Raw genomic sequence first — 72,089 nt, 5'->3', positions numbered from 1 at the left:
CAAAACTAATAATAAAAACAATTGGCTGCTATTCCCGTATATTAGTCAGGTCTAATTGGTATTTCTTAAAGTAGGACACACCTTCCAAGTGTCCCTATTTTCCAGGGACACCCCTGATTTAGAGAAGTTGTCCAGGTTTCTGATTTGATCACGCAAAGTCCTGCTTTCCCTTAGGATGTCCCTTTTTACACTGGAGAAATGTTGGAGGGTATGGAGTTATCCGACCCCTGAGCCATCTGAAGGTGTATAGGGAAGTTTTGTTTTTGTTTTTCCACATTTAATGTTTTATTGTGGACTCATGAGGGTTACATGCCAGTGGAGTGGAGCCAGAGACAAAAGTAAAAATGTTTCCTTTGTACAGTAGGCTGTTTTCTACACACTGGGGAAGGAGTGTGGCCTGAGGAGACAGTATGTCTTTGATGAAAGTCTCAAGGGCTACATGGAGGCATGGAGGGCCATATTGGCCCTGAGCCTGAGGCTGCTCACCTCTGACTCACCACAACCCTGTAAAGGTAGCCAAATGTCATCAAGGTCTCTTCTCGACTGTGACTATGGTCACATACAGTGGTACCTCAGGTTACAGATGCTTTAGGTTACCGACGCTTCAGGTTACAGACTCCGCTAACCCAGATATAGTACCTGGGGTTAAGAACTTTGCTTCAGGATGAGAACAGAAATTGCGCTGCCGCAGCACCGCAGCAGCAGGAGGCCCCATTAGCTAAAGTGGTACCTCAGATTAAGAACAGTTTCAGGTTAAGAACGGACCTCCAGAACGAATTAAGTTCTTAACCCGAGGTACCACTGTACTGGCAAATTAATGTGGGTTTGCAAAATTAATGTAAGTCTGGAGCAACAAGCCTACTTCCAAAAAATAAAATAAAAGGAGGAATGATTTGAAAATGAACTAGGAAGTACAGTGGTACCTCGGGTAACAAACACCTCAGGTTACAAACACTTCGTGTTACAGACTCCGCTAACCCGGAAGTAGTACCTTGGGTTAAGAACTTTGCTTCAGGATGAGAACAGAAATTGTGCAGCAGCGGGAGGCCCCATTAGCTAAAGTGGTACCTCAGGGTAAGAATGTTTTCAGGTTAAGAACGGACTTCCGGAATTAATTAAGTTCTTAACCAGAGGTACCACTGACTGTATAGATAACAAGTGCTACAAATGTTATCATATAATCCCACAAACAAATAAGAATGCATTCTCAGATGAACAGCGGGACTCCTATTACTTCCCTGAAAACTTTGTGCAAATACGGTAAATCAGGAAGACTGTTCAATCGGCAGACCTAAGTTGTCTGAGGATATCTTGTGAGATCAGAATGGAGGCAGCTTTTGAATTCACTCTTCAGCCATTGTGCAACATCTGCTTTGAAAACTCATAGAGGTCTAACCCTAACCCTAACCCTAACCCGAAGAAATTAGGAAGTGTTTCCAGAGATATTTCAAAAAGCTCTATACTCAAGGGCCACAAGAGGAGAAGGAGATAGACCAATTTTTGAAAACAAATGGTTTACCAAAACTTGCCCAGGAAAAGAGAACAATCCTGAATCATAAAATAACACAACAAGAAATAGAGGGTGCCATCCAGAATATGCAACTTAGGCAAATCTCCAGGTCCGGATGGGCTTACCTCCAAGTATTATAAGATACTGAAAGATTATTTGATACAACCATTAATGGAGGTATGCAATCAGATTTTGGAGGGGAAGAAGGCACCGGAATCGTGGAAAGAAGCCTTCATCACATTGATCCCTAAAGTGGAAACTGAAAAGACTCAACTTAAGAACTACCGTCCCATCTCACTCCTAAATGTGGATTACAAAATTTTTGCAGATATTTTGGCAAGTAGATTTAAAAAAGTATTAAATGAAGTAATTCACAAGGACCAGGTAGGCTTTCTCCCAGGAAGACATTTGTCTGATAATACTAGGAATATTATTGATATTTTGGAACTTTTGCAAACCAACATTAATACAAAATCAGTGTTAATTTTTGTTGATGCGGAGAAGGCCTTTGATAACATTTCTTGGAGGTTTATGAAGAAAAATTTGGAAGGGATGGGAGTGGGACGGGGGTTTGAAAATGGAATAGAGGCAATTTATTCAGAGCAGAAAGCTAAACTGATAGTAAACAATGTGGTGACAGAAGAATTTAAAATTGAAAAAGGAACACGACAAGGTTGCCCCCTATCCCCTCTGTTATTTATTTCTGTTCTGGAGGTGCTTTTGAACATGATTTGTGAAGACCGGTTGGTACAAGGAATACAGGTCGGAGTGAAACAATTTAAATTGAAAGCTTTTGCAGATGATTTGGTTTTAACACTACAGGAGCCAGAATCTAGTACGAAGAGAGTGTTAGAATTAATTTATGAATTTGGTCGGGTAGCGGGGTTCAAACTGAACAAGCAAAAAACCAAGGTTTTGGAGAAAAATCTGACACCTTTGGAAATAGATGGGTTTCAGAAAGAGACAGAGTTAAATGTTGTTAAAAAGGTAAAATACCTAGGGGTAAACTTGTCTGCCAAAAATTTGAATCTATTTAAAGATAATTATGAAAAATGCTGGTCAGAAATTAAGAAAGATTTAGAGATCTGGTCAAGATTGAAACTTTCCTTGTTGGGTCGAATTGCAGCTATAAAGATGACTGTATTGCCGAAGATGTTATTTTTGTTTCAGACCCTACAGATCGTGTTCAGAGTGGAGTGTTTTGGGAAGTGGCAGAAAGATATTTCTAGGTTTGTCTGGCAGGGCAAAAAGCCCCGAATAAAATTTAAAATATTAACGGATGCAAAAGAGAGGGGGGGGGTTTGCCCTGCCAGATTTAAGGTTATATTATGAAGCTGCAGCTTTCTGCTGGATGAAAGATTGGTTACTCCTTGAGAACACTGACGTCCTAGATCTGGAAGGGTATAATAATGTTTTTGGATGGCATGCATATTTGTGGTACGATAAGGTAAAGGTTCATAAAATGTTTAAAAACCATATTGTCAGGAAAGCTATATTTATGGTCTGGACAAAATACAAAGACTTATTGGAAGGTAAGACCCCGAGGTGGTTATCACCAGCGGAGGCCAAGGTTCGAAAAAACCCCAATATGGAGGCCGGATGGCCGAAATACTGGGAAATAATAGAAAAAATTGGAGATAATTGGAGGCTGCAGAGCTTTGAAAAATTAAAGAATAGGGTGCAAGACTGGTTTCATTATGCTCAAATTCAAGAGGTTTTTAAGTCAGACAAAAAAATAGGATTCCAGGTGGAAAAATCGAAATTAGAGACAGAACTGTTAGAATCTAAGACCAAGGCGCTTTCGAGAATGTATAACTTGCTGCTTAAATGGAACACTCAGGATGAGATAGTCAAATCAGCCATGATAAAATGGGCTCAGGATATTGGGTACAACATTATGTTAGAAGACTGGGAAAGGTTATGGACCACTGGAATGAAATTCACGGCATGTAATGCCCTGAAGGAAAATATTATGAAAATGATATATAGGTGGTACATGACCCCAGTCAAACTTGCAAAAATATATCATCGGTCTGATAATAAATGTTGGAAATGTAAGGAGGCTGAAGGGACATTCTTTCATCTTTGGTGGACTTGTCCAAAAGTGAAGGCCTTCTGGGAAATGATCTATAATGAGTTAAAAAAGGTGTTTAGATACACCTTCCCTAAGAAACCAGAGGCCTTCCTCCTGGGCATTGTGGACCAAAAGGTGTTAAAGAAGGATAGAACTTTTTTTATGTATGCAACTACAGCAGCAAGAATACTCATTGCAAAATATTGGAAGATACAAGACCTTCCCACGCTGGAAGAGTGGCAGACGCAGTTGATGGACTATATGGAACTGGCTGAAATGACTGGCAGAATCCGAGATCTTGGAGAACAGACAATGGAAGAGGACTGGAAGAAATTTAAGGACTATTTACAAAAACATTATAAGTTGTATGAATGTTAAGAATCTGCATGACTTGGAAATTTTAGCTCCTGCAATTAGATTAGGAAAATAGAAAGTTAAGTTATAAGTAAGAAAAAGTTGAAATTTAAAGTTATTTTATGTATTATCTTAAGGTATAAATATTTGACAAAAGGTACTTTAAATTTAGAAGTAAAACACTCTGAAAGATATAAATAAGATACGAAACAAGGTAATAATTTGCTGATATGTTTATTGTAAAGAACGCAGGGTGAGGGAGATGTGGGGAAGTCCAGTTAGTAACCTAAAAATGTATTTTGAAAGTTGGATTGTTTTTCTTTCTTTCTTTTTTCTGGTTTGTCCTTCTTTTTCTTTTCTGTAAACTGAAAATGTAATAAAAATTTTAATAATAATAAAAAAAGAAAACTCATAGAGGTCTTTAGGCATTTTGTATGTAACTCCGAGCCCTAAGAGAAAGGGAGATTCATTTGGAGTGTGAATGAGAGTCCATCCAATTTGCTGAAGTTGGTGCCAAAGCTGTTTCCAGCCTCAGGTATGACACAACACACCCTTTCGGTGCTTTGCTAATTTTTCAACTGCTTCTTCCATTATTGTATGTCCAAAGCTGCTGGGGGTGGGGGGGGGCAGATGTAAATCATTACAATTTTTCTAATGAGACTTCTACAAAGAGCAAGGTGCAGCAAAAGAAATACATTAGTAAATATTCATTTCCCCACAAGATGGCAGCATGTTACAGTGTTCTAGCGGAGATTATATCCCGTTTTTTGTCTTTTGATTTGCAAAACGTGTCTGTATGTGTGTGTGTGTGTGTGTGTGAGAGAGAGAGAGAGAGAGAGAGAGAGAGAGAGAGAGAGAGAGAGAGACATACCCTCCAACATTTCTCTGATGAAAATAAGGACATCCTATTATTATTATTATTATTATTATTATTATTATTATTATTATTAAACTATTTATACCCCATCCATCTGACAGGGTTATCCCAGCCACTCTGGGTGGCTTCCAACATATATAAAAACATAATAAAACATTAAACTTTTAAAAAACAAACAAACAACAACTTCCCTATACAGGGCTGCCTTCAGATGGCTCAGGGATCGGATAATTTGATACACTCCAACATTTCTCTGATAAAAATAGGGAGGTCCTAAGGAAAAGCAGGACATTCCAGGATCAAATCAGAAACAGGGACGGCTTCTGGAAAATAGGGACACCTTGAAGAGCTGGCCCACCCATGAGGCAAGGTGAAGCAATCACCTCAGAGGGCAACAAATCCTGATGTAGATCTTCTGGACCACGTTCTGGAACACTTGAAGGCTCCTGCCTAGTTTAAAAGACAGATATTCATAACAAGCAGTGCAGTAATGCTGTCTAGAAGTGACTGGGGAATGTATTGTCTCCAAGAAAGACTTGGAGGTATTTGGTGTTTCCTCCTTAACGGAACATCTATGGAATTTTGCAGGAAGCAAAAGGGGTTTCAATAAAGACCACAGAAATTTATCTGTAATGAGAAGTCACATTATCATGTCCTGTTTCCTCCTGGAATTATTTGTATTCATTGCATCTGTGCCTTGCTGTTCCTCCCAAGCAGTTTTTATCTATTTTGGTGGGGTAGTCTCGTGAGCAGTTCTCAGAGTCAGACAAAGGCTATATGCCACATCCATTCATGCTTAATGGCATGGACTATAACAGGATGATGCTGGTGGCACTTTCAAACTGCTTTAATAGCAATGAATGGAAGCACTGCTTCAGAAGTTTCAATCCCAGTGACCCAAACGCAACAGCTGTTTCAGCTGACTGAGTTGTCCCCAGCGCAACCCACACACCATAAATGGAAATGTGTTTGACAACCCTCCCTGGAGATAAGGAAAATTAGTTCCTGTCCTAAACTTCAGGTTTCTTAAAAAAACAAAAACAAAACCCTGCTGTTTCTGTTTTAGTTGAATGGAGTATGTGAGAGATAAGAGAGATGTGTGGGGAAGAGAGAAAGACGAGAGAGTGTTTTTCCCACCAGGAACTCTGCATCTTCCACAGAAGAAGTCAGATATGGACACTCAAGTCAGTCCGATGGATCTCCAAGCATAGGTCACTTATAAATAAGCTGGTCTGGGTTCCTTCCAGTAACCTTGAAATAGGTCTTTTTGGCATGTGCTTGATGAGTCTTCCAAGGAGTTGGGTTACTCACAAGCTTCACTTCTTCATTCCATAGGCATTTCTAAGCTTGAAACTGAGAAGCACAGCCTCCTTGTGTTTTTGTGGTCTGACAAGGAATACAGAGGGTGTTGCATGACAAGGAGATATAAATATAAAACTGAGGAGGCCAGTTGTGCCTGATATATTGTGCAATTAATCGGGACTAAAGATTTAGATTAAACGCGGGTGGCGCTGTGGGTTAAACCACAGAGCCTAGGGCTTGCTGATCAGAAGGTTGGTGGTTCGAATTCCCATGACGGGGTGAGCTCCCATTGCTCGGTCCCAGCTCCTGCCCACCTGATAAATAGGTACCGCTCCGGCAGGAAGGTAAACGCCATTTCCGTGCGCTGCTCTGGTTCGCCAGAAGCAGCTTAGTCATGCTGGCCACATGACCCGGAAGCTGTACGCTGGCTCCCTCAGCCAGTAAAGCGAGATGAGCACCGAAACCTCAGAGTCGTCTGCGACTGGACCTAACAGTCAGGGCTCCCTTTACCTTTACCTAAAGAGTTAGATAATATAACATATCTGGAAGTTATGGAGATCCCTAATTTAAAATATTTCCTGGGATGGATATACTTCCAGGTCTCCTAATTCAAATTTATTTTTGACATTCCCAGCTATGGATGCTGTTGGATTGAATCTGGGGCAGGGGAAGGGGAAAGTGTAATAGCACAGAAGATGATGATACTGTATTTAACTTGATATTTTAAAGAAAAATAATTGAAAGCTGAATTTCAGCAGTGAAAGTCACAAATGCTAAACATTCAAACCTTCAGAGTTCGAGTTTGGAGAAAATTAAGTTTTGTTCAAAATTTTGCATCAGTCTTAGTTATGCAACAGCAGCTTCTGTTTCTTTATGTATACCAGTGGAGCATGGTTTATAGATTTTTCTTCTTTGCAAAAAAAACATTTAAACTTTGCTAAAACAAAAAATGCAATTTGAATACTTTTAATTCTTAATTGGAAGTAGTTGGTACTGGGGATGAAAGTCAGTTCCCCCAGTTAAAAAGTATGCATGCTATTACCAGTTGAGACTACCCACTCATTTTTTCCCCAATCTTAAATTCAGTTTCTGTAATAATTGGCTATTTTTTTCCTTTAAAATCCTCATGACAATTCATCAGCATTTGCTTGTCTCCCAATAAACACATTTCATATGCAATTTTAACCTATGTACACATTTTCCAAGCAATTGTCCTGTAATACAATGCATTTTTGTGAGTAACTTTCACTATTTTTTTTTTTCATTTGCATGTACGCTTTTCCTGAATATATGCATTTTTGTAAACACTGTTCGGCTGGGGAACTGCATCACAAAATTCACTCAAGCATTCATTTCAAAGGATAGCTGGCTTTCGATTAGCATATTGGTTTTAGAAGTGTGCATTAGGTAGCTTCTCATTAAAATGCAAACAAAATGAGTTCTCTCCTCCCTCTCTAGCTCCAGCACATACCAAGTTGCTGACCAGTCTCTGCACAACTGCAGAGGATGCTCGGGAGCAATAAAACCAACTGCTGCAAGCATGTCACAGCAGGAGCACCACCCAGAAGGGCCAGAAAATCCCTCCCCTTTTCAAAGCTCTCTGAAATCCATCAAAGTCTATTAGCCTCCCAGGCAAGCCATCCATATTGGCTTCCCACCCTCGTAGAGAGAAACAGTCGCTGCGAGTCTAAATCTCAACAGGAAGCAAATCTGACCATTTTGAAGGTGGCACGATGGGTTAGTGCATCTGTCTGGGAGTCTGAAGGGTGATGGTTCAAGCCCACCCAGGCTATGATTGTATGGCCATGACCAGGGAATAGGTGTAAAAAAAAACCCACTTGAAGACCCTCCTCTTCCTGTCTAGTAAAGAGAATCAAGAGTACTGTACTTTTCCGTGCATAAGACTAGGTTTTTTTTCTTTTAACATTATTTTTTAAAGTGGGGGCCATCTTATACCTGGATAGTACATAGGGTGGACTTTTGATTGGTTGCTGCCGTGGTTGTCAGCAGCTTTTGGGCATGTTAGTGGTTGCTGTGTCAAGGGCTGGTGTTGATTGGCTGACGCTGCGGCAATTGGGCATCCGATTGCCAGCTTCTGCCAGCGAGGGGACAGACGAGAGGCGGATTTTGCACTGCATGCGGGTGAGCGATTTTTGGCAACCCCCCCCCATATATATATATATATATATATATATATATATATATATAGTCATATGTCTGCCTCTAATTGTATTTTCCCACTGCTTGCCTGCACAGTGAAAGAAACCTTTGAGTGTTTAAAAAACATTGTGAACAAGTGGAGAAAATGGAAACAAGTGGCTTTTACATGGAAATGGCTACTCATCTTACTGGTAGCTTCTGCATATACAATGTGATTTTATTCAGAGCTCAGTGTTTGGAAATTAGAATTTTAAATAGCAGTCCCTTGAACACAAAATATGCTTCTCTCGCGACTGGCATAATCACCAAGTATAAAATAGTGATAATAATTTTGTCTTTTGGCTGAGTTTTCCTCTAGCTTATGATGATCAGTAAAGAGTCTGAACTTTGTAAACATTTGCAACATTTTTTTTTATTATGCCATTCATTATGGCATCCGTAAATGAAGCCATCAGTTTCCTTGCATTATTGATCTGGAAATGAAGAAACACCTCATCCAAAGTCTTTGCTTCGTGGGTTTATTAAATCCATTGATTTGTAGCAAGGTCTAGGGAGTCATTATGATGTGCACTGCTTCTCTACCCACAGATGACGCAAGGAAATGTGTTGCAAGCACCACTGTTGCTATGAGTTTAGGTTGCTTGCGAAATATGGAGTGAATTTGTCTCTGCATCGCATGTAAAATGTTTCATGGCATATGGAACTCAATGCAAGACTTTTTCCACCACATCCATTCCTCAATATTCAAAGTCATGCCAGTCATTTAATCCTGTGAAACCTCCTTCTCTGCCCATCCTATAGAGTTCATATCCAGATTTAACTATATCCCACTGGTTCTCCATGGAAAACTGCCATGGCAATTAGAGATGGCCTAGTGAATGTAACAACTCAAGCAATTATCAAAGACCTTCTATTGCACCTACCCCAGGCCTCACAGAAGCCAGAATTTAGGAGCTCTGGTGGATGAAGGCACTAGAAGTGAAACATATGGGTCTCAGAAGTGTTGGCTTCACGAAAGAATTCAACATAGCAGCTCACAATCTAGGCTCTGAAAATATGTGGGTAGATGTCTTCTGAGGTGCTAGAAGATATGTGTATTACAGTCCTTCATAGCAACATTGTAGGGAGGGAATAAGCCTTTCTGATAGGTCTCACATAAACCATCCAGATTGATTCCAGTTACAAATGCTTGGGTTTTTTCCCCTTTCTTTTTAATGCCATTTTAAAATTCTGATTTGGGTGCCAGCAAATGAAAGCACATTTCTGCAGTATGTGCAGGTGGGCAGAGAATGGGTACTTTTAAAAATATGAGCAGGCATTTTGTTCATCTCAAAGCCCATGCAGTTTCAGCTGCTGCCATCCGCTGAGAATGGAAACCATAATTAATGTAATTTTGCAATTATGCAGGTGAATACCTTAAAGCAGGTTGACTTTCTCCTCTTCCCTTGCCCTACCAGACAGTTAATAATAAAACATTTGGAGATGTTTGACTTGTATTGACAAGTAAATGTCTTGCAAAACACAGCAGTGAAAGATCATATATTGCAGATGCACTTTATGTTTATTACAAAGTGAGACCCATACGGAGCTGACAGAAATAGTACAGCAAAGATGAGAAGAAATGTGAACTATTATTTATTTAGTACAACTGTTGGTTTGCCCTGAACCATAAATTATCCTCACCAAAAGGCAGCATAATACTGGAGTATTTTGGATAGCAAGTTTTCCCTGTGGAAATTTCAGTGTTTTAAGACTGAAACAAAAATAAAGCAGGACCATGTTTTAAAACGGGTGGCACTGTGGGTTAAACCACTGAGCCTAGGGCTTGCCAATCAGAAGGTCGGTGGTTCGAATCCCCACAACGGGGTGAGCTCCCGTTGCTTGGTTCCTGCTCCTGCCAACCTAGCAGGCACCAACCAGCGCGAAGGTAAATGGCGTTTCCGTGCACTGCTCTGGTTTGCCAGAAGTGGCTTGGTCATGTTGGCACATGACCCGGAAGCTGTACGCCGGCTCCCTCAGCCAATAAAGCAAGATGAGTGCCGCAACCCCAGAGTCGTCCGCGACTAGACCTAATGGTCAGGGGTCCCTTTACCTTTATGTTTTAAAAAAGCCCTATAAAAAAGCCCTATAAAAAGAAATGTCTGAAAAGAAAACTTTGCCACTTCAGCGTAAAAGGGAAATAGTTTGTCAGATGTCAGATGACTACTAAAGTGTTTTGTGATCATTATTTTTTCAAGAGGAAAAGAGAAAAACCTTGTTTCTGATTTTTGAACATAGTTCAAACGGTGTCCTTTGGTTGACTCTCCTGGAAAACATCAAAGAAACTGAAATGGAAATTAACATTTTATCACCCAGACTTTTGTGTTTCAGTGAGAAGCTATTTTTAACAATACATTTTCCACATATAAATTTTCACCCAACTCTGGTCCAAAGTATCACCACAGACATATACCACAAAGAGATGCATATCCCAAGAAGAATACTATACTTCATGATGAGGGCTATCTCCAGGTTTTCCTGAGCCCTGGATACATGGTTGTCTGTGACTCCCAACCCCACGCTCCATAAAAAAAAGCATCAAAATGGGGGCCAGTTTAGATGAGGGGCCAGTTAAGGCCTCTGGCACTCCATACACTGCTACCTAAACTCTCAGGGACAGAGTAGCAATGAAACACACAACCAGGTTAAAATGTGTGATGGACGGTTCTATTCTATTCCTTCAAGTACCTCTCTCATCAGGAAATGGGAGGTTACAGACCTTCCAAGTGTCCCTATTTTCCAGGGACAGTCCCAGATTTACAGAAGCCAACCAAGTTTCTGTTTTGATCCTGGAATGTCCTGCTTTTCCTTAAAGGTAAAGGTAAAGGGACCTCTGACCATTAGGTCCAGTCGTGACCGACTCTGGGGTTGCGGCGCTCATCTCGCTTTATTGGCCGAGGGAGCCGGCGTACAGCTTCTGGGTCATGTGGCGAACCAGAGCAGCGCGCAGAAACGCCGTTTACCTTCCCGCTGGAGCGGTACCTATTTATCTACTTGCACTTTGACGTGCTTTCAAACTGCTAGGTTGGCAGGAGCAGGGACCGAGCAACAGGAGCTCACACCATCACAGGGATTCAAACCGCCGACCTGATCGGCAAGTCCTAGGCTCTGTGGTTTAACCCACAGCGCCACCCACGTCCCTGCTTTTCCTTAGGACACCCCTATTTTCATCAGAGAAATGTTGGAGGGTATGGAGTCATGCAACCCCCGAGCCAAGGAGATAAGTAACTATACAACCTTTAGAAAACATGTGAAAGCAGCAGTGTATAGGGAACGTTGGAAGTCACCCAGAATGGCTGGGGCAACCCAGTCAGATGGGCAGGGTATCATCATCATCATCATCAACATCATCATCATTGAATATAGGATGTCCCTATTTTCATCAGAGAAATATTGGGGGGTATGAGATTACACCAGAGGCTCTAGGATTAATCCTCCATTTCCTGAGGTGCCTGGTGACTACAAGTCTCCTGTTGGTCCTGTTAGCACTTCCAGTGCCACAGGGACTAAACAGGGGAAAAGAGACAGTAACAAATAGCAGGAGGAGGATACAATGCTCTCTTGATCTCTGGTCATCTGCATTGCTGCAGAACAGAGAGAGGTGAGGTGGTCTGGGTGGTCATCAGTCAATCCGGTGTTCCCGTCAATGAGTTTGCACCATGCCAACTTCACTGCCACCTCATCTGCTTCTCTAGCCTATCTTGGAATGCAGCAGTGGTGTGGGTGACCAGAGCTCAGTTGAGCCCTGCCACTCCAGACCGCCATCTGCTACTGATTAGTGAGATATGCCTCATGGCAACCTGGTCCACTTCCTTCCAGGAAATGGCAATAGCCCGGAAGTCTTATGGGTGATCTCATATTCTGTGATGGGACTGGGAGCCATGGAACAATCTGGACTGCACTCCGCTGTCATCACCCTCTCATTGCAACACTATAATGGAGATTGCTCCAGATGTCCCATTTCCCCGGTGACTTGAGTGTTCCTACAGAAAGTGATTTAATTGCTGTCAGGTAGACCTGGAAATAGAAGATTGGTCTAGTTATTCCATTAAGTGATGGACCCTCTGATGGATCATGGACCTTGCTGGGTGTCAGGCCTCCGCCTGAGTTGAGAATATTCCAATAATAAATGTTCTCAGGGCCAATTCCAATGTTCAGTCACCTTGTAGCAATCACCAAAAATCACCCCGCTGCCCATGACAGCACTTGACAAAGAGTGTACATATTTCTTCTTTCTACATGGTTCAATCTAATTGTGAAGTGTCTTGTAGAATATTTCTATGTGAACTATATGGAAAACAGCTTGGAACCCTGGAAGATTCTGGAATCAGCCACCGTCAGTGAAGATGCCCTCACATGGGTGGTTACATCTGCTGTGTCGAGTGATGCCCATATGGCAGCAAATTTTTTGCAGCCCCCACATGGAGGACACAGCATTCAAATCAGCCCACAGACTCCAAAACCTCACAGATTTTAATGCTGAAAACAGACAATAGCTTCTAAGAAGTTGAAGATGAAATGAAAGGCACCATAATTTCCTGTGGTGTACAAGGTCCTTTCTTTTAATTCACTGTTGCCTCTGGTCAAGGTTGGAGGTGGGGAACATGAGGCCCCCAAGATGTTGTTAGGTTCCAACTCCCATCAGCCTCGGCCAGCGTTGTCAATGATGCTGACGGGAGTTGCTGACCAGCAACCGCTGGAGAGTCAGAACTTCCTCATCCTTGACTTAAGCATTCATTCAGATAACATGTTTCTACATGATCGATTGCATCAAAAGCATCAAAAATGTGAGAAATGTCTTGGGGAGGGGCAAGTAACTTTTGCACGTGAACCCTTCACACTCGGTTTAGAAACCTGATGACACAATCTCAAATCACAAGCTAATATATGGTGGGTGGATAGAGGATGAGCAATGATACAATTGTTTATATCACTAATAACTTTCTGCTTATGGCTTACTCACAATTTCCAAAGAACTGAAAGGCAAGGTATTAAGCAAGCAAGCAGGCAAACAAACAAACAAACAAAAACAAACAAATGAGGTTTACTGCTCATTTAGGATATTATCTACTTACTGTTTTGCTGAATGAATAAATACACCAGGTCAGCGGAATTCTAGAGACATGGTATGTCCTACTCTACTCCTTACACTTCCATCCATAGTGGCAAAATTTATTTTCAAAGGAGGAAGAGAGGGAGGAGGCCTTTTCTTAGGAGTTGAGATTGACATTGAGAGATTAGCAGTTACCATTCCATGGTAACTTACTTTTGCCTGAGGTCAGAAATGCTGCTGTTGAAAGGCTTTGCTCCTTCAAGAGGGTCAGCTGCAGACAACAACCAGGCTTCAGCGTGCACTATTTCTCAATGATGGTGATGTTGTTGTTTGTTGAATGTATTAACCTATGAAGCTGCCTTATGCCATGTCAGGTCACTGACTCATCTTGCTGGTATTGTTACATGTACCGCAACATCTGCCCACATATACCTCAGATTTGGTTTCCTTAGAATGAATCTCACCAGAGACTGTAATATGTTTGGGTTGTATGGTTTTATTTACACATAACCACCACCTGTGAACCTTCTAGAGCACCTTCATGAGCCAGGACCTGCATGAGCTCCTCCCCAGAGCAAAAAGATGGGGTAGGAGAGCTGAAAATAATGTCAATATCTTTCTTTTTCTTTGGCGATCACTCGTAGCTGATTGTCTTCCATAAACATGGTTTTAACAATGAGTCCATAAGTGACTGTGGAGGCTGATTCTGGATCCACATGTCCTTCCACAGTGGGCACATTGGTTTCTGGGCAGGAGTTGATCATTGTGTGGATTTGCCAAGCATGCGTTCCTCTTAGCACGTTTCTCCCTTGCGTCCTGAGTTTGAGTGTCTTCAAAGCCCATGACACCTTTGGTAGAGGCTGCTCTCCAATTGGAGCACTCGCAGGCAATTGTTTCCCAATTGTTGGTGCTTATACTACATTTTTTAAAATTTGCCTTGAGACAGTCTTTAAACTCTTTTGTTGACCACCAGCACTACACTTTCCATTTTTAAGTTCGGAATAGAGTAGTTGCTTTGGAAGATGATAATCAGGCATCTGCACAACATGACCAGTCCAGCAAAGTTGATGTTGAAGAATAATTGTTTTGACACTGGTGATCTTTGCTTGTTCCAGTACACTGGTATTAGTTAGCCTGTCTTCCCAAGTAATGTGTAAAAATTTTCAGAGACACTGTTGATGGAATCTTTCGAGGAGTTGGAGATGGCATTTATAAGTGGTCCATGTTTCACAAGCGTACAGTAAGGTTGGTAGTACAATAGCTTTGTAAACTATCATATTTCATATCTGGCAACCCATGCGCCCCTTCAGTTTCAGATAATTCATGTGTAGACGAGTCTAAGAAGCCCAGGACACAACTTTTCATGGCCCTCTAGTAGCTATGTGGCTCATTTACCAGATGTAATGTATTTAGTGTTAATCCTGGAAGTATATACTCGATTCTGCTGTAGGAGACTCAGTTTGGTCAGATTTAAAAACTCAAAAGGATGGCTCAGCAGGTCTGCATACATGCTGCTAGAGAGGCTTGAGATTTCCTCCCAGGTTGGGGGGGGGGGAGTCCCAGAATACTGACCACTCATCTGTCAATATAGTTTATTTATAGGGTATATTTAGATGAGATGATCCCTGGGGCCCTGTCTTGTTCTGAGATTAAGTGACTCCTGTAAAGCTGGAGTGCTCTATATCCATTTGCATTGGTTAGTTGCTAAGATACCAAGAGCGGGACGCGGGTGGCGCTGTGGGTAAAACCTCAGTGCCTAGGACTTGCCGATCGAAAGGTTGGCGGTTTGAATCCCCGCGGCGGGGTGCGCTCCCATTGCTCGGTCCCAGCGCCTGCCAACCTAGCAGTTCGAAAGCACCCCCGGGTGCAAGTAGATAAATAGGGACTGCTTACTGGCGGGAAGGTAAACGGTGTTTCCGTGTGCTGCGCTGACTCACCAGATGCAGCTTTGTCATGCTGGCCACGTGACCCGGAAGTGTCTCCGGACAGCGCTGGCCCCTGGCCTCTTAAGTGAGATGGGCACACAACCCTAGAGTCGGACACGACTGGCCCGTACAAGCAGGGGTACCTTTACCTTTACCTAAGATACCAAGAATCACTTAAGTATGGTGTCATGGAGTTCAAGTAACTTCTAGAGTTCAGGTAACAGGCGGTGCTAATTTTTACCAGTACAGTGGTACCTCAGGTTACAGATGCTTCAGGTTACAGACTCAGCTAACCCAGAAATAGTACCTCAGGTTAAGAACTTTGCTTCAGGATGAGAACAGAAACTGCAGTGCGGCTGCAGCGGGAGGCCCCATTAGCTAAAGTGGTACCTCAGGTTAAGAACAGTTTCAGGTTAAGAACGAACTTCCAGAATGAATTAAGTTCTTAACCCGAGGTACCACTGTATTAGGGAATATATCCAACCCAATGCAGTAGGGCCAGGTTGTCATGCTTATGCTGGTGGGCATTTTAAGGTGAGGGTGTGTGTGTGTTAGGTGTTTGACGTCTAATGAGATCTAGGCATAGGTTGAATCCAGGTGAGAGCAGGAAGGATTTTTAGTTTTTAGAAATATGTTTGTCTTTGAGGTTTATGAATTCTTTTCTCATTTTTTGAGGTTTGGGTATTGCAGAAGGTTTTTAATGGTAAATCACTTTGGGAGCCCATTTTGTCCCCAAAGCAGGATACACATGTACAAAATTCAAAACAAAATAACTAAAAGCCAGCATCTTAAGTTGATAGGTGGTTCTCTAAAAAGTAAAGCAACTGTGTTGCAGCTGGAGCCTGTCTCTCTGTTCAACTACAGCATTTTCTACTGCAGAAGAACCAAACACTTTTTAAAGAAAAATCAGCAGTAGCAACGATGAGAAGTTAAGAAACACATAATTTTGTGGGAATGTTCAGGGAGGCAGGAGATGATATATTGTTTATTAATATCCTTCCTAACTTAAGGTTGCCAGACGTCCACATTTCCCAAGGATAGTTCCTGGATTAAAAATCAGTCCCCATGCAAAATCCATTGAAGTTGAAAAGTGTCCCCGGATTCATAGAAAAGAATCTGGTAACCTTATCCTAACTTGCGCTAGCAAGTTATATAACTTAGCAGAGTTTTAACATTCCCCTTGAAATGCACAGTGGGTAGCTGGTTGCAAACTTGTTTAAGCTTCTCAATATAGATTCCTTAAAAGTATAAACACGCCACAATCTTATTTAAGATATATAAAAGTAGTTTACTCACAGCATCATCAGTTCACAGATGGATCCCTGAAGGCAAACTTAGTTACAGATTTATATACATGTGAGTCTATCCCATATGGAGATAGTCTCTTGGTCCTCTGTTGGCTGAAAGCCAACAGGGCATCTCTAGCTAAAAAGAGAGCTGTTGCTCCAATGACAAAGTCCAAAGAGAGGAGAATGTGTTGCATGCCTTGTCCTTTTCTCACCTGAACAGGTAAGGTCATGCCCACCTCTAGTCCCATGCAAGAGGAAGGATGCTCTAGGCCAGGAGGAAACAGGAAGTTTTCGACTAGCTGAAACAAACATTCCCCTGCATGTCCACTCTAGGAAAACAAGGAATGTTGTACTTGAATGCTAGTTATGTATCACATCCCTTCTGTAAGCTTCTTTGGAGGTGGGCATTTGAGTAATCAGGGGTGTGGCTCAAAGATTAAAGGGACACTGACCTGCTGATGCCAATAAATATTACTTAGAATTACTTAGAATGAGGGTGCAGAATTTTCTGAAAACAAACAGAAGCTAAAGAAACAAAGTTCTCTAAGTATCAGTGACCCTGGCCATTCGTCACCATTAGGGATGGAAGGATCTGTCAATTTCAATCCTCCTCAGGTCCAACCTTAAATTCCGTTTTCCACAATTCTGAAGCAATTTCCAATTTAAAATAAAATTTAAAATCATCATGAAAAATTTTCAACTATTTAGTGTGAATTTCTCATAATGAACACATTTCGGTATGCATTTTTGAGCAGTTTACATATTTTTGCAAGCAATTCCTCCTAATATAATGCGATTTTGTCATTTTCATGTATATTCATTTTTACACATACTTTCACCAAACAGATGCACTTTTGTTGATCTTGGTTGGTTGGGGCCTGCATCACAAAATCTGGATAAGTGTAAATGTCTAAGGAAGAGTGTGTTTTGGTTCTCATGTTGTTTTGGAAAGTCTAAATTTGATAGATCTACCTTTAAATGAGAATGAGGTAAAGTCCTTCCACCATATCTAGTCTGCATTGATGCTAGAAAAAGAGAATTTTGTCAATGTGCTTCTGAAAACAATCTTCAAAAACTCATTGACCAGAAATTAGAGTGGGACAAAATTAATCAATGCATATAACAGAGAAGCAGCTCTATTATTCCATCTTTGACTAAGACATGAAACAAGCTTCTTTTTCATCCTGGAAGCCACAGATAAATGTGTTGGAACTTGTTATTTCCTTCTACACTGATTTGCATACCATTTCATCCACTGAAATATCAGATCCTAAGAAAACATTGCATTTTTAGAAAACCCAGCAATTCCTAACTTTTTTCCCCAATTAAAATATGCTCGAAGGTGGGTTCTGTGCGACATCTAATAGAGCCAGATGGAATGTTCCAAAGTAAATTAGGATATATTTTTAAAAATAACACTCGAAAGAAGGGAAGGAAATCTTTATAGCCTTTGTTCTGAAAGACGTCCACTGCTGAGCAAAAGGAACCTGAGATACTTTCCCTAAATGTCCGGATGTCCTAATGTTAATAATCTTCTCCTATTACTTCTTAATGACAAATCGCTTCCCACTGTTTAGAGGTGGGCTGCGCCGAGAAAGCCAACACAAACCAAGTGCTCAAAATAACATTTTGTTCATCGTACTTTGTTACTTCAATCACTCATCTTCCATTTTGAGACCATCCCAGGAGGTAAGGAACCTGATGTTCCTGGAACTCCACGAGTTTCAGATACATTATTTTTTGGGGGAGCCAGATGTGGTAGAACTAGACATCCTTCTCCCATTATAAAAGAAAAGAAAAGGAATAATATGATATTAAGGAATAAATAAAATGAATAAAAATCTGTCCGCAACTTTGGCACAATTTATGGTATGGTCACCCTTTATCTCTGTCGACTCTGTAAGCAAAAAGGAAACATAGTTTTGCTTTTCAGACTCGTGTTTGTGTGTGTGTACACACAGTGCTTTTTTCTTTTAAAAAATGTTTAGGGGTACTCTCATTGGAGGTGGTAACAACAAAACTGACCAATCACCATGCTAGATTCCAACTCCTACTTCACACATTGAACGCTCTCTTCCGTCTGAGACTAAGGAACCACCATGACAGGAAATGAGGCCACCAAAAGCACTGTGTGTGTGAAACTCAGGAGCTGGCTGCCTGGCCTTTTCACCATCTTAACCGGAAATCAACCCCAGAGAAGGTCACACTGTCCTTTCTCTTAGCAAGAGATCTACAGGGGCCTTTCAGCAAATAGGAGGCACTGCTGGTCTCATCCCACTCCTGGTGTGATTCAGAATGGACCCCTTTCATCCTCCTTTGACTTCCACTTCAACTGCCAGTTGTTGTTGTTGTTTAGTCGTTTAGTCGTATCTGACTCTTCGTGACCCCATGGACCAGAGCAGGTGACAGCAAAGGTTGCAAGGTTTTTAGATGGGGCAGTGGTACCTCTACTTACGAACACAATCCATTTCAGGGTGCTGTTCGCACCCCAAAAAGTCCATTAGTAGAGTGCTGCTACTGCACTTGCGCGAAGCGTGACAGAGTGCTTCTGCACATGTGCGAAGTGCGTATATTGCTTCTGTGTGTGCACGCGTGGCGAAACTCGGAAGTATACACTTCCAGGGTTTGCTGCGTTCACAACCCAAAAATCCGCAACATGAAGCAAACGCAACCAGAGGTGTGACTGTATATCCTTGGCAAAAATCATTGCAATGTGGGGTGAGGGAAAAGAACTGGATCTCTCTAACCTCCTCTCCCACAGCATATCAATCTAGAACAGTGTTTGCGTGTTGAGGTCCCCACGCCACCCCCTCAAATAACTCACAATTCACACATAATTTTTGTTTAAGGTTTTTGGCATAATTTTGGCCACAACTTTATTAAAATACATATCTGTGAGTGGTTGCTTAGGCATTGGTTAAGACTATTTGTCCCCCTGCCTAGGACAGAACTGACTTCCGAACTCCCTCGGAAGCCAGTGAAGGAAAACAATTTTGGGGAGCAATGGAGCTGAGTCACAGGCCCTCACCACTCACCCACATGCTCCCCAGGGCTTGCCGGCCCTGGTCCCATTTCAGGGATTGGACGACATCATGGCAAGCCCCTGGATTCCTTTAACGAAATTCCCTTCCGCACCACCATTGGAGGGGCAGGCCCAACCTATCCTTACCCCTCCTCCAACCAATTTTTATAACCAATCCCTAACCTCAACCTTACAAGTTGTGACAAATTGCTATGTAGTAGGCAAAAACCAAATGGCACCAGCCAATCAACCAAATGGACAAAATTCCTACAAGGCCCTGCCCCAACGGCAGACGACCCCATGACAGGAATAGCAAGGTCAACCGGAACTCAAGGCGGGTGGGCGGGTGATCCGATGCACTCAGCGAAAGAGAAAGCAAAAGCTGAGTGCCCCCAATATTTAAAGTCTTTGGTCCCACCCACCACATTGCAACATGCAACCCGGCCATCCAATCGTTGCCCCAGGTCAGCCTTCTTTTACCCTGCCTGGCAACAGAGGGATGGCTTGGCTGACCCCACCACAACACGTGCTCTCATTTCAGGGAGAACACGCTTTCTCAAACTTGGCTCTCCAGCTGTTTTTGGACTACAGCTCCCATCATCCATAGCTAACAGGACACAGCTGGAGAATCAAGTTTGGGAAACACTGATCTAGAAGGCTTCCTTTCTAATAACACTTAAAAGCCAGTGAGTTTCTCTGTCTCTCTATATATACACACAGAAACATATCCTTGCATAATCTTGGCTTTTTCTTCTTCTACTACTTCCAACCCCTGGGGTTCCTGTAATAAACAAACTTTTGGATTTAAAGCAAAGGTCACTGGCACTATTGGGCAGCTTTTGTTCACATTCAGATGGAGGGATGGAGAAATGAGGGAAAGCACTAAAATGCATTTGAGACAGATTTCACCGTTTACCTCCTTTAAATGTCATTAGGTTAAAGGTGATTTGCAGCTTATTGAGAAGATCTCATCCAACTGAGCCACAGAATGAGGACTGAATACAGCTTGGCCTGATGACCTTTAACTAACACAGTATTTTGTGAATCTCCTTTACTGCTGTACCAAACAATTTGCATTCATACCTCTTATTTTTTTGCAAGGATTGTGGTGCAAGTCCACTAGGCAGGAAAATAAACAAACCTAGGTCTGTTTTGTAAAAACAATATACAGAATGGGTTTGTAGCCAGGGTTGAGTAGGACAAATTACAAGGTAAATTCAACTCTAATGAAATTAAGAGCTAGTAGCCATATCTGTTAGAGTAGATGTCTCTTAGTCTGTGAGCCCTGGGAATCTCTGGCCCTTCAGAAGTTGTTGTACTCCAACTCCCATCAGCCCCCGCCAGCAGGGATGATGGGAGTTGTAGTCCAGTAATAACTGGAGGCCACAGTTCCCCCTGTCTTTTACAATGCACAGCACGAGGTCAAGCAAGCGAGGTCATTCCATGCACTAACCCCACCTAGTAAGCTACTAGAAGGCTTATGATGTTGCATCCCCATTAAACTAGATAATATGCCCAGTGCAGAAATTAATTTATTTTACGGTGTTTATAGAAGATCAGTATGAGCTATGAAGCCTCAGCTCAGTGGTTCAATATGAGTGTTAATATGTTCATGCCCTGAGCTGCTCTACATATACTGTTGAGCAAAAGCCACTTCAGTGAGTGGGCTCTCTAGTTTACAGTTCACTTGGCACTATTCTCTTTATGGTTGCCAGTTCAGTAAGCCAACCACTCCGCTGATTTCCATCTCAGCAAATGATTTTCCAATCTGAAAGGCCAGGGGAGTTTCTTTATTTAATATGCTGGAAACTGGAAAGAGCGTGAGTTGCCAAAAGAGCAAACAGCTGTATAAACTACATTTGCTCTTAATTCAACCCAGCTTCCCTCTCCTCAATTTTACCTGCTTCTGCTCCTTATCATCTGTTGCTCAAATCGGATGGTTAGAGTTTATCAGACAACAAAGAAGAGTAGGAAGCCCAAATTCCATTTAAAACAAGTATAGGTCCTCCAGTTGTTGTTTTCTCCCCCATGATCAGGCTTCCACCTCCCAGCCCGTGCTGGTTGGGGGTGATGGGGACTGCAGTCTGACAACATCTGGAGGTCTACAGGTTCCCTGTCCCTCATTTAAAAGAAAACAAATGCAAATATGACAGCATGTCCGTCTATCAATCACATTTCCAGATAGCCTTTCAATAATATTGGTCAACAAGGTACCTTATAAGTATGGTGCAATCAATCAATCAATCAATCAAGGAAGCAAGCCCATAGAACTCTTAACATATGAGCAATAATAATAATAATAATAATAATAATAATAATAATAATAATAATAATTTACTATTTATGCCCCGCACATCTGGCTGGGTTTCCCCAGCCACTCTGGTCAGCTTCCAACCAAATATTAAAAACAATACAGTGTCAGACATTAAAAACTTCCCTAAACAGCTATCTTTTAAAAGTAACTACAGTGGTACCTGTAAAATTTTAAAAGATGATGCTGTTAAGGTGCTACACTCAATATGCCAGCAAATTTGGAAAACTCAGCAGTGGCCAGAGGATTGAAGATCAGTCTACATCCCAATCCCAAAGAAGGGAAGTGCCAAAGAATGCTCCAACTACTGCACAATTGCACTCATTTCACACGCTAGCAAGGTTATGCTTAAAATTCTACAAGGCAGGCTTAAGCAGTATGTGGACCGAGAACTCCCAGAAGTGCAAGCTGGATTTCGAAGGGGCAGAGGAACGAGAGACCAAATTGCAAACATGCGCTGGATTATGGAGAAAGCTAGAGAGTTCCAGAAAGACATCTACTTCTGCTTCATTGACTATGCAAAAGCCTTTGACTGTGTCGACCACAGCAAACTATGGCAAGTTCTTAAAGAAATGGGAGTGCCTGATCACCTCATCTGTCTCCTGAGAAATCTCTATGTGGGACAAGAAACTACAGTTAGAACTGGATATGGAACAACTGATTGGTTCAAAATTGGGAAAGGAGTACGGCAAGGCTGTATATTGTCTCCCTGCTTATTTAACTTATATGCAGAATTCATCATGCGAAAGGCTGGGCTGGATGAATCCCAAGCCGGAATTAAGATTGCTGGAAGAAATATCAAGAACCTCAGATATGCAGATGACAAAACCTTGATGGCAGAAAGTGAGGAGGAATTAAAGAACCTTTTAATGAGGGTGAAAGAGGAGAGCGCAAAATATGGTCTGAAGCTCAACATCAAAAAAATGAATAGAAGGGGAGGAAATGGAGGCAGTGAGAGATTTTACTTTCTTGGGCTCCATGATCACTGCAGATGGTGACAGCAGTCACAAAATTAAAAGACGCCTGCTCCTTGGGAGAAAGGCGATGGCAAACCTAGACAGCATCTTAAAAAGCAGAGACATCACCTTACCAACAAAGGTCCGTATAGTTAAAGCCATGGTTTTCCCAGTAGTGATGTATGGAAGTGAGAGTTGGACCATAAAGAAGGCTGATCGCCGAAGAATTGATGCTTTTGAATTATGGTGCTGGAGGAGACTCTTGAGAGTCCCATGGACTGCAAGAAGATCAAACCTCTCCATTCTTAAGGAAATCAGCCCTGAGTGCTCACTGGAAGGACAGATCCTGAAGCTGAGGCTCCAATACTTTGGCCACCTCATGAGAAGAGAAGACTCCCTGGAAAAGACCCTGATGTTGGGAAAGATGGAGGGCACAAGAAGAAGGGGGCGACAGAGGACGAGATGGTTGGATAGTGTTCTCGAAGCTACCAGCATGAGTCTGACCAAACTGCGGGAGGCAGTGGAAGACAGGAGTGCCTGGCGTGCTCTGGTCCATGGGGTCACGAAGAGTCGGACACGACTAAACGACTAAACAACAACAACAGTGGTACCTCGGGTTACATACGCTTCAGGTTACATACGCTTCAGGTTACAGACTCCGCTAACCCAGAAATAGGGCTTCAGGTTAAGAACTTTGCTTCAGGATGGGAACAGAAATCGTGCTCCGGTGGTGTGGCACCAGCAGGAGGCCCCATTAGCTAAAGTGGTGCTTCAGGTTAAGAACAGTTTCAGGTTAAGTACGGACCTCCGGAACGAATTAAGTACTTAACCTGAGTTTAAAAGTAACTTAAAAGTAATTTAACTGTATTTAAAAGTAAAATAGTTGTTTATTGCCTTGACATCTGTAGAAAGAATTGTTACAAAGGAGGCTTGCTGATTGGAAATAAGGACAACCCTATTGGCCTCAGCTGCCGGTGACCATGTGTCAAAGTGGCCCACTGGAGCTGAGAGAATCCAGGACCCATCTTGCAAGAAGTATCCAGTCCTTCATGCACACACCACAAGCCACAAGGGGACAGGAAACATGGGTGCTGCCCTGAACAGAAAAGAATTTGGATGGCGGGCAGAGCCAACTTCTAAAGCTGCATAAACTCACACACATCCACGGGGGTATGTTGCTTTCATGAGATCTAATTCTCTTGTGTGATTCTCTCCAGTAAGCAAATGGCCCCTTCCAAAATCACAGAACTCGCCCGTCTCAACGACATCCCTCCATCCCACACAAATCTTTGCATCTGAAATCATCATAAGCTGTCAACAGCTGCAGGTTCAAACTACCAAAGTTCAAGAAAGGAATGTTCCTATCCAGAAAGTTAAGAGACCTAGCTGGAAGAGGCTGTTCCCACATTTCCCTCTGGTACTCCCCAATAGTAGCTCATGTGCTAAGCGGCTGCCAGATTTCACCAAGGGCGCATGGGAACATGGGCTGATAAAGATCAATTGAGAGTTTTCTTCTGCTTGGGTGAGAAGAGATACAAGGGAGTGTTCTGTCTAATCCCTTCCAATATTAACAATTTATGGCTGGTTACTTTCTTTAAGCACCGGGATCTGATCCTAAGATCTCGCTGGCTACAGTTCTGTACACGTTCTTGTACAAGTTGTTCTGGGAAAGGAGGACGTTATCATACCTTAATACAGTCAAATATATAGATATTCAGTTCATGTGAGGCTAATGCACTGACAGTCTATGTATATGATTACTCACTCATGTGTGCTATGCTGCCAGGCCCATAATTGCTACAACACTCACTTTTTATTTGACGCTCCCCAGCGATAACAGAGATTCAGATACAGATACCTTTTTCTTCCTCTCAGCTTTGAAATTTCAGCTTTGGAAAGTACATGCCATACTGAGATATTCTTAAAGTTTGAATCAACAGGAGCCATTTCCACTTGCCAATTTCACTACGGCACAGTAAACATACCTTCCGTTCCCTGTTATTGCTTTAATTGTTTTGGATAGACGCTCTACTAGAATTTGTCAAGGTGCGGGCAGGACCTGCTTTGTCATTTTCCAGGGACACTGGAAGCCCACTGCAGATAAGAAGAAGTTTATTTATAGGGACAATAGCAGCTTAGAAAAGGGGTGTTTTCTTCATGCCATGATGAGGGAAGAATGGGTTAAATGCTGCAATATGTATGTGTGTGTTTTAAAAATTTCACAATACGGTATACAACAAAGAATAGAAATGAAATATGACTGCTAAATATGCATTTAGCACCAAATTTAGTTAACCCATAGTTTTTGCTTTGTCACTTTCTCTGCTTCCAATCCACTAATAATAATAATAATAATAATAATAATAATAATAATAATTTATTATTTATACCCCGCCCATCTGGCTGGGTTTCCCCAGCCACTCTGGGCAGCTTCCAACAAAAGATTGAAAATACATTAATGGTTGCGTTATGCATATTTTGACTTAATTGCTCTGAATTTTTTATTCCCAAAGACAAAGTGAGATATAAATGTTCTAAACTAAACTGCCCGGAATTGCAGTCAGGGCAAAGAGATCCCCAAACCCCATCCTTCATGCACATCAAACACAGAGAGAGATGATGATGATGATGATGATGATGATGATGATTTATTTATACCTCACTCATCTGGCTGGGTTTCCCTAGCCACTCTGGGCAGCTTCCAGCAAAATAATTCATCATATATTAAAAGCTTCCCTAAATTTCCTTTTAGGTGTCTTCTAAAAGTCAGATAGTTGTTTACTTCTTTGACATCTGATGGGAGGGCATTCCAAAGGGTGGGCGCCACTACTGAGAAGGCCCTCTTCCTGGTTCCCTGTAACTTCATTTCTCACAGTGAGGGAACCGCCAGAAGGCCCTCGGCGCTGGACCTGAGTGTCTGGGCAGAACAATGGGGGTGGAGACGCTCCTTCAGGTATACTGGTCCAAGGCTGTTTAGGGCTTTCAAGGTCAGCACCAACACATTGAATTGTGCTCAGAAACGTACTGGAAGCCGATGTAGGTCTTTCAAGACTGGTGTTATGTGGTCTCAGCGGCCACTCCGAGTCACCAGTCACGCTGCCGCATTCTGGATGAGTTGTAGTTTCCGGGTCACCTTCAAAGGTAGCCCCACATAGAGCGCATTGCAGTAGTTCAAGCAGGAGATAACCAGAGCATGCACCACTCTGGCAAGACAGTCCGCAGGCAGGTAGGGTCTCAGCCTGAGTACCAGATGGAGCTGGTAAGCAGCTGCCCTGGACACAGAATTGACCTGCACCTCCATGGACAGCTGTGAGTCCAAATGACTCCCAGGCTGCGCACCTGGTCCTTCAGAGGCACAGTTACCCCATTTAGGGCCAGAGAGAGAGTTTCTTCCTCAGCCAGTGTGAGCAATGGGACTCTGGTTGCAGTGGTGATTTCATCACAGGCTTAAGCCCTGATATTGCCCTCTGGAGTTGGATTGTACCCTAATCCTTGTACAGTTTGGATGGAATGGGAGCAGACTACAATATTTACTCAGAAATAAGTCCCACTGTGTCCCATGGGATTTGCTCATGAATGTGCTTGCGGCTGCAGCGTCCATTTCATGTACGGCCTGAATTTCCGAACCCTCTTTAAAATAAATCAAAACTGCGCTTCTAAAAATGAAAAGAGAATACTAAACCCAGGATTATATCTCCTTGCTCTAGGGAGAGTCAGAAGTCAGTGGGTTCTGAGGGACAAACTCTTATACAAGCATACACCCATTAGTAATAATAACAAAAGCACACCAAGGCTGTGTCTTGCCACATCAGTTGGTTTATAATATAAATGTTCTCTTCTCTCCTTTCAATCTGCCATTGCCAACATACCAAACCAAGAAGTCATAAATTTGGTATTGTTTAAATATATTTTTTCAGCATTTAAGTTTCACATGTTTTGCATCTGACATTTTTATAAACCTCTTGAACCTATCACATGTTATGTTACAAGATAGTTTTCTAGCCAGCAACCAGATAAAAGGGAGTGGGGAATCTATTCTAGTTCCAGTTCATTTCTGATAACCCGGAGAGTCTTAAGAGCAGCCTGTCTTGCCAAGAGCTGAATGTTGATTAAAACTGTTTGGGGCAAAATAGCTAAACAGTACCATTAATTGTCTGGATAATTCATGTTTACTCATGTTGTGTAACACATGGATTAACCTTTAATCAAATCAAGCTCAACCCTGAAAAGACAACTTATTAGTAGTTTTGTTGGGTTTTGTTGTTGTTTTTAAAAAGGGGGAATGAGGGCATATTTTTCCCTTTAATTGATCATTAAAATCTGGTTTGCTCATTTCAGTTTAGTCATGCTCTTTTTTAAAAGCAAAGTCGCATGAGTAAATATGTTTTCACATCTTCCTGTAGCAAAAATGCTTGTTGTTGTTGTTTAGTCGTTTAGTCGTGTCCGACTCTTCGTGACCCCATGGACCAGAGAACGCCAGGCACTCCTGTCCTCCACTGCCCCCCGCAGCTTGGTCAGACTCATGCTGGTAACCTCGAAAACACTATCCAACCATCTTGTCCTCTGTCGCCCCCTTCTCCTTGTGCCCTCCATCTTTCCCAACATCAGGGTCTTCTCCAGGGAGTCTTCTCTTCTCATGAGGTGGCCAAAGTACTGGAGCCTCAGCTTCACAATCTGTCCTTCCAGTGAGCACTCAGGGCTGATTTCCTTCAGAATGGAGAGGTTTGATCTTCTTGCAGTCCATGGGACTCTCAAGAGTCTCCTCCAGCACCATAATTCAAAAGCATCAATTCTTCGGCGATCAGCCTTCTTTATGGTCCAGCTCTCACTTCCATACATCACTACTGGGAAAACCATAGCTTTAACTATACGGACCTTTGTTGGCAAGGTGATGTCTCTACTTCTCAAGATGCTGTCTAGGCCTGTCATTGCCCTTCTCCCAAGAAGCAGGCGTCTTTTAATTTCGTGGCTGCTGTCACCATCTGCAGTGATCATGGAGCCCAAGAAAGTAAAATCTCTCACTGCCTCCATTTCTTCCCCTTCTATTTGCCAGGAGGTGATGGGACCAGTAGCCATGATCTTCGTTTTTTTGATGTTGAGCTTCAGACCATATTTTGCACTCTCCTCTTTCACCCTCAATAAAAGGTTCTTTAATTCCTCCTCACTTTCTGCCATCAAGGTTGTGTCATCTGCATATCTGAGGTTGTTGATATTTCTTCCGGCAATCTTAATTCCGGCTAGGGATTCATCCAGCCCAGCCTTTCGCATGATGAATTCTGCATATAGGTTAAATAAGCAGGGAGACAAAATGCAGCCTTGTCGTACTCCTTTCCCAATTTTGAACCAGTCAGTTGTTCCATATCCAGTTCTAACTGTAGCTTCTTGTCCCACATAGAGATTTCTCAGGAGACAGATGAGGTGATCAGGCACTCCCATTTCTTTAAGAACTTGCCATAATTTGCCATGGTCGACACAGTCAAAGGCTTTTGCATAGTCAATGAAGCAGAAGTAAATGTCTTTCTGGAACTCTCTAGCTTTCTCCATAATCCAGCGCATGTTTGCAATTTGGTCTCTGGTTCCTCTGCCTCTTCTAAATCCAGCTTGCACTTCTGGGAGTTCTCGGTCCACATACTGCTTGAGCCTTCCTTGTAGAATTTTAAGCATAACCTTGCTAGCGTGAGAAATTAGTGCAATTGTGCGATAGTTGGAGCATTCTTTGGCACTGCCCTTCTTTGGAATTGGGATGTAGACTGATCTTCTCCAATCTTCTGGCCACTGCTGAGTTTTCCAAACTTGCTGGCATATTGAGTGTAGCACCTTAACAGCATCATCTTTTAAAATTTTAAATAGTTCAGCTGGAATACCATCACTTCCACTGGCCTTGTTATTTGCAGTGCTTTCTAAGGCCCATTTGACTTCACTCTCCAGGATGTCTGGCTCAAGGTCAGCAACCACACTACCTGGGGTATATGAGACATCCGTTTCTTTCTGGTATAATTCCTCTGTGTATTCTTGCCACCTCTTCTTGATGTCTTCTGCTTCTGTTAGGTCCTTTCCACTTTTGTCCTTTATTATGGAAATCTTTGTACGAAATGTTCCTTTCATATCTCCAATTTTCTTGAACAGATCTCTGGTTCTTCCCATTCTATTGCTTTCCTCTATTTCTTTGCATTGCTTGTTTAAGAAGGTCTTCTTGTCTCTCCTTGCTATTCTTTGGAAATCTGCATTCAATTTCCTGTATGTTTCACGATCTCCCTTGCATTTTGCTTGCCTTCTCTCCCCCGCTATTTGTAAAGCCTCATTGGACAGCCACTTTGCTTTCTTGCATTTCCTTTTCATTGGGATGGTTTTCGTTGCTGCCTCCTGTATAATGTTACGAGCCTCCATCCATAGTTCTTCAGGCACTCTGTCCACCAAATCTAAATCCTTAAACCTGTTCCTCACTTCCACTGTGTATTCATAAGGAATTTGACTTAGATTGTATCTTACCGGCCCAGTGGTTTTTCCTACTTTCTTCAGTTTAAGCTTGAATTTTGCTATAAGAAGCTGATGATCTGAGCCACAGTCAGCTCCAGGTCTTGTTTTTGCTGACTGTATAGAGCTTCTCCATCTTTGGCTGCAGAGAATACTTAGCAAAAATGCTAAGTATCAATTATTCCCTCACTCCCTATCCAATAAACAACAAAAACAAAAACACTATTTATACCCTGCCCATCTGACTAGGTTGCCCCAGCTACCCTGGGCGGCTTCCATCATATACAGAAACATAATAAAATATCGAGAATTAAAAACTTCCCTATACAGGGCTTCCAACCTCAGTGCTTGACAAATCTGTTTACTGCAGAAGGAGGATAGCTTGCTAATTATGCATGTATGCTGCACACCAGCCAAACATCAATTGTGTAAACTGCAAGCAAATTTTGTAGAAATCTCTGCAAGTATATTCAATCAAGGAGGAAATGGCGACTGGAGTGACAGGCTACAGGTTGCACTTAAGCAAGTTATTACAGTGAAGTGCAAAACAGTGCTGTTGAACAGATGAAGAAAGGTCACCAGACTAAGCAGGTTTGGAAATAGCCCTTGCCCCACAGTGTGTCACACTTCATAAACCTGACGGCAGCCTGTCCATGTTTAATAAGGTGGGTGCATATGAGATGTGTCTGGAAACTGAGTTGCCTGCAGTTACTTCATCAACATTTGTGACCCTTGGGTTCACTCTGGGATTGGCTGAACACAGTTCCTTGACTGTGAAAAAATAATACTGACAATTTTGCAGACTGTGTGCACCGCAAACCTCGATCCTGAATGAATGAATCTTTATTTGCGTCAGCCATTGGCCATAGCAATGAAACAACAATACGATATACAAAGAATAGAAATAAAAATCCATTATATAAAATACATTTTAGGGCTTTGAATCAGTAGTCAAATAGTGGATCTTATTCTGATTGCCTCAGCGAAAAACCTCGCAATCTTTGCTGTCACCTGCTCATCTTGATCTGCCAAGATAAAGGACACTGTGGCAGTGGTTGGACAACCCAGGATGGACAGTAAAAGAGGGGTGATAATTTCATTCCTCAAGTCTTTATAAAGAGTGCAAGCCAGAAGGGCACGCGCCACTGATTCGGGACTGCCATCTCCACAGGGACATAAGCGTTTTTCGTGTGGAATCTGTTGGAATCGTCTCTCAAGTACAGTCAAGGGCAATACATTCAATCTTGACCTTGATCCTGTGTTTTAGAGAAGTAATACTAAATACTGCAGCAGCCAGTACTTAAGTCAGGGTGATGTGTTTATTCTGCTGGCATCTTATTTGAAGTGCACCTGCTCCTCTCTGTTAATGCCGCAATGTTTTCTGAGTTGCATGGTGGGTTGATAAACTGTCGAAAGAAGGGGATGAACTTAATGAGGTTGGCAACAAGAGCACAGATGGAATGGGGAAATAAGGGTTGTGATGTCCAATCCATCTGCTTCCCAATGTCTTGGAAGTTTCCTTTCCCCATGAAACATGCTTCTGCTTTTCTGCCTCACTTTCAGGGCACTTCAGAATTCCTTCAGAATTTCAGTGGATGCGCTTACCTTATCGCTGTGAGGTAGTTGAGGGCAGTGCTGGCGCTTTCCCTCCCTTTAAACATTTACTCTGCACTCTTGCCAGTACGTTTCTGAGCACAATTCAAAGTGTTGGTGCTGACCTTTAAAGCCCTAAACGGCCTCGGCCCAGTATACCTGAAGGAGCGTCTCCACCCCCATCGTTCTGCCCGGACACTGAGGTCCAGCGCCGAGGGCCTTCTGGCGGTTCCCTCATTGCGAGAAGCAAAGCTACAGGGAACCAGGCAGAGGGCCTTCTCGGTAGTGGTGCCTGCCCTGTGGAATGCCCTCCCATCAGATGTCAAAGCGATAAACAACTACCTGACATTCAAAAGACATCTTAAGGCAGCCCTGCTTAGGGAAGTTTTTAATGTGTGACATTTTAGTGTATTTTTGGTCTCTGTGGAGGCCGCCCAGAGTGGCTGGGGACAAATAATAAATTATTATTATTATTATTATTATTATTATTATTATTATTATTAGTCGGGGGGAGCCCTAATGTGTTCACAGTCAGTAAGCATTACTCTATGTGCAGGGAGGGGGAAAATAGTTTGTGGGACCAAACCATCATTGAAATCTAATTAAGGGTGAAGGTCAAAGCACAAATAAAGTTCAGCTGCCTGATTTGGAATGGCTGCCTGCTCTGAGGTTCAGCTCCGAGTTGTTGGGTGTGTTGCTGCTGTTTTCCGTCCGCCTTTCTAACGCTGAATAAGTGGGAAAGGCTACTTTCCTAGAGAAAGTCTGTCTATTTTTTTTCAGCCCATCGAGCAGCAGCTTTCCACTTGCAAGCAAAAATGGTAAATGGAGTGGAGTGGAACTTACTACAAGCAAATGAAAAGCACGGAGTCCAGTGCCAAAAAATGCTTTCGGCAAGCACGCTTGAAAAGGTGGCACCGGACCAACAAGAAAAAAGGGGTCATCTGGGGTCACTTAGAAAGGGTAAATGTGAATGGTTTGGCTCTGCTCATTGCTGGGAGAAAGTGACAAGCAAGACTAAGGCTGCTTGGTCTGCTGGAGGGGCTCTCTACTATGCCAATCCAACTGCCCTTTTGCTCATAGTCCCCCCAATGCAGAAAAAAGAGCACAGAGTGACAGTGGCGTAGCGTGGGTTGTCAGCACCCGGGGCAAGGCAAGTAATTTGCACCCCCTAACCCATGGATTTGCGCCCCCTAACCCTACCCCTAACCCTAACCCCCAGATGTTGCGCCCGGTGTGGCCGGCCCCCCCTGCACCCCCCACGCTACGCCACTGCAGAGTGATTTGCTGTGCAACAGATTCAGCCAGAGTCAAGCTAGTCACAAACAAGAGAAATCTGACCTTTGTTTTTATGTTCTCCTTCTAATGAGGCATGTTTTTCACTGCCTATGTCAAATTAGAACATCTCTCACATTTACAAATTCCAGGCACCATGGGCTGCATTTTTTGGCGATGAAATACTGAAGGCCTAGATCAATTTGCTGACCTCTGTTTTAGCACAGCCTGGTTGAAATCTGAAGGCTTGTGAGCTGGGACCTTTAACCCCAAGCTTCTGCAAGTGTAAAGTGCCTCTTCCCTTTTCCTTTTTATTCGTATGTATGTTCACACACACACAAAAACGCACACACAGGAAGCATGTATGTGTTAAATGGGCAAGTGAACCCAACCATATCTTATGTATAGGGAAGCTTTTTAATGTTTGGTGCTTTATTGTATTTTTATATATGTTGGCAGCTGCCCAGAGTGGCTGGGGCAACCCAGTCAGATGGGCAGGGTACAAAATTATTATTATTATTATTATTATTATTATTGCTACTACTACTACTACTATTATTACAGGGTTGTGTTTATGCATCTTTCTTCAGTGGCCCAGAGGCTGTTAGATTGGCATGTGAGCCGCCTGGAGTCCTGATGGAACGTAAAACAGGGTTATTTTTGCAGAGGGGGTCTTTATTTCTCAGCAACGCATTCCCTAGGAAAATCCCTCCATACGGCAGTGACTGGTTGAAGTGGCAAATGGAGAGTTACCATAAGAAAACAAAAGCAAGAAACTGGGAATTTCCAAACATTATTAGGTCGATAAACTTCATCCCTCTTTTTCTAATGGGTCAAGGACTTCAGAGCTATGCACATCCTTTATCAGCCAGGAACATTTCCTAGTCACAACCATCTGCTGAAATGGTGTGTTTGTGTTTCTTTTTTTCATCTGGAAATCTTAGTTTCGAAACTACTAAGCATGTGTAAAAGGTAAAGGTACCCCTGCCCGTACAGGCCAGTCTTGACAGACTCTGGGGTTGTGCGCCCATCTCACTTAAGAGGCCAGGGGCCAGCGCTGTCCGGAGACACTTCCGGGTCACGTGGCCAGCGTGACATCGCTGCTCTGGTGAGCCAGAGCCGCACACGGAAACGCCGTTTACCTTCCCGCTGGTAAGCGGTCCCTATTTATCTACTTGCACCCGGAGGTGCTTTCGAACTGCTAGGTTGGCAGGTGCTGGGACCGAGCAGTGGGAGCGCACCCCGCCGCAGGGATTCGAACCGCCGACCTTTCGATCGGCAAGCCCTAGGCGCTGAGGCTTTAACCCACAGCGCCACCTGCGTCCTACTAAGCATGTGTAGCAGATCATATTAACAAGTGGTTGTAGTTCTGACCTTTGGTCAGCAGAGGGCACTGGTTGTTGAAACTCCAGCATTTAAGAAGTAATTACAGCTTTTTTTCCCCCTTGGGGGTGTGTGAGAATTGTTTTCCTTTCAGATGATGAGAAATTTGGTTTCTCTACTAGCAAGGAAAGAAAAGGGACAAGCAATGAATCACTATCATCCCAATTACATTTATTTGAGGGTAGATGTGCATACCTGCCTTTTCTTGCCCTGTCTGTGTTTTAAGCCTCCCTGGAAAATAATAATCTATTATGGCCTTTTTCAAAAAGATTGGTATTTTCATGTGTCTGGAGGCAGGGGAAACAAATTCAAGGTAAAGCGTGTTTTATAACCAATTTTGGCACGTCTAAAACTGACTAGCCCTAACAAATATTAACTGTCCTCTGTACTGTTACATTATTCAGATTTTTCTTTTTAATGTGAAGGAGTTTAGTATTCTGTTTAATCAACTTCATGAGCTATCATTTGTTCAGCACTGGTTTTTGTGAAGTTCTCCTTGTTTCCCTCATCCATCCTGTTCCCAAATTTCTCACCTCCTGGCACTAGACAGAACTAATAAAACATTTTCATTTCCGCTATTTTAGAATCTTTAGTTTAAAACATTTTCTATTTTAGGTTGCAAGACAAGCCCCCCACCAGCTGTTGAATAAAATGGGACATACTTCTGAGCAGGTATGGGCTATGTATACACTAGCTTTAAAGCACACTCAGAGTTCAACCAGCCCCCAAAGAATTCTGTGCATTGAAGTTCGTTAAGGGTTTCTGGGAATTGTAACTCTGTGAAGGGCAAACTACAGAACCCAGAATTCTTTGAGGGGGCACTGTCTTAAATGTATAGCGGGTATGTCAGCCGGAGTTAGGCTAGCGATATTTTTTTCTTGCGTTATTTTTACTAAGTTTTATAAATCGGGTCCTCCCTTAAAGAGGGCACGTATTGCGGTGAGACCTGGAAAACCAACACCATGTGTTGTGGGTGAGAATGATTGGTCAGCCACAACACCCAATTGGTAGGTTCCTCGAAGCTGGGTGCAATCTGGCCAATGGGACGCAGTCCAAATGGTTTGAGGGACCTATTTATGCCCATGCACATGGCCCAGATGTTCCTTTTTTGGCGTGTGCATTCGGAACACCTGCCCACCTCTCCCTACTTTGGGGGCTTTGCGCTTCACCTTGCTATGCCGTCGTGTGTCGTCTATCATTGGGACAGGGGCACGGCAGGAATTTCTCCCACTTGGCTGATTGGCTGTTGCCATTTGGGTTTTGCCTGCCGCGTAGCAAATCGTCACAACTTGTAAAGTTGCAGATAGGCTCTGGTTCAGGTGATAGGGATGGGAGAACGCTCTCGCCATCCCTATGTAAAGGGTATTCCGTTAAAGGAATCCAGGGACTCGATGGTTTGGTCAACCCCTGAGTCCAGGGGGGACATTTGGGTGGCGGAGATAGCCTGTTCCCAGCTTTCCGCTTGTCCAGGTGTCCACCCTTGGCTGACCTATGCTGGAACCCTGGGTCAGCGCTACTTGCATGGCAGGGAGCTAGTCAAACCAGAGCCTATGCAACCAGTCACTTGCTGTAATCAATAAAGTTGTGGCCTAAATTCTGCCAAAAACCAAAACCAAAATTTTGAGTCATGTGTGAATTTATTTAGGGGGGAGTTATCTGGGTCTGAACACACAAATGCTGGAAACAGGGTGGCTGAAAAATGCGGTGGGGATGGGAGAGTCAGTCGTAAATATTGGCGTCACACTAGTGGAATGTCTTTCTGCTTTCCCATTTAGATAATCCACTGAAAGCAGAGCCTCGATTGCATTTTTCACTCTTGAGTACAGTGGTACCTCGGGTTACATACGCTTCAGGTTACATATGCTTCACGTTACAGACTCCACTAACCCAGAAATAGTACCTGGGTTAAGAACTTTGCTTCAGGGTGAGAACAGAAATTGTGCTCCAGCAGCGCAGCAGCAGCAGGAGGCCCCATTAGCTAAAGTGGTGCTTCAGGTTAAGAGCAGTTTCAGGTTAAGAACAGACCTCCGGAACGAATTAAGTACTTAACCCGAGGTACCACTGTAGAATGTATTTCATTTACTGCTATTTTATTTCCTGGTGAAGTACTAATTTTGCTACTTTTCACCTCCCTGGGCTCATTGAGGTGGGGTACAGAGAAAGTTAATCAATAAAGAAAAATGGATGTATTTAAAGTAAGCCAACCATGGGTGTAGCCAGGGGGGCAAGGGGGCAGCTGCCCCCCTTAAATCAAGTAAATAAATAAAATACTTATCTATCTTACCAATTGCATCACAGATAGCTCGGTTCTTTGGCCCCCCCAACCATAAATCTTGGCTACGCCCATGAAGCCAACCCTTTTTTAGTTTTGCCGGGAACTGATGGACACAGAACTTCCCAGAGCAGTGTAAATAAACTTAAGGCAAATAAATCCCTGTCCTTTTTAGGTTATAGAACTTAATTTGTTCTGGAGGTCCGTTCTTAACCTGAAACTGTTCTTAACCTGAGGTACCACTTTAGTTAATGGGGCCTCCTGCTGCCGTTGCACCACTGCTGCACGATTTCTGTTCTCATCCTGAAGCAAAGTTCTTAACCCAAGGTACTATTTCTGGGTTAGCGGAGTCTGTAACCTGAAACGTATGTAACCCAAGGTACCACTGTACCTATTGCAATCAAACCTTTGGTCTGCGTATGCTGCGTATGCACAACTGACCCCACCCTTCTCATATATATATATATATATATATATATATATATATATATATATATGGAGAGCCAGTGTGGTGTAGTGGCTAAGAGCGGTGGACTCTTAACCTGGTGAACCGGGTTTGATTCCCTGCTCCTCCACCTGCAGCTGCTGGGTGACCTTGGGCCAGTCACACTTCTCTGAAGTCCCTCAGCCCCACTCACCTCACAGAGTGTTTGTTGTGGGGGAGGAAGGGAAAGGAGAATGTTAGCCGCTTTGAGACTCCTTCGGGTAGTGATAAAGCAGGATATGAAATCCAAACGCTTCTCTTCTTCTTCTATATGTGTGTTTATATGGACATCTCCATAAAGCCATAAGCACAATGCAGATACCAGGAACCCGGGGGGAAAACAGGTTCCCCAATCACTTGCACAGAGTTTCGCACATGCAGAGTTGGGCAGCTATTTGAATGAATGAGCAGCGGCTGGTGTTGGGTTCTTCCACTATGGGTTGGCTCCGTCAGCGTGTTTGCACCTTGCTGCTACTACACCCCTCGCAAACTCTGTCATGGCATGCTGCAACCATTTAAACAGAGGTCAGCCAAGTAGGGCAGCCCCACCACACCTTCTGCTGTTACATGGATCTTTATCTTTCAGCCATACTTGGACCAAACAGCCCTTCAAGTAGAGGTAACTGTCCTTTGCACAGCAGACTCCGCAATCAATCAAATGTTTATTCAGCTTTACGCCCATCATGAAACACAACACAACAAAACAAATCAAATAAAACAGCGGACTCGTACAAGCCACAAGTAGTATAACACAGTTCACAACTCACAAGGACAAATATTAGCCATTCATAAGAAAAGTTTAAGATTAAGATTAAAATTAAATTAAAATTTTTTTAAAAAATTGCACTACACTAAAATCGATATCTGATGTCGTTATAGGAAATTCTTATAACTATCAATAATCAGCTAACATTCCGTCTTTTGTATGAGAGGACGGCTGTTAGGAATTTAGCAACCTGTAGGGGACGCAGGTGGCGCTGTGGGTTAAAGCCTCAGCGCCTAGGACTTGCCGATCGAAAGGTCGGCGGTTCGAATCCCTGCGGCGGGGTGCGCTCCCGCTGCTCGGTCCCAGCGCCTGCCAACCTAGCAGTTCGAAAGCACCTCCGGGTGCAAGTAGATAAATAGGGACCGCTTACCAGCGGGAAGGTAAATGGCGTTTCCGTGTGCGGCTCTGGCTCGCCAGAGCAGCGATGTCACGCTGGCCACGTGACCCGGAAGTGTCTTCGGACAGCGCTGGCCCCTGGCCTCTTAAGTGAGATGGGCGCACAACCCCAGAGTCTGTCAAGACTGGCCCGTACGGGCAGGGGTACCTTTACCTTTACCTTTACCTTAGGGTAATATAAGGATCCACATCTTGAAGAACCCAGGCAAGCTGTAGGTCTACTGGTTTGTCAGCCATTGGCTGGATTATGGAGTTTAGTATGCTAGCACGGGCTGAGCTGTACAAAGGGCAGATAAACATAACATGATGTAGAGATTCAGATGTTTTCATTTCACAAGCACACGTTGAAGGGACTTGGCCGCAAACAGATGCTCAGCAAGATGCCAGACCCACTGCTCTGAGACAAAGCAAGGGACAAGGATGTCACTGCCTCAGTGACTTCCTTTTTAACTGCCATCCTACCCGAAAGGGTTCTTAATGAATCATCCCTCTAGGGCAGGCCCATCCAACTCCCAAGAGGCTGCGATCTACTCCCAGTATAAAATAACTGGCAATGATCTACCCATTGTCATTGGAGGGAGGAGGGTTTTTTTTGCGGGGGGGGGGGGGTTGGCCAGAGTGGTTGAGCTTCTTTTGGGAGGGAGGGCACAGAGTTGTGAAGGTTTTTTTTTTTTGGGGGGGGGGGTTGGCCAGAGTGGTCACCAAAAAGTGATGCAATGTTGATCACACAATGCACTAAACCAAATACTAACTTCCGCTTTCCGTGTTCCACAACATTCACTGCAGCGCCAAAGGAGGGAACAAGCGCAGGAAGTAATGGTCCCACGATCAACCATGATCCAGCACGATCTACCTGTAGATCGATCGCGATTGACCGGTTGGACATCGCTGCTCTAGGGAATAGGCAGGGTGGAGCCGGACAATTGAGTGTTTTGTGACCCTTGACAGCTTCACTCCTGTCCCTTTTAAATCTATCCCACTGACTTGAAATGTCTTAACTTGAAATGACAATAAAGGTATTTGTATTTGAGGTATCTGTCCTCAAATAGAGGACTTTAATGCCCTCTATTTAATGTACAGTAGGACAGGTGGCCTCCCTTTTGAGAGAAGCAGTTATCCCGAAGGTGTGAGGCACTTGAGCCCATCCAGGTGCTGTTGAGAAGCAACCCTCTGTGTGCAACACACACCCCAAGCAAATAGGCTTCTGTTCCTGATCCAATAGCTGGGGGCCCTAGGGTTCCCATGTATCTTCTTTTTCCAGGACATGTCCTCTTTTTCAGGGGTAAAATTTGAGATGATTTGCATTTTTATTTGCTTTGAACGGCCATCGCACCGTCCTCTTTTTTGCTCTTCAAAATATGGCAGCCCTAAAGCCCTTTCCTAGAAAGCTGAAATCCTGCTGACTGTTTATTGAAGAGGGGCAAGTGCTGGCTTCCTCGTCAAACTCATGTTCCATGGGAGCTTTAAATGCATAGCTCATGGGCAATCCTAGCTGCTCTAGGTCCGAACTTTTTAATGCTACCTGGGTTCCATTTTATGGAGAAGGGTGCGGCTGAAATGGAGGGGAAAAAATTAATAAACCAACACAATATCCATTCATTTTTATACTTTTTTTTGTCTGCTGGCGATTATGCAAACTGGACCTGACATCACAATTTGAGTATGTGTGTGGATGGATGGATGGATGGATGGATGGATAGATAGACAGATAGACAGATAGAGAGACAGATAGAGAGACAGATGATAGAGATAGATGATAGATAGATAGATAGACAGATGATGATAGATAGATAGATAGATAGATAGATAGATAGATAGATGATAGATAGATAGATAGATAGATGATAGATAGATAGATAGTAGAGATAGATAGATAGATAGATAGATAGATAGATAGATAGATAGATGATGATAGATAGATAGATAGATAGATAGATAGATAGATGATAGATAGATAGATAGATAGATGATAGATAGATAGATAGATAGATAGATGATAGATAGATATAGATAGATAGATGATAGATAGATAGATGATAGATAGATAGATGATAGATAGATAGATAGATAGATAGATAGATAGATAGATGATAGATAGATAGATATAGATAGATGATAGATAGATAGATAGATGATAGATAGATTAGATAGATAGATAGATAGATAGATAGATAGATAGATAGATAGATGATAGATAGATAGATAGATAGATAGATAGATAGATAGATAGATGATAGATAGATAGATGATAGATAGATAGATGATAGATAGATAGATACAGTGCTTTTTTCTGTAACCAAGTGTTTAGGGGTACTCTTATTTTGACTCAAGAAAATCACCATTTTATAGTTCAAATCGGGAAAAAGAAATACACTAAATGGACAAAAGTACAAAGATTCACAAAATGCTCAGGGGTATGCGTACCCCTGCGTACCTCCAGGAAAAAAGCACTGGATAGATGATAGATAGATGATAGATAGATAGATAGATAGATAGATAGATAGATAGATAGATAGATGATAGAGATAGATAGATGATAGATATAGATGATAGATGATAGATAGATAGATGATAGATAGATAGATAGATAGATAGATAGATAGATAGATAGATAGATAGATAGATAATAGATGGATGATAGATAGATAGATAGATAGATAGATGATAGATAGATAGATAGATAGATAGATAGATAGATAGATAGATAGATGATAGATAGATAGATAGATGATAGATAGATAGATAGATGATAGATAGATAGATAGATAGATAGATAGATAGATAGATAGATAGATAGATAGATAGATAGATAGATGATATAGATAGATAGATGATAGATAGATAGATAGATAGATAGATAGATAGATAGATAGATAGATAGATGATAGACAGACAGACAGACAGACAGATATAGAGGAATACATACCTATTATTAATTTGAAGCTGTCCCATGCTTCTGATTTGAGAAGGACAGCAGATACCTCACAGAAATTTCAATTTTTACTTATTTATTAGATTTGTACACTGCCCTTCACCTGAAGATCACAGGGAGGTTTGCAACATAAAATACAAAATGAGAACGCAATGTACATAATAGAAGAAAAAACGAACCAGTAACCCCACAACAAAATTTCCCTGAGACAATCCCAAAGGTGAGTTCACCCACGTAGAGACCTCTCAGTGCCTACAGGTTTCATGTAGCTAATCCTTTCATGTAGACAAATCCTGGTCTGAGACACCAGCTTGCCTGGACTGTAGACACTGAAAATTATGAAAGAAGCAGCAGCAGCTATCTGGGTGATCCTTAATAAATACTGCTTGGTGAGCAGACTCTAGTTTGTGCCAAGCCACATCAGCTGAACAGAAGACACTTTGGATTTTTCATGAGCTGGTGGGAGAGGATTCTTGTTATTATTTTAAGGAAACAAACTGTAGTCCATGACGTAACCAAGGACAGAGAAGAGTTTGGAGAACGAACCCAGCTATTGACCTGGCAAAAGACCAAAGGCTATTGTAGGGTGTTCTGGGAAATGCACTCAAGAAAGCAACACAAGGTTAATAATCTGTTCATTATATTTAGATTTCCCCTGTTTGAAGAAAAAGGGGTTTTACTGCCAGCTGCTGCTTCTTACATCACCACGTGGAATTTTCTCTCTCCCGCTGACATCCATAGCAGCAGTATGATTTCCCAAGTGGATGTTTTTTGGGAGCAATTTATTAAAATCATTTTAACTCCATGAAATTATGGAGGCCCTTGGGAGGGTGCCTTGCCATATATTATAATTCCAGTAAGTGACAGTGGGCTGTAATAATACTGTAACGCAGTGAAAAGAACCGTTAGGATTTCCTTGCTGCCAACTACACCAGTAAAAATGAGTGCAAGCATCATTATAAACAGTAAAGTCCAAGTTGTTTGTATGACTGAAAACAGGATGGGAAATGGCCCCAAATATTATGCTCCTGGTGCCTTTGAAGACTCTGAAATAGATTTCTGGTTTAAATAGTATTATTATTATTATTATTATTATTATTATTATTATTATTATTAAAATACTTTTTATCTCAGTGGCGTGTTATTGGTGTCTGCGGCAAGGGCTGGTCTTGATTGGCTGTTGCTGCAGCAATTGGGTGGGTGATTGGCGGCCTCTGCCGGCTAGGGGACGGACAATTGGTGTCTTTTGTGATGCACACAAGTGGCATTGTAGCTCAGGCGGGTGAGTGGTTTTCGGCAACCCCCCCTTTAAAAATATCCCTCCAACTCTGGGCCACCCCCCCAAAAAAAGCTCAAGAATTCTGGGCAATTTCCCCCCATTTTCTTAACTTGGAGTCCCCAAAAATAGGGGGCGTCTTATACACAGGGGCGTGTTATACACGGAAGAATACAGTAGTTGTGATGCCCTACGGCGCCCCCTAGCTTCAGCGCCCTTTGTGGCAGAACCAGTCGTGCTGCCCTAAATCCATCCTAAATCTGACAGGGCCTTAGTTATTTCACCTGCCTCTTGAAAAGACAATGCACACACTTGTGACCCTTGCTCTTCCTTCCTTCCTGTGCGTGGAACAGCTTTCTGAAAAGTGCAATCCAACGAAACAAGTCTCCTTTCCACTTGCTTGCAGTCTCTCTCTCTTTTTCAAATTATGAAGCATGACATCATTTCCCCCCCTGCAGCCTACTGACCCAATAATATCTCTACACAGTACATCTCTGTGGGTTTTGCCATTTGTATTTGCAGAGGTGGCACTAGAGTTAAAATACAGCTTCCCTTACACCTAACATTTTCAGTATCAAGATCAAGACGAGTATGTGCGCGATCGCAAATCCCAGTTGGCTTATATATAATTATGATCATCAAAGGGCTGAATAGCTCTTTTGTTTAGCAACACGGCTCTTACAACACTCACTGCTCACCAAATTCCTATGGAAACAGAGATGTCGATGCTCATTCGCAACCATTCGCATGTTACTGTTACTATGAACAAGGCAGTCACTATGCCGTCTACAGCCTTGCTGCCTAGTAAAACGCAGTAGACATACGACAGAAAGGTTCCTTTAAATCATGACCACATGATCTACAGTCTTGTGTACCTAATGTCATACCCATTACAGTGTCCTGCTTAGGTAATGACTGAGCTCAGCTACATCAGAAGGTGAGAGGCCAAAATGGAACAAAGAGATTTGAGAATACAGTTTGCCTTTTCAAAGCCTGTGATAAACCTGAAGTTCTGCACTTACTCTGTGACACGCTTAACTTTTAGTATTTGTTGTGCTTTAATTCCTTAAAACTGAAAGGAAGCGTGCGTACAAAATTTGTACAATTTGCATGCAGATTTTTCATGTCATTCAAAAAGTCTGCAACAGTCAGAATGGAATGAATGGGCAACAGCAAAATCTTAGCTGGCCCATCCTTCCCTTCATAACAAGGGCCAAAACATTGAATCACATATTTTTGACTTCTAGGCAATCTTTCTTGCCAAACCCCCCTTTCTTCTAGAAATTACTGTATAAGGCGATCAGACTCTTACGACAATTCTCTGCCCATACAGAGGAGAAGAGCATTTAGCAAGTGATTTACTTTATTTAAACTCCCATTGTTGCCATGTCTTCTATTGTTAGAAGAATAGAAGCCTGTGGGATGAAAATTGTGGCTTAAACATAGGAGGTGATGCTCTTATTTCCATTCTGTTTCTATTCAGCTGAACAAGCCTATAAACCAAATGCAAACAACACTATTCCCCAGCTTGCACCCCAACAAATGATGCAAAGAGGATGTTTTTTTTAAAAAAAAAGAAAAAGAAAAAGTTGAGCCTTTTATCTTGTTGCCTCAGCAGCTCATACTTCCTCAGTTGTCATTGGTCACTAGCATCTGGAGGAAGAAACTTCACAAAAATTGGATCTAAGTTAAGGGCCTGTTTATACGTCATACGGGACGCGGGTAGCACTGTGGTCTAAACCACAGAGCCTAGGACTTGTCGATCAGAAGGTCGGCGGTTTGAATCCCCGCAACGTGGTAAGCTCCTGTTGCTCAGTCCCTGCTCCTGCCAACCTAGAAGTTCAAAAGCATGTCAAAGTGCAAGATGATAAATAGGTACTGCTCCGGCGGGAAGGTAAACAGCATTTCTGTGCCCTGCTCTGGTTCGCCAGAAGCGGCTGGCCACATGACCCGGAAGCTGTATGCTGGCTCCCTCAGCCAATAAGGCAAGATGAGCGCCATTTACCTTCCCGCCGGAGTGGTACCTATTTATCTACTTGCACTGGTGTGCTTTCAAACTGCTCGGTTGGCAGGAGCAGGAACAGAGCAACGGGAGCTCACTCTGTCACGGGGATTCAAACTGCCAACCTTCTGATTGGCAATCCCAAGAGGCTCAGTGCTTTAGACCACAGCGCCACCCACATCCTAATAGGAAGGGGGCAACGGGTGTAGCAGGGGGCATATCAAAGGGAACTTTATGAAATGCCCTTTTGGGGCTCCAGGTTTGACTACAGTGATACCTCAGGTTACAGACGCTTCAGGTTACAGATGCTTCAGGTTACAGACTCTGCTAACTCAGAAATAGTACCTCAGGTTAAGAACTTTGCTTCAGGATGAGAATAGAAATTGTGGTCTAGTGGTGCAGCGGCAGCGGGAGGCCCCATTAGCTAAAGTGGTACCTCAGGTTAAGAACAGTTTCAGGTTAAGAAAGGGCCTCCAGAATGAATTAAGTTCTTAACCTGAGGCACCACTGTATGTGGATGTCATGTGGCGGTGACCAAGCTGTTCTGTTTAAATGGATTTTAGAATAAACAAAAGCAGCTAACACCAAGGCTTTCCTCTTACGTTCTCGTTCTTTGCTTTTTGCCATTTCTTCCAGGCTTTTGCCATGTTCTCTTCCCCTTCAGATTAAAAGTGATGTTTTCAGTTCACATGTTCAGAAGCAGTACATGTGGGGGAGCAGCGCTGCTCTCCTGAAACCAGCATCCCTTTACTGCACCTGGATGGGGTTGTGGTGTGGGGACAACAAGGGGCTGTGAGGTTGTGCTGGTGGGAATGATGTTGCTAGAAACGCTGCTGTTGGTACAGGCATGCAGCCTTGGCTTTGCTGATGCCCCACCCCAACTGTGACCAGGTAAGCAGCAGTCTGGGGTAAGGAGCCTGGCTCCTGGGTCTGCCACATGCAATTTGTTGCTGCATGTGCTGAGATGTAATAAGGTACTGCAATCGCTCAAACCTAGACAGCATCTTAAAAAGCAGAGACATCACCTTGCCAACAAAGGTCCATATAGTTAAAGCTATGGTGTTCCCAGTACTGATGTATGGAAGTGAGAGCTGGACCATAAAGAAGGCTGATCGCCAAAGAATTGATGCTTTCGATTATGGTGCTGGATGAGACTCTTGAGAGTCCCATGGACTGCAAGAAGATCAAACCAATCCATTCTGAAGGAAATCAGCCCTGAGTGCTCACTGGAAGGACAGATCCTGAAGCTGAGGCTCCAATACTTTGGCCACCTCATGAGAAGAGAAGACTCCCTGGAAAAGACCCTGATGTTGGGAAAGATGGAGGGCGCAAGGAGAAGGGGATGACAGAGGATGAGATGGTTGGACAGTGTTCTCGAAGCTACCACCAGCATAAGTTTGACCAAACTGCGGGAGGCAGTGGAAGACAGGAGTGCCTGGCATGCTCTGTTCCACAAAGAGTCGGACACGACTAAACAACTAAACAACAACAACTGCAATCGCTCAAGAAACATCTCTCATGCACATTCATTATAGAGGCAGTGGAGTCAACTACACTAGTCAAAAAACAGTGTTTTGAATGTGTTATAAAAATGCAACACCAGATGGCACTGGAGAGCAAAAAAAATTTCTTTGTGATTTCCCATAGTGTTTTTATTTATTTTGTTATATTGATTTAATTACTTATTTGTAGTGGGGGGGTTCCCCTGGGTGTAGATCCAGAGAGAGTTTCTTATATTGTTTAGATAATGGGTGTTTTGAGCCAATCAACAAGTATCTGTGCACTAATCTGCAAAATATTTGCCTGGCATTTCCCCTTTATTGTTTGAGCATGGTAAAACAGATGCCACTGTTTAACAGATGTCAGCCAGATGTCTTTGGGGTTGCGTCTGTAGGGAAAACCACCAATTTCTTTTTTCACTTTAAGTGATAACAAACCACAGCTTGCGGGCTGACCTACTTTGCTGTTTTCTGTAGTTATAATTACCTTGTTTATTCAGTATACAGACTGATGCTCATACACTAGCTGGGTGATATTTTCCAATTTTGCTATTACGTCTTTCAAGACAAACAGACTCCATGTTTTCTGAAGTTGTTCCAATTATCCCAATTTTGCTAATGATAGATTAAATGAAATGCTTGGGACATACTGAAATAGTACAGGTGACATTAGTTCCGCCTGGTGGTATACATCTGATTTTGAATGGCTCAGACCTGACTTAAAAGCATTTCCATAGACATGGCTACAAATAGCTGCCATAATGAAGTAGAAACATCTTTGTTCTCAGAGTTCGCTCAAATCTCCACAGTAATAGCAGTACAGCTGCACAGCTTAGGAAACATTATTTAGATTGATCTAATGCTGAGGGTTGTTCATTAATTTTCATTTACATGCCTTTTAGTTGCAGGAGAAGTACGCAGTGCAACAAAGCAGAAAGGGGTCTTCTCAGTGATGGTGTCCTATATACATAGCTGTCAAGTGTCCCTTATTTGAAGGGACAGTCCCTTATTCCAGCGCCATGTCCCACTGCTGTCCCTTATTGATGGATGTCCCTTAAATGTCCCTTAAATGATGTCCCTTAAATTGCAAAGGAAGCAGCTCCTCTCCCTCCCTCCCTGCTGGCCAGGGAGGAGGGAGACTCCAACTGTGTTGCTTGGCTGTGTTGCTCACCCAATAAGAAGTCTAAGAACGACTGGGTGGTGGAGCTTGCATGCCTTGTGTGTGGCTAGTTAATGTAAGCTGGGGGGGGTTTTGAATGCTGGATGTCATTTTGTTGCACGTGCTGCTGCAAACTTTGCAGTGCAGAGCCAGGCCGGGGTTGAGGCTGCATAGGCCTTGTGGTGCATGTGATTCAGATTCTATTCAGTTGAACCTCTGGTTACAAAGTTGGTTGGGCAGTGTTCTTGAAGCTACTGGCATGAGTTTGACCAGACTGCAGGAGGACAGGAAGACTGGAGTGCCTGGAGCAGGTTGGCTGCAGGTCCCTTATTTTGGCTGCTGGTCCCTTATTTTCAAATCTGTAAGTTGACAGCTATGCCTATATATATTGAAGGACTTCTGTCTGGAAGCACACTTGGCATGCACAATTTTTATAATTTTGGCAGCAAGTTCGTTTGCCCAGCTGTTTGAAGATTGTTCAAGTATTTATTACTTGAGCAGCCCTCTCTGAAGTTCTGCAGCGTTGAAGTTTTAATTCTGTATCCGTTAGCTGCTTTGCTTCACGATGCTTGACATTATTCATTGAAGGCTCAAGAGATATTACTTGCTAGGAAAAGTTATAACATGACAATAAATGTCAAAAATATATTTAAATAAACATTTTGTTGATTTTAATTATATTTGCATTAATAAAAAAATCCTGTCTTTAACTGTCTTTACAACCCTGTCAGATGGGTGGTGTACAAATAAATTATTATTATTATTATTATTATTGAAAATTTTAAATGCTTCATTTTTTCTTTTATTGGCAGCTTTGACAATGACTATCATCAGAGCAAGTAAGAAAAAGAAATAATTTTAATTTTCATCATCCACAATACTGTCTTATTTATTTTATAGCACAGTACATTGATTATTGCTTTCATTTTATGAATCAATGGTCTCGATAGAAAATAAAATTCATGCTAAATTGCTGTTTTAGGTTTTTTTAAAAAAATATTTATTTATTGGAATGGATTAATCCGTTTTGCATTACTTTCTATGGGAAAGCACGCTTTGGTTTTGGAACGCTTTGGTTTTGGAACAAACTTCCGGAAAGCATTAAGTTTGAGAACCAAGGTACCACTGTATTGGAAAAGGCCTCTGGTTTTGTTCATTCATTAAATTGCAATCTATCGGTAGTGGGAGGGCTGCTGCAGAAGCTGTGCTCACTTCAGAGCGTTTGTCTGTGAGCAACAGGATCCCATGCGATCACTGTCAGAACAAGTGGAGAAGCAGGAAGTTAGGGAATTGCACTCCTGGCTGTTTTCTGGACTTAGCATTCAGTGTTGACGATTCAACATGGCAAAGCATTTCTTTGCTTTCGTTCATCTCACAGATGAAGCCGGCCATCATTATTCATGTCATGTATGGAGAGCTGATGCGAGTAGATAGAAGCTTGCCCAAAGCTTACTCATGGCTGATATATGACCTTAGCTTCCCAGGTCCTAATCTCCGAGCGTTCGAGTTCCTTTTCTCAAGCTAGTCCAAATACATTTTCATGATTAGCATTGCCACTAGTAGCAGTTTCCCCCTTCCACATCAAAATATAGAGCTTTTGTAAATAGAAACACACGGCCTGTATCTTTCACGAATTTTAACGGAGCTATTATGATAACACTTTTGTCCTTCCTACGCTGACTTTAACATTGGACATCAATCAAAAGCAAATACCCTTAATTGCGATATGAGCACAATCTGAGGTAAACAGGCTCCCAGTCCTTTTATTTGAGCTAGTATGAAAGCAAATATTAGTGTGATATATGAAGGACAAAGCCTTTCATGTGCCAATACAATAGGAGCAGGAGCCAAAGTAATGTCTGGGAAATTATTCAAAACAATGGTGCACCTGCAGGTAACAGCATTATTGGGCCCAATGCAACGCTTTATCTCCCTTCATTCTGTTGATGACTCCACTTTCACATAACAAGAGCTGCAGAAGCTGGCAAACTCCAACTTGGCATTGCATACAGCCTTCAGTGTGGACCATCCAGCTGTCCAAGCCACCACCTAATTTCCCCTGAAACTGCCACATTTTGCTGCATCTCCATGTGTGAGTGGTGGACTCTCCTTCCCTGGTGTCAGTTTGCTGTCAGCGGCTCCCAGGTGGTTGCCCAGGAAAGCATATAGACAAGGAAAAGTTACTCACTGTCCTTTTTTATTTCAGTCTTTACAGAGAAAGGCTATAGGACCCAGACTCTTGGATAATGGCATTGTCCCGAGTGAATCTCCACCCCCCATTATCCCACTTCCTTCTCCTCATCGTCTCCTCTCTGGGTGCTGTGACATGCCCTCTGTCTTTGAGCTCTTTGCTCTCCTACTTTTAAGGCTCGCCAGGTTCTGGGAGATGGTGGGTCTGGAATGCTTTCTAATGACGTGTCAGCTGGGTGTTGTTCTGGTTCTCCCATGATTCCCTGGCTTTCCCCCTCATCTGCCTCTGAGCTTCTACCTCCCTCAACAGCCTGTTGTAAATCTATACTGCCTTCCTCTTCCTCCTCCCTGGAAGGTCCTTCCTCTTCCTCCTCCTCTGCCCGGTCCTTGACACTGCAGAGGTTGGATGGCCATCTGTCATGTATGATCTAGCTGGGATTTCTACATTGCAGGGGGTTGGACTAGATGACCCCTAGGTCCCTTCCAATTCTACGATTCAAATAAATCAGCTCAGTGATTTCTTAAACAGGGATGAGGAAGCTGTGGCTCCACAGAGGTTGCTGGACTCCAACTCCCATCTGCCGTGGTCAGATTGTAGGGCTGAACCCAAAGAAGTGTTTTTGGAACTCAGAGCAGAAAAGGTTCCTCACCCCGGATATTTAATATGTATGGTAAGGCCTTGTGTGACCTGGTCCTTTATGGAAGCATGGGAAACGTAAACAAAACAGAAATTAATATCCCATGGCAAAAGCAGCGGGGCTGGGAAATCTTAAACTGTTGACTACTTTTGATTTTTTGATTGTGTTGAGTTACTGACTATTTAAAAGCAACACCAGAAATGGTCTTTATTAACTGGAAGCAGTGTGGGGTGGGTAGTAGGTGGGAATCTGTATGATATGACTGAAATCTTTCAGGAATGATGCAGCAAAAAGAGAAAGGGTAGGCGAAACAGCCTAGTAGATCATGTGTGGTTGTTAAGGATTTACAGGATTACCTGTAATCTCCCTCAGTCAATATAAAATGATTAAATCCTTTCTTCTTAGAAAAAGATAACATTTAGCGTAGTAGTCACTAATGCTGGGAAATTGGCACAATATGTGATCGATGCCTTAATAGCATTTTCATCCTGATACGTTGAAATACTGTACTCTGTCTGTTCCGTGATTGCACAAAGCTGGTAAAATGCATTTTTCCTCCACTAGCAACCATCCATCAAGGCAGCTGCGTGTTTTTCATCTGGCATGAGGATTTGGAGCCAGACAAAGGCAGTTCTGTCAGATTACAGCTCTGTATGCTGCTGACACAGTTTTGTTCTCTTCATTTCAGAATAGGACACACTGTGTGACGGAGGGGTGGGGGGGGTGGCGATGACATAACTGCAAGAACGCTGGTGGTTTGGAAAGCCATGTGCATGTTTGCGGGTGAAATCTCTGGTGCACAAAGCCAAAGGTGGCTCGCTTTGGTCTGCAGCCACAAATGGAAAAGGAAGGGATGTTTGGGGGGGTTCAAACAAGGAAAATAGGCTGGGGAATAAGAGCAGAGTCCTTCAACACATAGACCCCAACCTCCAAAAAATGGATCCAAAGTTTTTATACTACTTACAATACAGTGGTACCTCTGGTTACGTACTTAATTCGTTCTGGAGGTCCGTTCTTAACCTGAAACTATTCTTAACCTGAAGCACCACTTTAGCTAATGGAGCCTCCTGCTACTGCCACCACGCGATTTCTGTTCTCACCCTGAAGCAAAGTTCTTAACCCGAGGTACTATTTCTGGGTTAGCGGAGTCTGTAACCTGAAGCGTATATAACCTGAAGCGTCTGTAACCCGAGGTACCACTGTACAGACATCCACCCACATACAGTCAACTTGTGCATAACCGCTTATACAAACAGTGCCAGGAAATAAAAAACAAATTAAATTCAAAACTGGAAATGGTGGGAGAGAGCTAATGAGTCCTTGTGGCTCGTGAGAAGACCCTCCCCAGAGCCCAAAGAGGACGTCAATGAGCAAAGGCCTTAAAAAAGCTTAATATGGAATCTAACTGGCCAAAATATTGGGAAATTCTGGAGCAGGAGGGAGATAAAGTGAAATTGCAAAGCTATGAGAAACTTAAGGATAAGGTGTGAGACTGGTTACATTATTTTCAAATAAGAGAGGCCTATCACTTGGACAGGAAAATTGGTTTCCAGGTGGAAAAATCAAAGTTGGAAACAGAATTGTTAGAACCCAATGCTAAGATATTGTCGAGAATGTATAACCTGCTGTTGAAGTGGAATACTGAGGATGAAACCGTAAAATCTGCTATGATAAAATGGGCACAAGACGTTGGTCATAACATTATGTTTGTTGACTGGGAACAGTTGTGGACCACCGGTATGAAATTCACGGCATGTAATGCCTTAAGAGAGAATATTATGAAAATGATATATAGGTGGTACATGACCCCAGTCAAACTTGCAAAAATTTACCATCTGCCCGATAATAAATGTTGGAAATGCAAAGAAACTGAAGGGACATTCTTTCACCTTTGGTGGACGTGCCCAAGGATCAAGGCTTTCTGGGAGATGATATATAATGAACTGAAAAAGGTATTTAAGTATACCTTCTTGAAGAAACCAGAGGCCTTCCTTCTGGGCATGGTCGGCCAATTGGTGCCAAAGAAGGACAGAACTTTCTTTATGTACGCTACAGCAGCAGCAAGAATACTCATCGCAAAGTATTGGAAGACACAAGATCTACCCACTCTGGAAGAATGGCAGATGCAAGTAATAGACTATATGGAACTTGCTGAAATGACCGGCAGAATTCGAGATCAAGGAGAAGAGCAGGTGGAAGAGGACTGGAAGAAGTTTAAAGTCTATTTACAAAAACACTGTAAAATCTTTGAATGTTGAGGACATTGAAAAGGAAAAGAAGGGGTTCTAGTGACTGAGTTAAATAAGAGCACAAAGGGAGGGATCAAGAATCAAAATGAACAAAGATTGAGCTTGCTGAACTAATTATTACATAGAATACAAGATCGGGAGGCGGGTGGAAGTAAGGAAAATAAGGTTTTGAAGGTTATAATTGGAAAGTGAGTTTATTTTTATGTTAAAATCTCCTTTTTTCTCCTCTTTTTTTGTTTATGTTTTCTTTTTCTTTTGTAATGTTTGTGAAAATTTTTCTTTTTTGTAATGTTTGTGAAAATTTGCTTTTTTGTTCTTTTTTGTGGAAAATGCAATAAAAAATTATTAAAATAAAACAAAGAGGACGTCAATGAGGGTGGAGTAAGCCCTGAAAAGACCAGAGGCACAGTAGGGCTTTATTTACGCTGCTCAGCCTCCCCGCCTAGCAACTGATGTGTGTGATAGCGCAGCAGCAAGAATTGCTTTTCTGCACATCCTCCAGCCTTCAGCTGGCCCCAGAACTTCAATTCTAGTTGCGGATATTTTGGGATACAGCACTTTTGGTCTGGATTGGAGAGACAGTGAGTCATTTAAAGGGTTTGGAGAGTGCTCCCCACTTACGTGATTTTCACTTATGCACGGAAGGTATTTTGGAAGGTATGGAATAGGATATCCCTATTTTCATCAGAGAATTTTGGAGGGTATGTGACACATCTAAACAACAAAATCAAATAGGGAGGCATTATTGATGGCTGTAAATGGGAAACTTCATTCCCCTAATGCCTCAGCAAATCCCAGACCTGTAAATATTTTGGTACATTTTACTTTGGTTAGCTTTCTGCATAGCCAGGGCTGTGACCAAGTAATGATGGGGGTTTTGTATTAGCACAGGTGAATTGCCCTCCAAATAAACCAGAGTCCAAGAAAGTTATCTAGTGAAACAGTCTTCCTTTTGAGTGGAGTACAAAATTCTCATCACCTTTCCCTCACCCAGCTATCAGTCACATTGTAGGAAGTCAGCACTGTGATTTAGCCAAGGAAAATATGCTGAGGTTTACAGAAAGCAGAAAATATCTCTTAAACAAACACGAATGTTCACAGCCATTGCTACGTAGATTTCTTGGCTGTGGGTTGGCCAGTTTTAGCATTCAGATTTCTGCTGTTCACTTAGATCAGAATCATCTTCTTTTGGAATGGTTAACAATTACAGGGCTCTGCGAAGTTGCTGTCTTCAAGCTTCCTCATTCGGTGCACCCAACACTGAGCAGCACTAAATAAATCAAAGGCCAGCTGCAGCTACTGATCCCCTCTAACCCTTTTTTTCTCTTAGTTGTAATTTTGACTATAAGCTCAACAATAAGCCCCATCTCTTAATCTCAGCATGAACAAATGGAAAATGGTCAAATGACGCACATTTTTAAGCTTCTTGGTGCATAAATTAGACAGAGTACGTCAGTTCACTGGAATACGCTGACCTTTTCTCCTAAAAAAAAAAAAAAAGTATATGAGGGAATAAAGATTTGGATGGAGTTCTGGGTTAAAAATCTTCTCTATTTGCTGCAGAGTGCAGGATTGGCATAAAGTAACAGCCACATACAGAAGCCGATGCTTAAGACGTGCAGAGAAAAATATAAACTGGTGAGTGGACATATTGCCGGCGCCAGTAAAACCTGGATGGTTAACATGTACAGTTATGAAATTGGCCATCATATTTGTACATCTCCTCTTTGTATAGCCAGGAAAGGCAGACAATACAATCGCTAATTCCCAGAGATACCCTCGGTCTAAAGGATGGACAGCCTTCTAGTTCTAATTTTTGTGATGCACAGAAATTAAGGCAAATGTAATGCGGAATTTATATATATATTCAAAGTTGTTAACAATAAAACACAGTAAATCAATTAATAACTATAAATAATAGCAACAAATTGTGACAAGCCAGAACAAAAACACACGTTAAATGTACATGAAACAGCAATCACAACAGCAAAGTGTCATCTAACCTCATAACACATAATTACTGCTCCTTAATAATGGTCAGGGGTCCCCTTACCTTTTAAAAGGCTAGGCAAATAAAGAGATCTTATTTTGGTATCTAAAATTCAGCAAGGATAGTGATAGACAGAAACAAAATTTTTCAAAATCCTTCCGGTAGCACCTTAGAGACCAACTAAGTTTGTTATTGGTATGAGCTTTCGTGTGCATGCATACTTCAGATACCATGTCAGTGATAGACAGGCAACTCGTGTGACACATTCAGTGTTGGATGTGAGTGTTCTGTCTTTCATTCAGCAAATCATCTCTTTGGCAGTCTGCATTTTGCTGCCTTTTTTTTTTTTTTAGTTTTTATTAAGGATTTTTGCATGGCAATCTCATTGCCCTGTGGGATAGCTCAGTTAGTAGAGCGTGAGGCTCTTAATCTTGGGGTAGTGGGTTCCAGCCCCACATTGGGCAAAAGATTGCAGAGGCTTAGACAAAGTGATCTTCACGGTCCCTTTCAACTCTATGTTTCTATTATTCTAAAAGCGCTCTCCCCTCCTGAGGTTTCCTACAACTGACATTCAGAAGCTTTACTGCCTCTGACCATGGAGGAAGAGGAGAGCCATGGTAGTTGGCGACCATTGAGAGCCCCATCTTCCAAATTTGTTAATCTGAAATAAAATGGGGGGGGGAGAGAACATGTGTACAGTGGTACCTCAGGTTAAGTACTTAATTCGTTCTGGAGGTCCATTCTTAACCTGAAAATGTTCTTAACCTAAAGCACCACTTTAGCTAATGGGGCCTCCCGATGCCGCCGCCGCCACTGTGCGATTTCTGTTCTCATCCTGAAGCAAAGTTCTTAACCCAAGGCACTATTTCCTATTTCTGGATTAGCAGCGTCTGTAACCTGAAGCGTATGTAACCCGAGGTACCACTGTATGAGAGACGACATCCATCCAACAGGAAATATATGGTGCAATTCTGAATCCAATGGATGCTGTGGAATCCTGATGGCTAATAAAGCTGAGCCCAAGAAAAGGGAAGGCGGTAAACCACCACTTATCTCTCTCTCTCTCTCTCTCTCTCTCTCTCTCTCTCTCTCACACACACACACACACACACACACACACACACACATTAAGAGAAAACAGTTGAGAACAGCAGTGAACAACCACAAAAAGGCAGGATTAGTGGTTGGGGAGGTTAGTTCTCACGATGAAAACATTACTTTCAAACTGAAAAGTGAACTTGAGGAATATTGAGGCTCAGCCTTGTTGATTCATCACATTAGTGTTTGGAATTCACCCAGCAGACATAATTCAGTAACAGTGTATACAGTCGTAGCTTGAAAGTCGAATGCCTTGCGACTCGAACGTTTTGGCTCCCGAACATCGCGGAGGTGAGTGTTCTGGTTTGCAAACGTTCTTTGGAACCCGGATATCCAACGCAGGTTCTGTGACTTCCGATTGGCTGCAGGAGCTTCCTGCAGCCAATCGGAAGCCACACCTTGGTTTCTGAACTTTTTGAAAGTCAAACAGACTTTCAGAACGGATTCTGTTTGACTTCCAAGGTACAGCTGTAATACAAATAAGACTTAAGTGCTCAGTTATTTTTTGTTGCACGTTAGCACAGATTCAGAATCCTCTTCGAATAGTGCTCATTGGTGCTCTATCAGATGTGATATTTAAGGGAAAAAGTTAATAATAAGCAGACAAAGCAAAAGGGGAGAATTATGGTATCCTGGTGACTTTGATCACATTAAGATGTTGTTGTTTTTTAAAAAAGAAAGTAGGAAATCTAAAGAATGCTTATTGTTTATGAAAACTGCACGAAAAACTATTGTGTGAACACAACAAAAAGCATGGCAGTTTGTTCATGGGATTTTTAGGTAAAAGTGTTATTGTAGACTGTTTTATGCAGCTGAGCCTCGTTGTTCCTTCCTTCCTGTCTGCCTTCCTTCCATCAGTATTGAGACTGAAGGTCATGGCAGAGCAGAGCAGTTGGCTATTTAAATAGGGACGGCATCCAAGATTTAAAATTAAAGTACATCTGAACACAGGCAATACATTTAGGATGATTTCCCATACCATCATTGATCCATGTGTTATCCAGGCGTTGGAACCCAAACGTCACTTGTACCGCAACATTTTGACTTTTTCTGGGGGGTATTAATTAATAAATGGTGGGTCAGCAAGAGCCAGATGACAAAAGATATAAATAAAACAAAGTCAATACTCTTAAACAATGCAGGAGAACAGGGTGTGCACCAACATTTGACAGATGAAAAAAAAAATGAGGGACACTCCTACAGAAAGTGCATGCTCCCACTTCTTACACCAAGACTCACCGCCTAAGTACACCCCCTCATGTACTGTTCCACATTGCAGAAGAAAACTCTTCACCACCTGCTGTACACTCTATTCATTCATCCTGCAACAAGCAGTCCTACGCTGGTTTCAGTCTGAAGCACTCAGTATAGAAAACTGAGCATAGCTGTTTCTTATTTGTTCAATGTTTCCTTCTAAATCACTCGGCAATTTAGGTCACAGAGTGTTGATGTATTTATAAATTCAATCTTTTGGTGCAGAAGTGGGGAGAACTCTTTATCTGGCTCCACCCCACAAGCCAACTTTGACAGGTGGGTGGGGCCAGTGGCGTAGCGTGGGGGGCCACAGGGGCAGTTGCCCCGGGTGTAAAATTATTAGGGGCACAAAATTTCAGCCTCAATACAGCTGTGTGCTTCCTTTGCTGGGCTCCATTGAAAACAGCTTCTCCATGCAAACCAGGAAGTGACCTCTTCAGACAACGGAACGGCTCTTCTTTTCTTATCTCTGTGGCTGCAATCTCCTGGGTGACGCGGACACCATTATGCTGTTGAATGTGCACGCGTACTCTACCTGTTTCCCTCCCTTGTACCCACCCCCCTCTGCATGGCCCCGGGCACTGGTAACTTATGCTATGCCACTGGATGGGACAACTGACCTGCCACCCACATGGTGTAATTATGGCAACAAGTGATTGGCAAGTGGGCTTGGCATCCACCTGTCAAAAACCATTGGGCCAGGTTCCCAAGCTGGTTGTTGGGTGCTTGGGAACTGCAGTGCAAAGGGCATTGCAAACTTTATGCTTGGTGCTTTGGAAAGAAGAAAGAATTGAAAGGGGTGTGAGGATATGGGGTGGGGCTTGAAGGAGCTGTAGAGGGTAGACCCCAATTACCATTCCACCATTTGGGTCACTCATTCATGCAAGCAATATATGAAAAGTGCTTAGGTTGCCGCTACACTTCTTCAGAAATGGAGTTTTCTGAGATGGGGGCAGATTCACGCAGGATCCATTTCTAATGCGGCCTTAAGACTACAAAACCTATGATGTGCTGTGATGTTAAGTACAATTGCATATGCCATAGTAGAGCTCTTTAAGACTAAGAGCTCATGATACATTTTGACTATAAAGTAAGCAGAATTCATGCCTGAAAATATCCCAAACCTGTAATGATACCCAGGGCATAGAATAGAAGTAAGCAAGGTAACTAATGAGAGAAGCCAGAGTCTGAGAGAAAAACAGATTTTCCATGGAAATCCCTCAACCTGAGCCAGGAAAACAGACCAAATTCTCTCCTTATAGTCTTTATGCATCCATATCGCAGACACTTCTGAAAGACGTTTTTTGTTTTGGAGGGAAGCAGCAGGCTTTCTAGGTCCAAACTCCAGAAGGTTCTTTTAAGAATTGAATATAAACGAGAATTTAACCATGGAATGTCCCTATCCTACAATGCTATTTTCATGAGTGTACATATATATGGTGGAATTTTACCTTTTAAAGGTAAAGGAACCTGGCAGCTTTATAAATTGGGATATTTGCCAGTGGGTTGGTGCTCCCTCCTGATGCTGGTGTCACTGCCATTGCTAGGATGGTGCAGGGGCAGAGCAGGGAGATAGCGGGACTGAGCCTGTGCAAGAACATCAGCAAGAGAACACTGGATTGACTATAGCAGGGTTTCCCAACCTTAGATCTCCAGCTGTTTTTGAACTAGAAGAATAATAATTTGGATTTGATATACCACTTTATCACTACCCTAAGGAGTCTCAAAGTGGCTAACATTCTCCTTTCCCTTCCTCCCCTACCCCCCAACAAACACTCTGTGAGGTGAGTGAGGCTGAGAGACTTCAGAGATGTGTGACTAGCCTAAGTCACCCAGCAGCTGCATGTGGAGGAGCGATGAATCAAACCCGGTTCACCAGATTACGAGTCCACCACTCTTAACCACTACACCACACTACAGTTCCCATCATCTCTGACCACTGGTCCAGCTAGCTAGGGATGATGGGAGTTGTAGTCCAACAACAGCTGGAGACCCAAGGTTGGGAAACCCTGGACTATACCATTGCACAGCTCCTTTTCACTACCCCACTGTTCTGGATCCTCCTGGATCATTGCATATGACGGCAGGGGGATGAGGGGAGTGACATCCCCTGTTTGCTTTATTACCTGCAGTAAATCCTGGCTGCATCTTAAACAAAACCAAGCAAACCCCCGAAACTACCCTCAAGTGTTGTCATCTCATCAGCTTTTTGTTCTATACAGAACCAAACCTATTTTTGACATAAAAATACAGTGGTACCTCGGGTTACATACGCTTCAGGTTACATACGCAGGTTACAGATTCCGCTAACCCAGAAATAGTACCTTGGGTTAAGAACTTTGCTTCAGGATGAGAACAGAAATTGCGCGGTGGCGGTGTGGCAGCAGCGAAAGGCCCCATTAGCTAAAGTGGTACCTCAGGTTAAGAACAGTTTCAGGTTAAGAATGGACCTCCGGAACGAATTAAGTTCTTAACCCGAGGCACCACTGTAATGCTAAATAGTAGAAGCAGCAGCAACAGTAGCTCATAATTTAACATAAATAGCAAACCAGAAATCTGGAAGCAATCCTGCGACGTTCTTCTACAAACGGGAGAGCCCTCCTGCTTCTGTCTCTCTCTGTGTGAGTCTGTTTGGCAGCTGGTTTGAGTCGTCAACACGGGTACGACCTTTGAGTCGTGTTGGCAGCAAGGCCTAGGTTTTAAAGTGAAGAAGGAGCTAATCCTCTGAAGCTGATGTTTAAAATTAAGGATTATTTTTGTTGAAATGGTCAAGCAAGGTTTTCAACACCAGGAGGATCTTCTGTAAGGTCTGCTTAAGGAGCCAGGTGATGTAAAAGAAGAAAGGAAGGAAGGAAAACTTAACTGTTGAGATGCTCTATGTGAGAACTCTAGACCTAGTCAGACATTTCTTCCCAGACTAGAAGGTGCTCCTCCTCAGAAACTGAATTATACAAGGCATTCCAAGAGCTGCCTTTTAAACTTTTGTATTTTTAATACAACTAAGAGGTACTTGAACACAACTGCTCCTGCTGCATGTGTACCAAGTGGGAATGCAAATACCCCTGGGGAAGATGTGGTGCGAATACATCCTGAGTTGAATGACCTGATATTTTGAGGGGGCGCGAGCCAGGTGGCACCCACCCCCAGATTCCCACCCTGCCTGCCACCGGGGGTCTCTGGGCCCTGGAGTCTGGTGTTGCCTTGCTGCTGTGAACCTGGCCATCTTGCTGAATAGCCGCCCAATATTGGGGGGATGTGCCTCCCAAGGGCACATTAGCCGGCCAGGTTCCCCCAGCCACTCTGATCAGCTTCCAATATGTATAAAAACATGATAAAACATTAAACATTTAAAAAAAAAAAACTTCCCTATACAGGGCTGCCTTCAGCTGTCTTTTAAAGGTTGTGCAGTTATTTATCTCCTTGGCTTGGGGGGTCGCGTACCCTCCAATATGTCTTCAGTGAAAATAGGGATGTCCGCTGTGGGATAAACCACAGAGTCTAGGACTTGCCAATCAGAGGGTCGGCGGTTTGATCCCTGCAACGGGGTGAGCTCCCGTTGCTGGGTCCCAGCTCCTGCCCACCTAGCAGTTTGAAAGCATGTCAAAGTGCAAGTAGATAAATAGGTACTGGAGGAAAGGAAAACGGTGTTTCCATGCACTGCTCTGGTTCACCAGAAGCAGCTTAGTCCTGCTGGCCACATGACTCGGAAGCTGTATGCCGGCTCCCTCGGCCAATAAAGTGAGATGAGTGCCGCAACCCCAGAGTCGTCCACGACTGGACCTAATGGTCAGGGGTCCCTTTACCTCTACCTAAGGAAAAGCGGGACATTCCAGGATCAAATCAGAAAGTGGAATGACTTCTGTAAATCCCAGACTGCCCCTGAAAAACAGGGACACTTGGCAGGTCTGCAGAGCAACTTGGACTGAAACAATAACATAGAACTGGATTTCTGGCTGCTGAGAGTAGGTGGGTTCTGAGCTCTTTATGATGTGAGTAGGCATTATTATCTTGGAAGCATCATAGCCAGACACTGGAGAGACCTGTCAGGAGTAAGCATGGACCAAAGGTATCAAACAGTATGGGAAACAGCCTTATTAGAAAAACTAACCAACAAACTGAAACTGTCACGGGGACAAATGGAAGAAGACGCCTTCCCTTTATCACATACACAGCCCAACAAGACAACAACAAGAATCCGCAGACAGCATATGGATCAATCCGGCTAAACTGATCCAAAACCACACACACACACATACCCCACTCACACAAAATAACAAATCTCACTACAGCCAGCCAAAGGCAACCAACTACAGTGGGTTACATACGCTTCAGGTTACATACTCTTCAGGTTACAGACTCTGCTACCCCGGAAATAGTACCTCGGGTTAAGAACTTTGCTTCAGGATGAAAACAGAAATCGTGTTCCGACGGCGTGGCAGCAGCGGGAGGCCCCATTAGCTAAAGTGGTGCTTCAGGTTAAGAACAGTTTCAGGTTAAGTACGGACCTCTGGAACGAATTAAGTACTTAACCCGAGGTACCAATGTACATCCTAGGCCACCCCCAACCTCTCACCACCAAGGAAATGCAACAAGCAAATCGTAAGAGGACCCACACAAGAGATGCTGACACAAAACCCCACACATACACTAAGTAGAAGAAAAGAAGCATTGCCATCTGACCCCACCCCCACCCACCATTCCCCCCTCCCCCCTTTTCTCCTCTTTCCTTCCTAACCAAACACTGTATGTAGCATTAATGTCTCATAACAAATGAAACTGACCTGTAGAAAACACAGCTTGAAAAAGGAGTAAATGCACGTATTTTTGTAAACTAAGAAATCTTTAATAAAAATATATTTAAGATAGAACTTGATTTCTCCTGTTTTGCTGTGAAAGGGGGCTGCTGCATGCTCTGTGTATGTGTTTGTGTGTGTGTGTGTGTGTACATAAGAATTAAAAGGGACAGGAAAGGAACTGGCAGGTAAGCAATTAAAAAAAAACCAGAATGGAAGAAAGTTGTTCCAGCAGCACCTGGCTAGAAACTCAATATAATGTTTAGAGTTTTGGGCAAGCAGCCTGGAGTACAAGCACCAAAGGATTTAAAAAGCACAGGGGGTTCTTATCCAGATTTCTTTCCATAGAGGGGCCATCAGTTGCAATATGATTGTATTTTTAGTGAAGAAATAATGCAGAGAGAGGAACTGCGCAGGCTGGCTGCCCAAAGGCAGAGTGCTGCCTGGCTCCCGTTCAGAGCTCGCATGATAAATTTGGAAAGAAATCTTGGAACACTTGGTGGAAAAAAGGGACATTCTAAGAACGGGGAGCACCATTCAAAAATAACCTGGTGGTATATATGTAGGTCTTTCTCCAATCGCATATTAATTCTTCCTAACGCTGCAAAACAGGTGAATTCCTGGACTGCCCTTCCTGACAACAGCTTTTATAGTGCTATCCACATAGTACAGATTCCACTGCGCATCTCACATTGTGACTGTGACCAGTTTTGTAGCTTTGTATATGATTGTGGTGGGGGTGGGGATTTCTGCAGTTGATTTAATGCAATCAATACAGGTTAATTCATTTGGTCATCTGCTAAGGTTAATGACCACAGCGCCACCCGCATCCCTACCATACTATATGGTACACCTTATGCATACTGTAAAAGTAAACAGCTCCCTGTTACTTGATGCATCCATCCATCCACATAGCCAGATGGAAGCTTTTCCCATTACTGCATCTATCGCCAACGAGTGCAAAGGTTGGACTTGCAGCCACAAAATTTCTTTATATATTGTTACATGTTCTGGAGTATATACAAAGTTGATAGGTAAAGAAAGGTAAAGGGACCCCTGACCATTAGGTCCAGTCGTGGCCGACTCTGGGGTTGCGGTGCTCATCTCGCTTTATTGGCCGATGGAGCCGGCGTACAGCTTCTGGGTCATGTGGCCAGCATGACTAAGCCACTTCTGGTGAACCAGAGCAGCGCAGCGAAACACCGTTTACCTTCCTGCCGGAGCAGTATCTATTTATCTACTTGCACTTTGTGCTTTCGAACTGCTAGGTTGGCAGGAGCAGGGACCGAGCAACAGGAGCTCACCCCGTCACGGGGATTTGAACCACCGACCTTCTGATCAGCAAGTCCTTGGCTCTGTGGTTTAACTCACAGTGCCACCTGCGTCCCTTACAAGGTTGATAAGGTTGATACTCTATAACTAATTGTGAGATTGTGAGAAGCTCCAGAAGTCCCTACTGAAATCAGTAGAGATAACTTGTCCCACTGATCTCAATAGGAGCTAAGTTCAACCAACTTAGTCTAGATCCAATCCTACATATTCTTACCTAGGCTATGTACGTGTTAGTGGCTAAAAACACAGCAAAGTCATTTCTTCCTCACCAGTGCATTTCAAGCCACATTTTTTACAGACTAGAGGGGGATGGGGATGTCTTCACCCAAGGCACATTACTTGATTTGTTTTCCTATGCCAAACACCTATTCAGCAAAGCTGTTGTCTGGGCATGTGCAACAATTGTCTCAACTGTACACACCTCAAGTTGACCGCAGTTTACCTTTGCAAATCGGATGAAACCTGGTTTGAGGCAAAGTGCATCCAACGGAAATATTTCTCAAGAAGCTACAGGATACATACAAATTGCAGCTAACATCACTGACTTCAAACACTAGTGGTGGGAATGCACAGAGCTAGGGTAAATTATAATGTGTATAGATTCTTAGATAATATTAGTTATTACCATGTAGAAATCAATGCACCAATAAAATGATAAGTTGAGGAGGAAGAGAATAGCCCTTCAGGGCAAATTTGTGACATTACCAAATGCCACATGCCACAGAGGATACATGGGCAAGAATAGCTGTTCTGCTCCAATCGTATGGCAATCTAAGGCTTTGGTCTATGATTTAAGCATTATGGGAAGACACTGTCAACACCACTGCCTTTTCTTTATGGAAAATGTTTAGCTGGGTATTTTCCAGTGAGACTACTCCTTTCAAGACATGCCAGGCACCCAACAGGATCAGTTGCACATTTTCACAGCTCCAAAGGTCTTCTCTCTAACCCATAACCTCTGTGGGTTTTCCACTTTAAAGCAGCTGATTCATGCCGGTGCTGCAGCAGTTCTAAGATCCCTCAAGTGATATCATCTGTCAAGGACTAATAAACCTAAACTACTGCAGCTGGGAAAGATTACCGACGGCCTCGACGTAACAAGATGTATGTACAGGATAAGCATTTTTCAGGTTTGCAGTGGAGAGAGTGCATCTGTTTCATTCAGGCAAATGGAAAGTTCTCCTCTGCCACTTAAAAAACCCCCCTAAAAAAAAAAACACCCTGGGTATATTTAAACATGCAGGCTTGACATATGCACTGCAACTGTCATGTGGAACAATAGCAGATGGCTGACAATATTGGCCAGAGAGCCAGTGTGGCGAAGAAAACACTGGGGACATAGCCAATGCCCAATGCTGCCACTCAGGTAGCTGAATGGGTTTACCCAGAATAGGCATCCAATGAGGAGAGGGGGCGCTTTTGACTGACTCATCCTGCCTGCTGCTGCCTGCACCACTTTCCACACTGGGGAGGGCAGTCCATAACCCTCTGAAACAGTACAGTGGGAATAGGAAATTGGCAGAACAGGCAAGCAAACAAAACTACCTTCCTTTTCTCTTCGGCTAGTGGCTGCCTCTGCTGGATCGGAAAACATTCCATGAGCAAAATAGCTGTATTGGATCTCTCCACTGGACTTTAACTTGGGGTACCTGGGTTCTGATTCCCGTTTGGCTGTGGAAACCACTGGGTACCCAGAATGTCAGCTTCATATGCCCTGCAGGGCTGTTGTGAGATATCCCCTCCCTCTCCCAAAGCACGGGCACATTTGTATCAACCCAAAGTCCTTAAATGAAGAATAGTATACAAGTTTAAGAAACTGATAAGAGTTCAAGGCATAAGCAAACAAAAACAAGGTGCAGATGGAAAGGAAGCATAGCAGCCGTTTTGCTAAATGTTTCCTTGGAAACAATTTGCCAAGGTAATACACCAACTTTAGTGATAAGAGAGTCACATACCGTATTTTTCCATGTATAAGACGATGCTTTTTGCTAAAAAAAAAAAAGGCAAATATTGGGTGTCGTCTTATACATAGATAGTGAATGCAGGGGGGCAGGGACGTGCGATTAATGGCAGCAACAAGCAGGAGATTGGCAGCGGCGATTGGCTCAGTGATTGGTGGCTGCGGCAAGGCCTGCTGGCAATTAGTTGTGGCTGCGGCAAGTGGGCAGGTGGGCTGTTGGTGGTGGCGAGTGGGCAGACAATTGGTGGCTGTGGCAAGGTGTGCAATCGGCAGCAGCTGTGGCAAGTGATTGGCAGTGGCGGGCAGGCGGGTGAGCGATTGGCAGAAGTGACAACCGCCACCCCACCCCATCCCAAAAAGCTAAACAACTTAATTTCTTAATTTGGGGTTTAAAAAATAGGGGGCGTCTTATACATGGGGGCGTCTTCTACACAGAAAAATATGGTATATTGGAAGCAGTAACACAAGTTTATTAGGAGTCCATGCACAGACCTTCACGATCTGAAAAAGCAAATATTTAACTCCGTGCAAATCCCGGACTACAAAGTTGGCTTTGGAGCGAATTGAAGTTATTCCAAAAATTGCCTTATCCTTTTCATCATGCAATCCAAATGTTCAGAAATTAAACAAGATGTTGACTTATAATTCCACTAAGAAAGCCTTTAAACCATGTGGACTCGCGTTTTATACAAATAAATTTATCAGTTCTCAGATTCTTTTAGACTCAACCATATTCCTGGTCCAATTTTTGAAACATGACAAAATGTACAGCTGAAAAGAAGGTCACCTGCTCTGCCCTGGTAATAAGCAAAGAGGAAACTAATCACTGGCAGAAAAATAGCTGCCAGGCTGGAGATAATAAAAATATGCTGCCAACAAGCAAGAATAGCTGCAGTAGAGTGGAAAATCCTGTATTTAATGTGCATCTTTATAGGCCAAATTACATGGTGAAAAATTGGGTCCTCCCTTAAAGAGGGCACGTATTGCTGTGAGACCTGGACAACCGACACCCTGTGTTGTGGGTGGGTACGATTGGTCAGCCACAACACCCGATTGGTAGATCCCTCGAAGCTGGGTGCAATCTGGCCAATGGGACGCAGTCCAAATGGTTTGCAGGCCGTTGTGTGTCGTCTGTCGTTGGGACAGGGGCATGGCAGGAATTTTCCCCACTTGGCTGATTGGCTGTTGCCATTTGGGTTTTGCCTGCCGCGTAGCAAATCATCACAACTTGTAAGGTTGCGGATAGGTGATAGGGATGGGAGAACGCTCTCGCCATCCCTATGTGAAGGGTATTTCATTAAAGGAATCCAGGGACTCATGGTCAACCCCTGAGAGGGGGTTGTGCCCGTGCCTGAGTCCAGTGGGACATTTGGGTGGCGGAGATAGCCTGTTCCCAGCTTTCTGCTTATCCAGGTGTTCACCCTTGGCTGACCTATGCTGGAACCCTGGTCAGCGCTACCTGCATGACAGGGAGCTAGTCAAACCAGAGCCTATGCAACCAGTCACTTGCTGCAATCAATAAAGTTGTGGCCTAAATTCTGCCAAAAACCAAAACCAAAAAATTGAGTCATGTGTGAATTTATTTAGGGGGGAGGTTTCTGGCTCTGAATACGCAATTAGGGTGCACATTAGATTTGATGGCACCAACAAATACCTTTTTGGTTTCAAGGTTCTGAAAATTGAGGCATGCATTAGATCACGGAAATACAGTACATTATTTCCATACAAGTGTTATAGCAATCATATAATAGACAGTGATGTTCATCCATTAGGAGAAAACCCCCAAAAGCCACAGTAGCATAATATCATTAGAAAAGTCAGATATAAAAGTACTGCACTGCACTGCAATGTAATGGAATGAATGAATGAATGAAATTGTTAGCAAAGTTTGGAGCTCTCCAGAACTCCAAGGGGAAACGCCATATACTCCAAGTGTCCCAATTTTCCAGGGACAAGCCTGGAATTATGAAAGCCATCACAGCTTCTGATTTGTTTTTGTTTTTTTAAGCTTTTATTTATGCTTTTCAAATTGATACATTTTATTATTTTACAATCATTTCAACATTTCAAAGTTTGACTTCCTTCCCCCTCTTTCTGCAGTTCCTTAAATTTACTTTTTAATATCTCCTGCATATCCAAATTCATTTAATTTGCTCATATCTACTTTAAATATAAAGTCTTATAAAACTGTAGGTTACAATAATCCTGCCAATGTTTTTTTATCTGTTTGCAATTTATCTGTAAATACTCAATAAACCATTTCCATTCTTTTATTTAAAAAGTTTGTTATCTTGATCTCTTATTCTTCTGGTAAGTTTCACCATTTCTGCATATTCCATAAGTTTGTGTATCCATTCTTCCTTTGCTGGGACTTCTGCTTTCTTCCATTTTGGGGCGAGTAGAATTCTTGCTGCTGTATATAATCTAGGTAGTTCTGTCCCCATAATTCCCGGAATGATTTGATCCCAGAATGTCCCCATTTCCGCTGCCAATATTGCCATACCCTCCAACATTTCTCCAGTGAAAATAGATACACCCCAAGGAAAAATGTGACATTCCGGAATCAAATCAGAGATGGCTTCTGTAAATCTAGGACTGTCCCTGGAAAATAGGGTCTGCCATGGTTTTTCACTCTATGACCAAACCATTGCTAAATAGAGTAGCACTATTGCTCCCCCCTCCTCAGTATTGCATATTGCTGTGATGTGATCTGTTCTAGTTTGGGGGGGAAATGATGAAAATAACTGAGGACTCTTACAAATAAAATAAAAAAAACCCACCTCATCTCTGAATTCACATAAAGCCTAATGTGGGGATAATAACTCTTTGAAATAATAACCTGTAATTTTGTCTTAATTGACTGAATCATTTTAATCATGTCACTCTTAGTTTCATGCTCATTTATGGAAAGCTCACAGATTTGCCCACTCGTTTTTTTGGAGAGTGAATGTGATATCTGACGTTTGCTGGCATGTGCCTCTTTATGTAACTCGCTGTTCTGCGATCTCCTGTGTGCCAGGGACTAATTTGGTGTGGTGGCTAGCTGCCTGTTTATGCAGTCCTTGTATCCAGTCCATGCTGAAGAACTACATGTGGCCATGATCAGGTGTAACCTTGGGTTAAGAACTTAATTCGCTCCGGAGGTCCGTTCTTAACCTGAAGCTGTTCTTAAGCTGAGGTACCACTTCAGCTAATGGGGCCTCCTGCTGCCACCATGCCACCGCCGCGTGATTTCTGTTCTCATCCTGATGCAAAGTTCTTAACCCAAGGTACTATTTCTGGAATAGTGCAGTCTGTAACCTGAAGTGTCTGTAACCCGAGGTACCACTGTATGTGTGTGTGTGTAACATTTTGGCCTCCTTCTTAAATTTACTGGGAAAGGGTACATATTTTTCTGTCTATTACAATGTAAGAATGACAGGAAGAAGCTGACCAGAAATAATGGCATTCCCTTTACGGAAATCCATCCAAATGCACAACATGACCATTTCTAATGTTATAGGGTTATATATATATATATATGGGGGACCCCTTAAACCCTAGAAATTAATAAATGCTAGGATTTTGATGATTTGGGATATGAAGGGAGAATAGAAGCCACAGATTAATTCCTGGGCAAAACAACCATTAAGAGCCACTAAGAAACAACACAAAGCCATTGAGAGCCACTGGCAAGGCAAGAGAATTGTCCACCCCACACCTTGCCCTGAGGTGTGAACAGAGATGGGGGGAGTTGGAAGGTTGCCAGGGTAGCTGGGTGTGAGGTGACAGGAAAATAGAGTTTTGAGCAAGGATTGCTGGGAAGAAGGGCTGGGAAGAAAGTTTGGGCAGGCTGGCTGGGAGAGATCCCTTGGACTCCAGGGCTGCACTTTGGTGGGGCACAAGCCCCTCTTGAAATGACCCTGCTGTGAGATCTGGACTCCCTCCATGAAGACTGAAGGTGTAAATAGGTGAATAAAACATAGTTCTTAAAGCTAGGACAGTCTTCACTGTGTTTCAATTCTCCAAAGGACCACTGACCCAGAGCCCTCTGGGATCTTGCTACCGCTTGGCAGAGAGAGGGGGTTGCACCCGACTTTTGTAACGCTATTTTGATGGGCAAAGTAGTATCTTTCGAAGCATGAGTTGCTTTCTTATGCCCCTGAGTCTCAGATGGAAGTGAGCATTTAATGTGTGAAGCAGTGTGGAATGTGGATGTGCAGTGTTTTGCTGATGAAAGTAACACCAAGAGCAAGCAGAAGAATCAGGAAGAAGTTAGTGCACACAAACTCATGCCAATGTGGAAGTTACTTTGAACTGTCAGCTGTGTAATATGAGGTAATGCATGTTCTTTGTATTTTTGTCCATTTACTGTATTTATTTCACCCCAATTTGAACTACAAAATGGTGTTTTTTTGCGTCAAAATGAGAGTACCCCTAAACATTTTATTTTTTTAGAAAAAAGCACTGGGAGGATGCATCTATGACACCACACCACCCCATTAGTTGCTCCCATAGAGGTTCACCACAAGGATAGGTAAGAAAACTGGAAGCATTTTGTTTCCTTTTAATCTAATTCCAGATTCCCCTTATTTCCATCTTCTTTGCTACATTTAATGTTATTCAGGGCATCAGCATACTAGATTCTAATGAACCAGGCAAGCAGTCATTACTTAGTTCATCAGCAAACATATCATTCCCTCCTTATGCTCCAACCATGTCTTTGACAAGCCGTCGCCTTCACTATAGCAATAAACTCTGGCGCCAACAATTGTTCAGTTCTCCTTGAATAAGTCACCTTATTTCTATTGCGTTCAGGCTGGAACCATTTCAGTTTTGTTCTAGTACACCAAATGGCAACATTAGTCAGAAGCATCCCAAAGAATAGCGCCAGCTATTTTAGAACCTGGCACATTGTACTTTGCAAGGCTTAGGAAGCTATTGTGCAAAGCTAACTGTTGGTAGAATAAAACCCAATGGCACCACGTTGAACATGTTTGTCTCTCCAGAGCCAGAAAGTGGTCTTCCATTGACATTTATTGGACACAAAATAATAATAATACAGGTTTCTTTGGCTAAGCTCAAAGCAAGAGAAAGAACAAGTAAGTAGTAGGTCCTCTGCATGGAGAAGATGGGTTAGAGTAGATGACTTTTGGGGTCCCTTCCAACTCTACAATTCTGTGATTCCCACACTGCAGGGGATTGGACTAGATGACCCACAATGTAGCTTCGAACCCGGCAATTCTATGATTCTATGATTGAGAGCCACAATGATAAGTGAGTTCATAACATGCATCATTCAGCAGCTGAAAGACTTTATTAGCCTCGTTATATTTTATTTTGAGTTTGTTTTTCATTGCCGGAATAAGCCATGCAGCCAAGAAAAACAGAATCGGGCAGGCCAGGTGTTGGAAACAAAAATGGGATTCATGGCTGCATAGGCAAGATATAACCGGGGCTGTAAATTAGCAATGATAGACACATATTGTAAAATGGAATCTTAAAGACATTTACTACCATGTTTTGACCAGTCTCAGTGGCTGATGGTTAACCTTCTAAGGTAAGTTTCCATTGTCTCCATTCCATGTGGACTATTCTTTTGAACAGGGCTGATGATGGGGATTGCAAATCATGAGCTCATAAATGTAAGCTGGTAATACTTGATTGTGGAACAAGCATCCTACCTCTAAATGTTCGCAATCCACTTGCAGTTAATTCTGAGGCATTTTGAGTTTCTGCTGTTGCGCCTGTGGGGCTGCCATTCATCAGACAAGGCACCTTTTTCTACAGTTGAAAGAAGAACGACCTTCCTTGCAGATGGAAGCCTTGGAGAGGCAGGATATGTATCTCTGCTATGTAAGAACTGGCCCCTACTCCAGGGGACTCTGGGGGCCCAGGAACCCACAATAGTTTTGCCTCCGCCTCCACCCCTGCCACCACACAGGGTGGGAAGTTGACAAAACAAAACAAAAACCCATTATGTATTTATTGGAGCGTATAAGTGAAACTTTTGAAAATTTAATAAACTGGAACCAGAAAACAAAATTTGAAAGCTGAAGTGCAGAAATTGAGCAAATTAGATCTTCATAAAAAGGAGAGGATATTTTTGAACGCCGAGTCACATTTTGTGATCTAATCACAAGATGGAAAGTACCATAATAAGGTAATGTATCCCTGCCTGGTTTTTAATGAAACTTGCCCAGGTGCAAAAGTTTACCTTTGGTCGCAGAACGGACAGCTTTGAAATGAGAAATGCAGCATTTCCATCTCAAGTTTCTGCTCAAGCATTCTTGTAAAGAAACTTGCTGTACAATATGTTGATCTTTCTTGTTTAGTCGTGTCCGACTCTTTGTGACCCCAAGGACCAGAGCACGCCAGGCACTCCTGTCTTCCACTGCCTCCCGCAGTCTGGTCAAACTCATGTTGGTCGCTTCTATAACACTGTCCAACCATCTTGTCCTCTCTCATCCCCTTCTCCTTGTGCCCTCCATCTTCCCAACATCAGGGTCTTTTCCAGGGAGTCTTCTCTTCTCATGAGATGGCCAAAATATTGGAGCCTCAGCTTCAGGATCTGTCCTTCCAGTGAGCACTCAGGGCTGATTTCCTTCAGAATGGATAGGTTTGATCTTCTTGCAGTCCATGGGACTCTCAAGAGTCTCCTCCAGCACCATTAGTAAGATTACATGTTGATCTTACTAATATATTAATTTGGCGCAACGGACATAATGTATTTCAGTAGATGATTTTTCATTACGTTTCATTATGTCATTGTATGATTTGCTCTAGCATGCAATACAATATCAAATGCAATAATCTTTGTTGCCATGAATGCATGATATCCAACCCTTGTAAATGTTCCAAGTGGCAGGAAGTCTATCACCTTCCTGAGCCAAGGTTCAATTACTCTCCTTATTAGGATCCTGCGTCTTATTTAAGGACTACATTTGTCTATCTTCAAGTTGCAGCCACTGGATCTAGTTATGCCTGTCTCTGCAGTACTGAAGCATCTGTTCCCAATAAGATTATGTTTCCATCTGCAAGTTTCTATAGGAGTCAAGGTGTTAAGAAGACATTTTGATTTGGCAAACTTTTGCTGCTGCAGTTGTTTTCAGGCAAAACGAAGGAAAGATTACTGGGGGGGGGGGATAATATTAACAGATACTAACATAGACTTTCCATATTTGTAGAAAAATAACTTCACAGAGTAGGAATGGGATGACACAAAGACTTGTCGGAGTTCAAAGACTTGAAATGTGAGTTAGTCACATTTCCACAGAAATATCTGGCTTGTGGAAAGTTAATGGAAACAAGTTTTTGAATGCGTATGAGGAATTTTGCCCAGCATTAATGCTAATGGAGAGAAATGCGAGACACTTTGTCTTAACATTTGTACGTGTCTGATACGCTTATGCCTCTTTAAAAGTGGCAAACTCTTGACCTATATCACCTCCCTCCCTCCCACCCCCTAAGAGGTTAAGAATTAGAGAAGTGGTTGGTTTGATTTTTAACATACTATAAGTGAAATTCCGATGTTCCGCTCAATTTATAAAGCAGCTTTTTTTTTAATGGAACACTGCAAACTCTCAATACATCGCCCCCATTTTATTTATTTTTTGCAGTGTCCCAGAGTGTTCTTATCCAGGTGTTCTCCACCTTTCTGAGCCTGTGGGTACATTTGCAAATGGGAGAAATTGCCGTGGGCACACAGACACACAGGCATGCAGATGCACACAAACTGCAACCAAGCACACACTAGAACCCATTTGATTGACTACAGTAGAATGTCTTTTTTAAGCCTAACTTCAGCAGAGGGAGGGGATTCTGTGGGTGCTGAGGAAAACCCTTGTGGGTAACTGTTTGCTCACAGGTGAGGTCCTGGAGGCAGATGAGGCATAAAAACACAACAAGAAGAGAAGAAGCGTTTGGATTTGATATCCCGCTTTATCACTACCCTAAGGAGTCTCAAAGCGGCTAACAACCTCCTTTCCCTTCCTCCCCCACAACAAACACTCTGTGAGGTGAGGGGGGCTGAGAGACTTCAGAGAAGTGTGACTGGCCCAAGGTCACCCAGCAGCTGCATGTGGAGGAGCAGGGAAGCGAATCCAGTTCACCAGATTATGAGACTACCGCTCTTAACCACTACACCACACTGGCTCTCAGAAGGATGCTTAGATTAGTTCTGTGTCCTACCACAGCCTTACACTGCATTATAAACTTGTGGAGATG

This window comes from Podarcis cretensis (assembly GCF_951804945.1).
Source record: "Podarcis cretensis genome assembly, chromosome: 2".
NCBI lineage: Eukaryota > Metazoa > Chordata > Lepidosauria > Squamata > Lacertidae > Podarcis > Podarcis cretensis.
Note: the sequence above shows the minus strand (reverse complement) of the source record.